The sequence below is a fragment of the Xylocopa sonorina genome, chromosome 3, assembly GCF_050948175.1.
Source record: "Xylocopa sonorina isolate GNS202 chromosome 3, iyXylSono1_principal, whole genome shotgun sequence".
NCBI classification, from domain to species: Eukaryota; Metazoa; Arthropoda; class Insecta; order Hymenoptera; family Apidae; genus Xylocopa; species Xylocopa sonorina.
Genome location: NC_135195.1, coordinates 2,844,172 through 2,907,416, shown reverse-complemented (window position 1 = coordinate 2,907,416; position 63,245 = coordinate 2,844,172). Strand labels below are relative to the sequence as shown.

General features: G+C 36.8%; 1 protein-coding gene across 4 annotated transcripts; it reads left to right on the top strand.

The window, feature by feature from the left end:
* The first annotated feature begins 19,846 nt into the window (after positions 1–19,846).
* Positions 19,847–62,758, top strand: LOC143422483 (proton-coupled amino acid transporter-like protein pathetic). 4 transcript variants are annotated; one of them, XM_076893158.1, is made up of 6 exons: positions 47,957–48,275; positions 48,320–48,475; positions 51,482–51,567; positions 59,301–59,708; positions 59,866–60,226; positions 62,165–62,758. In XM_076893158.1, exons 2-6 carry the CDS (start codon positions 48,365–48,367, stop codon positions 62,756–62,758), a joined length of 1,560 nt encoding a protein of 519 aa, XP_076749273.1. In that variant the 5' UTR covers positions 47,957–48,275; positions 48,320–48,364. The 4 variants fall into 4 exon arrangements, with proteins under 4 accessions (XP_076749275.1, XP_076749273.1, XP_076749274.1 ...); XM_076893159.1 differs by having other exon boundaries at positions 47,959–48,275; positions 48,320–48,442; XM_076893160.1 differs by lacking the exons at positions 47,957–48,275; positions 48,320–48,475 and adding an exon at positions 19,847–20,455.
* The last annotated feature ends 487 nt before the right edge of the window (positions 62,759–63,245 follow it).

The window sequence follows — 63,245 nt, the reverse complement described above, 5'->3', positions numbered from 1 at the left end:
CGTGTGTTGAGTTACATTTCTGTACATGCAATTGCAAAAAAATATGAATGAAGTCATGGAGAAGTGCTAAGAAGAATAGTAGTTTATATGCGTATGTATATGATCGTGCACAGAGATGTGTAGAATGAAATAATCAAGGCTGATATGGCGATAAAAGCAGTTCATTAAACATTGCGCACAAATTCTCAGTGATGTAATGACACCACGTGACTTTCCACGTGGATGTTCAATAAGAACATGCTTATGACATTTTACGTATGTATTTCATTTTGCTGGATACAGAATTAAACGCAAAAACATTCAATGTAACTAGAATTTTACTCGATAACTTAACTTAAGATGCCACTAAGTGTAAAGTAATGGAAAAACAATGTAAACGGAGTAGAAAAAAAAGATTGTAGAAAAATTTCATTGTGTACAGTATCAGTTTTTAATTGTTAACATATTTATTAAGTATAATAAATTAATCACTTTTAGCATATTTATGTTTATTATTAAGCTTATTATTTTATTTCTGTTATTTTTATTATTCTACGAGATATTCAAATCAAGGAAACATGCAATTGTACGGTTGTTCCATTAGTAGAAACAATTAAATATTTGCTACTATTACTGTAAGAAAGTTGTTACTTTTATGGTGGACTGTACAGTCACACCACACAGCATGCCAACTGCAATGGAAATTTCCACTGAAGCAGTCGGTTGCCACCGTCTTGTAGCTTCGTAACCGCGCCTAAAAACCAGATTGCGTCCGCCAGGAGGCTAAACTCGAAGGCCGTTCTTACCTTTTTAATCGATTAGGTTCGATTGGTTGAAGTTGCGATTTTCCGGGTCACCTAATAATTTAAGTACATACTTCCCTTTTGGGACAATATCTTTATACTTACTTTATGTAATACAAAATTAGTGTTCTGAATGATTATTAAACTCATTTATGAATTACACAGATTTTATTCAAATAATGCTTTGTATCAGTTACTTGATATAATTTATATCGTTTTTTAAAGCAGTAGTGGATAGAGAAGGATAACAGGATTATTATATTGTGTACACTGGTGATTATTAGTTGTGAAAAATATTTCATATTTACTAAGTTTGGTATATAACGCGTAATATGTACATATATAAAATAGACATTTGTCAATTAAATAAAATTGTAAGTAAAACTAATAAAAATGAACGTAGCAATAAAACGGAGTACACGTTATACATCCAATTGAGTAACATTCACTAAAATTGTTTAAATATATGATTATAGTTATATCACTCTTTCAATCAAGTTTGCACACTTAATGTACTATAAGCAAGTTTTCTTGCAGATATGATACAAGAATCCCATCATCAGTTTGCGATGTTCCTACTTAGAAAATTTTCGGCAGTAATAGTTAAATATATAAATAAAAAATAACAAATTGATTTTATTATTAGAATGAGAAGCTTATATTTTAATTAGACATAAATTCCTTTGAGAAGTATATGCAAATACTACTTTCGGCAATAAAGCTAATTAACTAAAGCTAACATGAAATATGCTATTAATAGCGTGTGCGACTTCCATGTAAAATTATTCTGTATATTAAAATGCAAGATCTCTTACACGACCAAAGTGCAAAAGGAACTGCAATACAACGAGACCGAGAAACGGCCGTGAAGTGACGTAAAAGGAAAGAACGCGCTTTCGACTTTTCTCTGATGCAGAAACGTTCATCTCGATGGAAAAACACGCTAAGAATTTTAAGCTCGCAACGTCGTCGCGACGTACCCAGAATAGAACTCTGTATCCGACCTACGTTAGAAGTGCCGCATACTTTTGTCAGGAAATGTACCCGTGGGGTCGAGGGGCCTCGCGTAGCCTGGTCCCCTCCCAAGATAAGAAGGTCTAAGGGGCCCGGTTGGACGTTTGCCATACCGTTTGCAAGACTTCCCACCGCCTTTGTATTAGAAATGTACGCCGTTCGATTGACTTCGAACACGCACTTGCATTTAATACGATTACTTTTAACCGTAGACAATCCCGGACAATCATGGAGATGAATTTGAATTTTATAAAAAACCAACTGAAAAGAATATATTATTTTTTATAAATATTGTACAGTGATTTAATATTTATATAAAATGTACAGATATTTTGAAAGATTAAACGTCTGCAGTTAAAGACTGATCTTTAACTAGATAGTTGTGTAACAAATTTTTGCAGATGATACTACACCTGAAACGCAACAAAAAAGTTTATATAAACTTAGGTCTGATTTAAAAAAATGGCAGGGAAAATGCGGATTTCTGTTTTTTTCAGGGAAACGATAGTTTCACTCATATGATTGATTGTATCTTTGACTTGATTTTCATTTAATTAAGTACATGATGACCGTATTCTCACAGAGAGCAGCAATAACATCCAAGAAGTTATTACTTTTGAGTCAAGGTTTAGGTTAGTTATTCGTTTACAACATGGATCTATTAGTCGGTCACATTTTTATTTTGTAATCTTTTGTATCACTGCTTGGTTGTTCAAATCGAGGCGTTTCTTGGAGCACTTTTATTATTCGCTACGATTAAAGTTAGGAGATGCAGAATTTCCGTGTACATCATCTAAGGATGCACTTGGTACTCGTGGATGACTGACGGTGAGGGGATCGTTAATTTTTCACTTCTTTAAAGTTTGTCACACCCAATTATTTTTTATGCCTTCTTTTATGGTCCTTTTTTGAATTTTCCAAAAACTACTTACATTTTTTACAAAATACACTCCCAGGATTGCTAAAGGATGTTCCTTTCAGTCAGTGAGGTCTGTGAAATCGCAGATAATTTTTCAACACGATGGTGCTCCTCCTCACTTTATTCGAGACGTGCGTCATCATCTAAACAACACATTCCCCACTTAAATTAGGCGAGGGGATGTTGTTCCATGTCCATTAAGATCTTCCGACTTAAACCCCAATCGATTATTTTGTTTGGGGATACATAAAGGCTGAAGTTTATCGTACTGAGGTATCCAATGAAACCGTTCTACGGGAACCGATTCTAGCTGCAGCCGAAAAGCTGAGATAAGTTTAAACTTTTATTACTCCACCTGTTTTGAAGTTTCAGGATAGAATGGGGACTATTATAATAGTAAATTTATTGCTGTTTTCAATATTCTTTGTCATTTTCTTGTAGGACAGACAGCGTTCTGGAAGATACAATCAATAATATGAGTGAAATTGCAGTTTCTTTGAAAACAAATCTCAATTTCCTCTGACATTTTTGCAAATTGGACCTATGTTTATAGGAATTTTTTTTGTTGCATTTCAGGTATAGTATTATCTGAAAAATTTTTTCATACCAGTAGTGAATCACCCTGTATAGGAGGGTTAGCCCTTTATGGTTCGATTCTTCGTATAGTTCAGGTATGCGAAAGCAGCAAGAAGATCGCAAACGCCATTAGAGCATGACAATTTTTACCCTTCTATTGAATTATTATAAGTGTCTGTATCTTAGAATCAAAGTTAAAGAATCGTATCTGTGTTATAATAAATTTGGTGAATTTTATTAGGATTACATTATTATTAGGACAATTTACTTTCTACAGGATTTAAGATTTTGTCTAAAGAAATTACTTGATAAAAATTTTCAATAAGAACTCTTCTAAACATTATATCTCAAGAATGAACAACTTCGATTCAAAGATTATAGTTCATTGTTGTACGATTTAGACTTGGCACAGCTTAAACTCGAGACAAAACTGTGAAGATACGGTTCTTTACCTTTAACTGAATGTATATGTACATATCAAATGAAACGTAATCCAAGTTTGTTCAGTGGAATGAATATATACTTTGTTTCAACGTGAGGATATATGTATGTAATTTTAAGTTTTCGTGCTATAATACCGTGCTTATTCTGCGAATATAGTAGGGTATAATTACCTATATATGTGTCTGTTAGGTATTATAAGTACGTATTTCCGCACGATTAAATAAAAGATTAATGCTCGAATTATACATATGTATGTTCGAGTGAATGTCGGCGTTTCACCAAGCGTTAAAAGGTGTGGCAAAGTAATATGAATGGTCTACAAGTGTTCATTTTTATTCGAAATAAAATTTTTCATACTTAGCAAATTGATCGGTTGATCTATGATCGATCGATATAGGATTAACGGAGTGTATAATTATGCGTACATTTCCCCAATGTTTTCCTTCAAAATTAAAATCTTGTTCTTTCTTTTAAAAAATTTTACTACCAGTTCTCTTTCTTATTGATATGATAATTATTTCGAATCGTGACTTACGGTAACTCGAGGAATTTAAAACTTTGTAAAATGTTAGAAAACATTGCAAAAAGTACGAAGAATATGTTTCCTGTTTTCCTTATATATTTATAAATTTATTAATTTATATACAAGAAAACATTAATAGTCTAATTCGCGACCCTTTAGATATTATGGAAAGAGCTAAAGATATTCCAAGAAATAAAAAGTCTATAAGGGAACAGGTAGCTCGAATATATGTAGAAATAGAGAGACGTGGAAAAAGTATACCTACTGATAGTGGAAAGTCTCGATGTACGTGTTAAAGAATGCGTCAATACCAGTTCTTGAACGATAAAATACCGGAAAGTACAAAAACTTCTCCCAAACTGCCTACGTATATATTCACTTTTTATGTAGTTTTGCCAAGTACACGCGTAAGCGGCATTTACTTCTCCAGATAATATACAGACAGCAAATATTTTGATTAAATTAGATTCTTTTACAAGAGTGTCATTATAGCGTGAAATATATTTATGCAAAAATGTATACGTACGATGAAGATTTTCATAATCTCTCGTAAAACATGTAACAAAAATTAACATAATTTAACTACTCTCTGTGAATCTACGTTAATGCAAAAAAGACATTTTTATTTTAAAATAAGGTAGTGCACTTACTTCAAACTATGTTCAAAATATTAAGATATTAAATATATGTTAAGTATTATCCATGAATTTTTTATTTTTAAAAACGAATAAAAGATAGAGTTATTCATATTTTAACGCTAGAATTCTTCTTAGTAGAATCTCTAACATGGGTAAAAATATTATGAGACAAATATTTTTTATCTTTATAGTTTAAATTTTGAAGCCAGTCTCGATACTAAAAACATTAGCTAATAAATTACATGAACCAATATTATGAATATCTCAGAAATTTTACTTGTAGTGGTTTTAAAAAAATAATTTTAAAAAAACCTCTTAGAAGTTATTCAAGTGAAATTTCAGCAATTATTATCACCTGAATGTTCTGTTACCAGAATTATCGAAACACATTAATATTCCAGAATTAATATAAGATATATGAAGAATTTGCATATATTGGAAAGATTAATGAGCGAAAAAATGATATTGGCAAGCACGTACACGTTCTGTATTGCGCGTAATGAAGAATATCGTAGACGGTGATGAAGGAAACGCCATTTGTTTCTGCCACGAGCACGTACCACAGGTATCTACAATGAGTGATTTACGTCCGAAACATAATGCGTAAAACACGTTATTTATTGTACTTACGTGAAATATGTGTAGCTCGACGATACATATATTTCAAACAACGAGTTTTATCTGCATGGAAAAATTTACAAATAAAAAATTGCCGTGGCGAGGCAGTGATTTTCTGCATAATATTGCAAAGCGTTTGGACTGCAAAATTTAACGCGTACAAGTTTTAGTAATATTTGATAATTTCCGATAGCATCGTAATAAAAAACATATTAAGGCAAGGAATTTAAATCACTTGTATATGTGGCGGCCTTCCAACACTCGCCACTAGAGGGACAGCACCGCCTACAGTTTCCTGAAAGTACTCGATGACCTATCCATTACGATATATATTAGTTCTGACGCTGTCCCAGCGTCTAAGGCACAGTCTGTTAGGTAGCCGCACTGATGAGTCCACTAGCAGGCCCAGAACGCGAAACGTTCTTCCCCTCTCTTTTCCTTCTTTCTTTCCTCTTCCATTTCTACATAGCAAACCGAGGCATCGTCGCCTCAAATATGAAACATTTTTGGTGATAAAGCATTTTATAGACTAGTACATTAACCGTCGATTAAACTTTCATAAACTCGAATAGAGTAAAGGGAACCCGATTACCAGTTAACTGCGAGAAAAATTCATGCCTGCCACTGCGTGATAAAGTGAAAGACCCACGCAAGCAGTAGAACTGAAGATCGAATTTCGTACGAATGTACCCATAGGGAGAAGTCACGTTTTGTCATTGTCATTGCATTGCAAGCACGTGCTGTGATGTTTCCGCCGGTATTTTACAAAGATAATGCCGTTAAACGACGCTAAAACAATGACTGTTATAATTACATTAATTTTGCGTTGTTCAACGACGCAACAGTGCATTCCAATGTATGTTGTTTACAACGTCTAAAGATAATGACGTATCAAAATTGAATGGAAATGTAAAGATTTATTTTGTTTAAAATTTGTTGAATTCGTTTAACAACGAATGTTTATTGAAAATTACTAATACAATATTTATTTAAAAATTCTTTCAAAAAGGGGTTAAGCTCCATCTGATAAGCGGGTTCCCTACTTATCTGCGTAGGCGTGTTTAGACTTTAAAGCAACGAATAATAATGTACTGATACTTTGTTATTTACTATTATAATACAAGTGTAGACATACATACATGTTTCAATGAATGTAGTTAATATATGTTTTATCATTTTTTAACTTTTGATCTAAAATCTAGATCGATTTTTGCAATTCATTATTTGTTTTATCTTTAGACAAAACGTTAAGAATACTAGCAATTATTTTCGTGTATTCTTATTTCCCCATTGATCGTTGAGTTTTTAATCGAATTCTTAGTTCGTATCAAACGTTAAGAAATACCAGTTTCCATAGAGATAACGTTAAGAACTTTCAATTCTGTAATTGCAAAATTGCATAACACTTTACTAATATTTTCTAACCTTATCATATCTGACCTTAATTTTTGAGTTGTCTTGTATATTTAAAGCGACATGTTGAGTACTAATTACCGGTTTTTTATACAATACCAAGAAAAACTGATTTTTCAAACGCTTACATTTTCATTAAAAAAAGGGAAGTCAAATGAGTTTTATCAGCGCGAGTAATACTTCCATGTAAAAGATTAATAAAAGTTTTGTATAAAAAGTCCTATTATAATTGAAGTAATTTATCGTTATTTAACCAAGTTAAAAGAAGGTTTATCCATTTTAAGATACAGTTATCAATCTGCTGTATCTCTCGCATGATATTAAATCGATAAATTTTCGCGCGACCGTCGATCAACCTCAATCTCTGCCACTTGTTAACAATATGCAATAAATCATGATAAAGAGATTAATCTTTCGAAAATAGTTTGCACGATAATATAATAAATCTTGTCGTGCAAAACATGTACGACGGAAATAGCGTAAACGTATTGTACGAAAATGAATTGAGAATCGAAATGAATCGAATCAGATGATGATTTCGAATACAAAATTTTATTACATCCTAAAAGCTATTAATTTAGACACTGGCCAGAATGAATTTATATCTTCGATGTAAAATATGTAATGATTTTTACTTTAAATATTTAAAAATAACATTCACAGAGAAAAATGCTAAATGAGAATCCACTTACGGTTTTTTAGACGGTGAAAATAATTTTCGCACCTCGCGAGTAAGAAATAAAACAAATATTTGAGGAGCCCAAATGCTGCACAGTGCAACAAAAAATAGTCGTACGCGTACGATTAATAGTTTTACAAATTAAGATTCATTTAGAGGGTAAACATTTTTATTAGCTTTCATTAATAGCAGATTCACAGGTATCGAGAATTTTCTACGTCGAGAAGATAGCTTTTATCACATGCATTTAAGACCACCGCAATTTGCGTAAATGTTGCGCAACACTTTCTGTCTAAATTGCATAACACATAACAACGAATAGAGGAAGATTTAAAAGGACTTAGGAAGTTCACTTCTCTTCAGACGCGAATAACAATTGTGGTTTTACTTGTTTCACTACACGATACAAACGCGTGATAACAATCGTCTAATGACAAGTGATGACATTAATTAAGTAAAGCGACTTTTAATTGGGTAGTTATGCTACGTGTTATATCAGTTGAACCAGTAGAAGCAGAATCATTACTCGTATTTGTACAAAGTGTTATATAAAGTTACTTGTCGCGGCCATGGTAGCCTGATTCTACTCAATACTATTGCACCCTTGTAGGCAGAATTCACTGTAATGGTACTAATGTAAATATGCAAACTATGTTCTTGATAATATTAAAAAATCATGAAAATTTGCATGGACAATATCTTTCTAAATAATTACCAAATTATGGAATTTTTGATATGTACTTTCAAAAAATAAGGTCATTTGCCATCGATCGTCTATTTCAGACTTTTTATCTACTCGACAAGTATAACGACAAGTATATATATTCAAAGTCAAGATTACTTCAAGAAGATTCCACTGATCGAGAGATGTTCAAATAAAAAAAATTATCACTTATAAGGTTATAATAATACAACACAAAAAATCAGCTAGTGATGTTTACAAAACTTCGATACGCGATAGTTTTGAAAAGTATATTTGGCATGTCTCTTTTTTCTCTATTAACTTCCCTCCCAATGGATGAAACATTGCCATTGAAACGGAGGATTATGAAAATAGGAGTGACGTATATTGTAACGAATTTTAGGTGAGTGTGGACGATGCATAATTCCGGTCACGAAAATATTTCAATCGATTCAGCGAAAACAGCATCCTAGACGAACGACATGATGGCACATTTAGCTCTAAGGAAAACAAAGTTCATGGCTCAAGGACTCGAGTTTGCTCGCACGGGGATGGTTTTCACCCTGGCATGGCGCGGCGATTTAACTGCACTTGGTCTGAATAGGATCGCGTCCGCGATTCAAGGGATATGCGTGGGCGAAGGACCAGTACCGACTTGATATTTTCGAGAGAACTTTTTGCATGTATTTGCGTCATCGTCGTCCATCTATCTTATTGCGACCTACATATACACGGTCCCAGTGAGCATCGATTGCGACAGTAAGGCGCCTTCGATGCTCTCTACCGACAAGCCTCAATTTCGTTCATCTCCACAATTGATACCTTTTGCGGCGGTAATTATAATATTTACAACTAAAAACGAAAAATGTACATTTGTTTTCTCTATTTAATTATTAACTTTTTTTTCGTATATCAAGTATAATTATTTAATTCTTGGAATGTATCATGAGTATAGGTTATGTTAAATTTATTCATCTTCCTACGAATTTAACAATATGGTGGCTAGCAATCCTGTTCGTCTCAGCAATATTTTCGATGTTAACCATTAGTGAATCATCTTTGAAACGATGATGGTACTTTTTACGATGTTATCGATGGGACAAAAACGATCAGAGTGAACACTATTTTCGCGATAAATAAATATTAATGGTGTTTTAATAAATTGGTCGTGTTCCAACAGAGTCGAGTGCGCTGGTTATTGGTACTATACGTGCGGTTTCATTTGTGCAAAATGCTAGGTACGCTATGGGTTGTTTATACGGAGAAATTGGCTTAACGAGAATGATTGACAGAGATACGTAATTAAAGGGTTCTTTGTATCTATTTATGCTGTATCAGTATGCTCGATCAATGTGAGAAGTAGTCTCTTTTGAGAAGTTGAATTATGTGAATATATGAAATATATGCAAAATTGTATAGATACATGATGAAGCTTTTTTATCACATGTATCATATATGTATTGTTTATAACATTTCACAATTTTTCAAGTGGGAGTTATAAAATATATAACGTTGTAAGTAAGAATGTCTGGATTTCAACATTGATTAAGAAGCATTCATAGTACTATTCTGATAAGGTAAAATGTGTAAAAAATTCCTTAATAAATCCTGTTAAAGACAACATGTTTCAGTTACCCTTAAATTCTATTAAAAGAAGTACACCCTCACTCCTCATTGTACATATACGTTTTTAAAAACATGGTATTTTACGATTAAGCAATCGGTTCTAAAATTTAAATATTATTTTATCGAAATATAGGATAGAAAATTGAAAAGCATCGCTTAAATTCATCCTAAAAAGAAGCATCCTAAAAACTGCTAGGGAACGCTTCTCTGTTTTTTGCCACGCTTCCTTGAAGTAATACTTGTTATACCAAGTTTTATAAATGAAACCTGAGACAATGGTTAATCATATTGGTAATTAGGAATCACTGCGTTTACGATTATGACGCAAATCTGGGCATTAAAGTTCGAAAAAAATATGATGCCTTCAAAGCATTTGCAAATTGTAAAAATTAAATGGAATATGGAAATTTACTCGTCACTTATGGTTGTGCACCTAAATTTTATATAACTGGGAGTTGAGTATTTCTCTCGAAATCAGTGGGTTGCATATAATGAAAACTCGAATGTTAACTTTCACCAGGAATCGATACCTTCATCGGTAGGTAAATCGTTTGACACGATTAAATTTACGAAATCTGCGCGGAGAATTAAAAACTGTTCAATCACTTTGACAATGTAAATAAAGAAAAAGAGAGGTACGATAAGCAGAAGGAAAATTATGTTGGAACGCTGGTTATTCACGTTCCTGATTATATACATTTCAATTTCCTGAGTTTCATTTATTTTGTCCTGTACTCAGCAATGCTTACACTGCGACTGTAAACGCGGTTTGGATACCATACGAGCGATGTGATTATATAGTTGATCATTCTTTTACCTTAATTTTGAAAGTCCTTTAGGAATCACCTCTTAGAGTATTTGAGATCCGGTTTGGGACAAGCAGGATACACGTGAACAGTGAAGAATATCATTTACATTTGGTCCACCTACGTTTTAGTATCTTCCAACTAAACGTGTAAATTGCTCGAGGTTCGATGACCAAGTTTCGCGAATATAGCGTACAAGTAAAGAAAAAAGAAGGATAAAACGTGAATTGGAAGAGACCAGGTTCATCCTACTGTTTGCAGGTCGTTGCAAAGGAAACCAAGCAAGCACGAGGCTACGCGGAATCCTGCCAGACGGCCACATACATAGTGGAAAGTTTTCTTCCGTATGGGCACGTTGCGAAACAGAACTAGGCGAGTTTCGTATTACCTTAGGATATCGGCAACGTGAAGTTCAAATCCTGAGCGCCATATCGTATTACTACGACGAAGCTCCGTCGCGCCACTGTTCGGTGGTCTCGTATCTGGTGGTCGACGGGATCTTTTGCGCGGTGCAGCGCGAAAATATGCGTCGTGGAAGGTCCACGTGTTCTTCAAGCACAACAACGTGTTATATCCCGGGTCGAATTCATCGCGATTGCAACGTGCTTGCTGGATATCGGAACGACGTTACTTTAACTTCGATACCGCGGGACAATGATCGCTAGGCGTCGTTCGTTGATACGATTGGAACTTGAGTCGTTGATTTTACGTAAATCGGTCTTAACAAATATCAATAAATATCTGTGACGTAAGAAGACGTCATTATTTATTGATAATGGTAAAACATTATACTATTATAACACGCAAATGTATATTTTTACGAATCTTTTATTTCGCCTCTTCAATAATTATTGATTGGATTATTACTTGAAATTATCGGGAAAATGTTAAAAGATGGTAGTGAGATTTCAACGAATGAAATTTCTGCGATGTCATTTAAAGAATGAAGTATAATTTTTATAATTAGACATCTAAATCTGTTAAAAAGTGTTTTATACTAATTGAAGAGGCAATTGTTATTAAAAAAAAAAAAAAAAAAAAAAAGTGGTAAGAAAACAGTTGTTATAAGAACGTTATAACCAAAAATCAAATACAATTCGAATGAAATTTAGCAAAAGAAAAATCGTAAATTTAACGCACAAGTACGTCGTTGATATAATTGATTTGCGCTTTTGACAGGAGAGAACGAGGCTCTACGTCAAACAGTCCGCAGATTTTGAATGCGAGGGACATCATATAGCGTGTTAATGTTTCGCAATCTCGAGGCGAAACGTCGCGCTGATACATGCATAATTTGCGCACAATTGTCACGCATAAAAGGACGGCAACGTCACGTCGACCGTTCGCAATTTTTACATATGAAGGGGCGCGACGCTTCGTAAAAGAGTCACATCTTTTTTTTAATACAATCAGTATACACAACGCGTGTCGTCTCTTCTTCTTTTTTTTACCCAAAAGATAAAGTGTCATATCCGCGCAAGATTTCATTGAACAAAAACTTTAACGTTTTACAAAAATATAGTCCACCCTTTACTTTTATGCTCTTAATATATTACTTTTAATATAGTGAAGCCAAGTATATAGGTCTGATTTAAATTTAAATTTTTGTCACAATTGTAATGCATTGAAGTCTGAAATAAAATTAAATTAGCATAATAGATTGTGGGAATTGTTGAAATTTTATGCAACGATTTATGGTTCACCCTCTGATGTTAAAATCTTTCACCGTGTTGCAGATGTCAGTTACAGCTGTTACGAGATTTCGAACCCTTCTATCTATTTTACCCTAACGCTTACCTCCATTATCTTGTGAAGGGGCTATTTTTTCCATTCCTGGAAGTGGGCTTGTCGCCCTTATCTGGTCGTTTAAGTAATCCCAAAATTCTTCGCAGAGAGTGGGTGTTTTTATTAGTAGCTTTTAGTTGAATACATTTGGTGAGTAATCGTTGAAGAATTATAACTAACTTTTAGTTGCGCTTCGTTTATCTTCTAAAGTCCCACGAGCCCTAAAACTAAGAAAAATAGAACGATACAGTGATTAGAGAAAAAGAAGAGATTATATAATATATCCATAAAGTCATTTAAGAAAGTGTTGTATAAATTGTTTTATTAGTTTTCCAAATTGTTAGATCTTTTTAAGTTGAGCAAATTTAATATTAATGTTATTTTTAAATGTGAAATTTAATTTTAGAAAGTGTAATTAAATGTAACTGAAATATAGCATTGAAAACTAAATCACTTTTAATACAAAAAGCACAAGATATAAAGCATGACGAAAGTTTACGAACAGTGTCAAAGTTATTCAATCATTTTACACACTTAACAGCGATAGCGTAATCACCGTTATTTATTATGCGTGTAAGATGTGGCCTAATTAGCTTCCGAAAGTTTTTATTCTAAAAAAAACTTAAATTAATTACGATAAATTTCATTAATAAAGTATCTCGTTCTGTAACCAGCGGATAAGGAGGAAAAGTGCTTCTTAATTTTTGAAAGAAAAAAGTAATAACATATCACGTTAGAAAACAAAGCAATGTAGTAAAATTATATAATAAACAAATACCATCTTTTTTAACTAACTGAATATGGTCCTAGTTATTGCAGCAAGAATTCATACTTATAAGTAGGTACGATATTACATACACACTTGTTTTGTGTACTATTTTCAATGCAATATGAATTTAAAAAATCACGACTTCCTTAGATTAACGTGAACACGAATCGTGCGCTATCAAAAAATGTTTTAATGGGAATTTGTATCGCGTCATTACATGACCTGACGTAAATAAATAAGGCGTAACAATTACGCATAATATTTTTCTCCTTAAACATTATAAATCTTATATTTTAGACGCGTATCAAATTTTGATACCAGGTATTAATTCGAAACGTTTGATATCAGAAACTATCTCACTTCTTGCAGTTAGTTGAAACTCGTAAAAATTGATAAGTAAGAATAAGAACAAGACAAAACGAAATTAATTAGACCGTACCATTAATTGTTGTCTGTTATCACTGTTCGAAATTCCCACTCGATAACGTTAATAGGTACGATTGGTCTGAGGCATACCGACAGCTGTTTCTGCAATTGACAGAGGTGAAAGAGATGTCTGCCGCGGCGATTCGCTCGAAACAAGGAGTTAACAATGTCATTAACCTCGATCTCAAATCGACCAAATGAATCGGTAGCGATTTGCAATAATCGAACAAATCGACAATGATGATACATATATTGTCAACGGTCCATTATTGCGTCTCTAATCGTGAACCTAACCTGTGCGTGTTATATTTTTATTATCAGATGGTAGGAGTACACAAGAGTGCGGTAAAACTACAGAGTGTTGCACACGAGATGTGACGTTCATTTATATGCAAAAATAAATCGAAAATAAATAATTACATTTCTCCGTTTGAAATCTCGTTCTAAAAAAGATCTGGTCCAACGAGACGGGAGAGTAGATCGCGAAAAGGTTCGCGTGCTCGATTGATACGGCGCGGCTATTGGCTGCCAGTAAATTGTCACTCGTCGCAAGGATTTAAAATCTACGAACCGGCTATATCCTGTCCATGTATCGATCACGTGCACTTATTTATCTCTACTCTCTCGTCTCGTTGGACAGACTATATGTATTATAGTTTTGAAATGCACGCAGCACGCGTGCGCTTGGCTGATCAAGTGTTTACTTGACGTATTCTTAAACCCGATTTTGCTGAAATCGAGGCCCAAAACGAAATAAATTTTATTCTTTATTTTCGATCTATTCTTACGTGTAGATTAACTTTCCGTACAAGAATTATACTGGACTCGGACACTCTTATACGCGAACAGAGGTCTTGTCAAACGACGCCATTCGAGCAGAGGTAATTAAGAAACGCGTCGTCCGACTGGTTCTGATCTTAATTCTCTATTTGACGAACACCACATAGACGATGCCGTTTCTCTAGGATTCCTTCGCGAGAAACACAGAAGCAGTGTAAAAGAACGGAAGCACGATCCAGGTTATTACGCAGGTGTATCCAGTATGAGTCAATTTAAATGGAGGGTCGTTGAGTTTCTTTCGCGACTCGTTATGAAGGAAAGGGTGTGCGATAAGGGAAAATTGAAAAATTGTAAATGTCTCACGATATATATTATTAGGGGGGAAAAAAATTTTAACTTCAATTTCTCTGTATACTACCGCTAAGCCTGTTAAAAAATAGTAACGATAGGAAAATTAATTTTTTATTATTAAAGTGTGTGACTGGAATAGAATACCATGTGTAAACATATTGTGATCGAAGAGTTGTTACAACTCTTATACCGTACTATATTGAAATTACTCAGTTATAAAAAGATTGAATGTAGAAACATACGCAAAACAACCACATACAACCGCGTTGTAATATTTCTAGGGGAAAGTAAATTTTTTAACAGCCTTTCATTTCTTGAAATATATTTATAACTTTGCATGAATATCCATATTATTTTTAATAATTCAAATTTATAATACTTAGTATTAGTATAGTTAATTCCACGCAAGCAATTTAAATTTTATTTAAGAAGATACAATATAAGATTCAGATATCAATTCCAATAATGGAAGTAGGATTTCCAGTAAAAATGGTGTATCGCGTACACCTACGGTTGTATATTGAAACAAGAAACTATTTTCATTCCGATTATCAACGTCTACCAGTATTTTACCACGAACAAAAAGGTATATCATCATTCGTTATAACGTGTTTACCAATATTGTTAACGAAAGCGTTAACGAAAGCGGCTTAAAACGATTACGCGTAAAACGATATAGCATGCATTCCGAGAAGCGCAGAGACGCAACAGTCGCCAGAGTAGCAAATACAATGACAGGAATCGCGATCGGAATAAAAAATGATTAGGACGCGTTACACTTTAATCTGCACATGCTTAGATGGTGAGGTGTCAACGATGTTATTAACCCTGATCCCGAGTAAAATCGAATAGGCTCGAAATAAATAACGATGAGATCATGAAATCGTCTAATCTTGACTGCTGACACGTGTATACGTTGTTATCCCTGTGATGTCAATGAAACGGGAAGCGGAAAATGTGCGAAATTAAGTGAATCACCTATCACGGTGAGAATACGTGTTCGTGAAGTGCCGCGTTGCAACCTCCGCTGAAATATAATATGTAGATTGTATGCTCGTATTGTATCCAAGAATTATTTTTCAACAATCAGTTATAAAATCGCGTTTAAATCAAATTTGTGGGTGACTTTCCTGACGAACGCGGTGATTCCCGATACGTTAAGACGTATTTCGAGAACACTTTTAGATGATGTTTCACGCATTTTGCAATTTAAACGTAGTTGAACTTTAGATATAAATAGATTTTACAGTCGGCTGATCATAAATTTGCATAAGAGACTTGGAAAGAAACAACGGTTCATGATTTGCATGGACGCTCGCGACTTGAAGTTTGTTTAGGCTTGGGGCCCACTTTGTAACGTCACCTTAAAAATCTTCGTAATTACTTGACATGATAATCGGTATTAATGAATTTTTAGTTGCATGAAATAATAAAAGTACAGATTTGAGAGGGACGTATTGGATGAATAGTAAATTCTGATTAAAAATTGGATACGTATTTTTCATACATTTTTAACATTTAATTCGTACGTTAAAATTGCGCTTAGTTTGTACGCAAATGAGTTACTTAAATACTTCGAACTCGATATTCAATCAAACGCATGCCACTCTAAAATGACGCATTGTCACGGGATAACGAGCTTGACATGACACTGCACATGTGTTGGAACATTTTTTCCTATAATACAATTAACAGAACGTTTATTTCTGATAACAGGTGTTATCAGAAATTTCTATGTATTCGCACATCAGACTAAACCACGGTTAAATATTGATCCGGAAATCTTCAAGTGTCACTTACGTCATCGGTTGCAAAATTATGATACGAATCCAACGCTTTTGCCACAGAGATATTACTTAGCTCCCTAAATATTCTATGTACATGTACACGTAATACACACATATATATAGAAGGTTGCTTGAAAGAACGAAACTATGAATGAACGCGTACATTTTGCAATGCTTGATTCAGATCACTACGTGCCAAGAAAATAGTTTTCCCCTCTCGTCGTTGCTAAAGACAGGAAAACAGAGAAATACATTAAAATACCTTACATATTTCTGAATCAATAGTCCTCGATTCTGCGCTTTTAATAGGTTTTGTACAATATCCAAGTTTTTTTTCCCACCTCGCCTCGAACGATTTGTCACGATTTTAAAGATTTCAAAACCACGATAGAATAATTATAACAACTATTGAATTGTAAATGCAACATAACATACGTAAGTCTAAAGTCAATTTCATTTATGCAGCCTTTTTCGTGATCGATGATCCATTATAAAACTGTCAAACACTTATTTCTTCGACCATAACGGTGTTCTAACACATACATACATTTTATTTGCATGTTTATAAATTAAAATTTATTTATTTTCTTATATCAAATCTGTTCCCCTGTATTTTTCTATATTGGTTTAAAAAATGTAGAAATATCGTCTAGACCAAAATCGTAAATTAAATACAAAATCTAAGTTTTTATTAGTGGAAAAACCTGAGTTTTTAAGAAAGATGGATATAATCTTTGAAACCAGATTTGCGCTATACTTCGCAGAATAATTTATTCGATGTGAAAAAGAATACTAATTACCTTATCTTGGTATTGAACTGGAAACCAATGATGGTAACAAAAAATCTGTTTAAACAAACATTTCACAATAATTCTCACAGTTAGACGATTTTCCGTGAACAAATGTGCTCACCTTTTTTCCTCGTTCTGATTTTCCCACTTTTTTTACGTCAAGGCACGTTATTTACGTCACAACACAAAATGGTACAAATCGATTGGTAAAAAGAATCCTGGAACGACCTTGAGGGAAAACATCGATAAACGTGTACTTACTTGGCAACGTTCCTTTCGAAGTATCCTATCTATGCTCCGAAACAACGTTCTCCTCTTTTGCCAAGAGGGAAAGTAAACAGATTGATTCACGTGACCGGATGTCGTTTGGTTGGACTCCAGATCCAGACGACCGGCGATTTTGTACTGCGATCGATACCTTCATTGGTCTCTCCAGTTTTCTTATGGGCAAACAACAATTCACCGCGCATGCATGCGCTTTTTGCCCTTTTTCACCATCTTTCCCTCTACGTTAGTGAGCGAGAGGCGTACTGTTCTTAAAGGCGAATTTCTACGATTCGTTTTACCTGAACGAGATGCTTGAATCAACAGAATTGAAACCAACTTGGATAGCGTAAACGAAAAAGTTTGAATGAACATTTCAAGCAAATGGTAATTTTCAGTCTTCACTTTGTTGAATATTTTGCTGATTCAGACGCAGTTTACAACGAAACGAACTGTGTATTTTAGGCTTTATTCGGTTCAATTGGATTCCACTAAATTGAATCGTGTAAATTACCGTTCAATCAAAGCGTTTAACCAAATTGTATCTTTCAATTTAACGTTAAAAGATAGTGTCAAAGTTTCAATTTTGTTCAATCTAGCACATTGTCCAGTTGAATTGAACCATGTATTTTTGTCTTGAAGCAAACAGATCCGGAGAACTATTGTTTATTGACATTGACATTTGAGGATAATAAAAGCAAAAGGAAACCACTTTATTTGAAAGCATCCTTTACGGTTACAAGCAACTCAAAGACTTTCTTTTTCGATGAATTATTGATTTTACGGTCATTTCCACGACTAAAAACCACCTATCTGATTAGTTGCAAATAATAACGGATATATTAATAATAGATATATCGTAACAATATTAACTTTCGCTTTAAAAAATGTAACTAGAAGGAAAATTTCGAAGACGCTCGTAACGCAAATACTCGTTACGAGAAAGGACATGGTAGAAAGGATACGGTATTCCGACGAATGCGAGCGGCAAGGGAAAAAATGTGGGCGCGCGTCGTGGATTCCTCCGTAAGGGAGTTTTGCGGCGCCGGATGCGCGATCCTCTTTGAGCATCGATATCGTTAACCTTGATCCTGTGGCGGCCGAGTATCAGGGCGATTGCAAGACGATTACAAAGCTTGATAGGCGGATAATGATATAGAAACGCGTTCGGACGTAAATGGATTTGGCATGTGCAATGGGAGTGGCGAACGGTTTCGCGGGCGAAAAAGGGTCCTGGGTGAAAGAAAAAAAGATAAAAACGAGCGTCACGTGCAGAAGTAGAGGGGCAAGAAAACGTAGAGAGACGAGTAGGGAGAATCGTTTGGTTATAGTAGTTTAGTATTATGTCGAGGAGGAACGAGAGAGGGAGAGAGAGAGAGAGGGAGGGAGGGAGAGAGAGAGAGAGAGAGAGAGAGAGAGAGAGAGAGGGAGAGAGAGAGAAAGAGATAGGCAGAACGATAGAGAAGTAGTAAAGAAGGAAGGGAATAACGACGACAACGGGGGCGATGGAAGTGGTAGCAACGACGCCGGCCCAGCCGATGATGGTGGTGGTGGCGGTGGTAGTGGTGGTTGATGTTATCGGTAGAGGTGGCGAACAACGTCCGAGAACCCAGTGAAGTGAACGTTGACCGTGATCAGGAGGGTGCAGTGGGGGTTCGAGGTTGTGGTGTGTAGAGTGGTGGGGGAATGAGCATAGTCGAGGAGAAGAGTTTAGCCGTTAGGTCGTTCAGTGGTTCGCAGCTCTGTATTTCTGTATATATGCGTGTATGTGCGCTTGTGTGTACACAAGAGCCTGCATACGCGTGTATCAGTGATGAGGAAAGGGACGAAGGAGGTAAGGCAGGGATGAAGAGTGGGAGAGAGAGTCGACGGAACTTCACTCTCTGCACTCTCCTACGTCTTGCGGGTCGTCATTCCTAACCGAGTCTTTTCAACGCTCGTGACGATTCTCCAGATCCAGAGACGATCCTCAGATAACGTCGTATCCATGCACTCTTGTCCCGAAACGACACGGTCCTCCACTTCGTAACCAGTGTGCCCTTGCTGGCTCCAGGTGGTGTCGATACTCAAGAAACCTAATATCGACACCGTCCAATATTCCCTACACAATATATTCCTATACACAATCCAACCCAACCCTCTCATTCTCTTTCTCTCTCTCTGTCTATCTATTTATCTCTTTCTCTTTCTTTCTCTCTGTGTCTATCTCTTGTGTCAACTTAGCCTATTCATCTCTCCCACCTCCAAAGATCCTTTTTAGTCTGGCAACATCCCCAAGAAGCTGGTCAAGGGAGGCAAGCAAAAGAGGAAAGAGCGTAGAAGAAAGTCTGTAAAGAAAGGAGGAGGATCAGTGCGAGAACGTCCATCGGCAAGGCCGGTTAGTTTGCAATTGTTCAGAGTATACAGCAGTTCGTTGATTCCCGCCAGACAAGGCTGTGTGGTACACGCGGCTCAGCTAGGATATATACATACACGTTTCGAGCGTCCACCGTTTTTGAGTGTGGGCTAGTCTGCGCGCGTGTCCGTGCATCACGACCAGGACGACGAGGAGGACGACGGTTCCGTTTGGAACCGCCAAAAGTGAATTAGACGATCCGGGGACGACTTCAACGGCTGGCCGTTTTCGATCGACCGAGAAACCGAACTCATTAGAGAGCGCGAGAATAAACACACGGTTTGCCAGAGGCTCTCTTTGATAGACGCGAGTCGATCGTGAGTTTTAACGAGGATGTCGCACAAGATGCAGAGCCAAGGAGCACCGGTTCACGGGGGCAAATTTCAGGTGAGTTTTTTTTACTCCTATCCAATTGTTTCTTCTCTATTTATTTCTATCGTTCCTTTTCGTTTCTTGCCTTCGCTACGATATCGATCACCGATCCGCGGATGATCGTTTAGTCGTGATTCCAACTAGAGAATAACGCGATCGCTATTTTCCCGGCAGTGATTGTTGCGTAACAACGTTCGAATAAAAATTCCCAATGAAATCCAATGATAAAACTGGTTTATCGGGGGATTAACGGTTATATCGTTGTTTCGAGTGTATCGTCTGATCGCGTGTGAATTAATTAAAATCACGACGGAAGTATGTTCACGATGGAGGCGCGCGTATAAATAGCTGCGAGGCACCGCGAGAGAGAAATCGAAATTAGCGTGACCGAAATGGAAGCTCCGTTTCGCGTGCTGAAATTTGCGGGCGTTACCAAATCCGATGTAATACGAAATATGTGAGATACCCAACGAAATACCTACAATACCGCGAAACGGTCATTCTGGGAATACTGCTAATTGAATATACAGTGACTAGGAAAAGTATTCGTCAGATGCTTATCGTAAATACCTTCATCTGTACATAGCTACTTCTAAATCTACGTACATTCCAAATGTAGGTATTTTGATTGGACGAAAAATTCCCACATCTATGATTCGAACAGACTTTTAATTTCATATTGCTTCAATAAAATTTTTTTAGAGCAATATGAAGTAGACTAAATTTTAGACCGTACTTTTTCCATCAGGAACAAATATATGTATGAGTGCATGTATATGTGAACAATTGAATGTGGTAGAATAGAATTTCAAAGAACATGTGGCACATCCCGATAGTTTAGTTTATTTTATTATTTAAGGTATGTTAACAATTTAACAAAGCCTTTTTCTGTATGTATATACTTAGTGCGTCGTCAGGTGCCTGGAACTTGTAATTATAGTTACAATTAGCACGCACCCAGAGTTCAGAATTTATCAAAGCTGTAATTCTTGGAGTGACTAGTCAAATAAATCCGAAAAAAATGGTACACGCAATGAACCTGTTTCGCGAGTAGTTTCATGTTTAATTAACTTGTATTGGATTTGCATACATAAATACGTGGAAATTTTCTACTGTTAGGGCAACGTAATGCCACGTGGTTTTCTCTGCTAGCCGTCGGCGATCCGCGCGAATTTTAACATCAAATGCTTCTACAACAGAACGAACATATAAAACGTTGACTCAGCAACCAGTAATTTCGACCTGAATTAAGTGTCACGTGGAATTGATAAAAGGAGGTCGGGACGCGAAAGCCGTCGTTAAAAAATACGTTTCCGACGCGCGTCCTCGACGCGTTATCTACACACGTTGTTTTGTTGATTCCGTTGCATTTTTTCCACCTCTGTTTCGTTTTCCTTTTTTCTTGTACGTGCCTCGCGGTTACTTTCCATTAGTACTTAATCGTGAAACCATTGCACGGTGCTCGTGGACGGAATTATTAGAACGCAAGTTTCTGTTTCGTGACGGAAATCGGATTCCTCCTTGTCTGATCTCGAAGACGAACAACGAAAACCGGTCGCCACGATTTTACGTGCTCCTGACCAAGTTTTGCGACCATAGTCGCGATTAAATAGATTAATTCAATAAAAATGAAGAGGAAGCGATTAAGAAAAAAAAATGGGGCAATTAGGTTCGAAATTTGGAGCAACTGAATGTGATAAGATCGTATCGTGGAATCAGCTTGTACGGTAACGGTGACCCGGAGGAATTCTCATTTGTAGTCATCGAGCGCGATAGAAACTATGTGGGAGGAATGCCAACACCAGTTTTATACCTATGTGCTTTAAATTCTTTGCTATGAAATTTCTGTATATACCTACTCTCTGCACTTCTCCCAGTTTTTGGGATTCGACTTAAATAAAATTGGAGATTTGTGAGCGTTACAAACTGTTTCGTAAGGACAGAAAAATCTATTTTAGCAGGTTTCCGCTACGGTGGGTCCGTACGGAAAGAAGGAAATATGGACGAGGAAACGAACTCGGATCGATACTATTTATATAGTAACATTCAATGTGTTATTTATCTACGACCACTTTTTATCGCGTTATCGGGTGCGTTCGTTCAATTGAGCGATAGGCGACGAGTACTCTAGGGACCCCGGACACTCAGAGGTTCGTAACGCAGAGATAGCCATTTTTTTTTCGAGATACGAACTGATCGATACGGTCGACTTCGAAGTTGAAAAATTGATTATCGTAACGGAAACATTTATAGGACCGATTGGTCAGAAAGAATACGAGCAGAAAGAAATTAATAGTAAATCAATGCTTCATTCGTTGTTTATCTATTATTTTTCGCGATCGCAAAATTTTATCTTCGATCAACACCTGGTTTAACTTATTTCCGGCGTAGTTGGAATTCTTCTTATCTTTCAATAATTTTAAAGGAACTTTAGGAGTATAGAAACGACCGATCTAAGATAATATTTAATGATGAGCAATTTTGCAAAATAGAATAGGTACGAGTAAGACGGATTAACGCAGATAAAGACACGCGAACCGTTTTTGGTACACTGTAACGCAACGCTTTATCAAGAGTCGGGCGATAAAAAACTGCAACGTATCGGAGCTGATCCCCCTGCCTGTGTTTACTTTCTAATCTCGCGAATTCAGCGTACTTCGGCTGCGGCGTTCTGCATTTTTGCCGCGTGCGAGTGTGCCTGAATTCCGTCGCAAGATTTACTGTTTATCTTGATCTCGAGGCGCCATGCTCGTAGTGCATTCGCGTGAGGTAAAAATACTTGCTCCTCGGTGGACTGCGCGAGTTTTTTTCGTTTCTCAACCGATTTAACGTTTAATAAGATTTACAATTTTCGCAACTTCTACCTGTAATATCGAACAAAATTTGTTTAATAACTTTGCGATGAACGTGGTTTCGCAGTTTTTAATTTGACTAATTTTTGTCGGATCATATGCGCAGTTACTTCTTGAATGTTTGCATAATGTTCTGATTCGCGTTTAGAACCATTAAAAGGTAGATGGCGTTAATCTAAACATATAAATCTGGTATGCTTGTACCGTTCATTATGCAAATGCAAATTCTCCATTACAAACTCGTTTCTTCTCTTCTGTTTCAAAGAAGCGATTATAATATTAAATCGATAATTAAACATTGATAAATATCGATTATGGGTTTCCCCAATCGTTGTGAAATCATGCCTTAAAAATTTCTTCTTTCGAATTTCGTACAGCGCGTTCGATTTAATCGCAAATGACATTAGATTTATAAATTTTTTCCCGTTAACAATTTCGGGGAACTTGAGTAATGTTGAACGAAATCGAGATAGCTATCCATTGCAATGCTATTTATGCACAAGTCTTTTAATATATATTTAGAACAGTAATATATTTAAAAACTTAGTTTCTCTGTTCTTTTTAAGTAAACATTGTAACTGGAAAACCAGTGGGATAGTAAATGGTTAATTATCGTTTCTATACAACTGTATGGAGAACAGATGTTCCTTCATGAAACCATTTTTATGATAGCACAATATTCTTGTTCGGTAATCGTACATTTCTAGACAGGAGATACTAAAAAGTCGTACCAGAAAAATGAAAGAACTCACACAAAGTAAGACAATGTTGTTAAACAAAATCTACTTCTTAAATTATTGAAATCTACACTCTATAAATCAGAATAGATCAATGGCATACATAGTGAATACACAACTTTTTAAAAAAAACCAATCTCATCTCTTAACAGGATTATCTTTCTCACCCCCAGTCATGTCTTTAGTTAACAAGATGAATAAATCTACAAAACCTGGCGTAATCTGAAATAACACCCCTCACAGATGGTGATCGAATCCACAACTAAACTTTTTTACCGTGTCTAATCGAGTTTTCTGCGACATTACTTATTCTCGTCCTAACAACCATTGTTCGCGTCTGAAAACCAGTTTACACGTTTCATAAATAGGAGTGGTATCAAAGGAAACTCGTTCTGATGGTACGTCGTGCACCCCGATTGACTTCATCGAGCAGAGGCGGAGAAACGGATCTCGTTTAACTTTTTTACATAGCGGACGGGTCTCTCGGAGGGTCGTTTTCGCAGGCAGAAGTCGATCCGGAGAGATATATTTCCGGCGGTCGGCCTTGTCCGACTATCGCCGCCAACACGCCAGAGATCCGTTACGGAATTCTGGCGTACTCGAATTATACGTATACGTCTGTCAAACACCAACTGACGTAGTTTTGGCTGCCGCGGTTAGGCTGACGCCGTAACGATGATACCAGTATGCCGACAATTTTTTATTCGAGGACAATTTTGCCGTTAGAGCCAGAGTTAATGCGCATATAAGCTTACAACCACGTGCATACTTACTATCGGACAAGTTATTATATATATTGCATAACAGATAGGTATTGCTTGACACAAAATGTCCATAACTGTCCGGCCAATTAACGATATTTTAACGCGAACCATTTTATATTATCAAAGGGACTGCATTAAGACATACTGCATTAAGAAAATAGAACTGTTTATAAAATATACAGAACATCGAAATCAAATTGCATATTAAAGATTTTATCAATTTCAGTTTTTTTTTCTGCAAGGTTTCACATATCAAAGGTGGAATATTTATCAACTATTTATTTCTTGTGCAATGTGTCTATACTAGGATTCGTATCAAAATGCACGAGGCATAAAACGTGTTTGCAGATAAAACTTGAACTTCTCCCTAATTGTGTCGATATCAGTTTCCTCGTCTCAAGATACAAAGTCTGATACTGGCACAAAAATTTATAAGTACACGCTGAGTTGATTACAAATAAATTACAAGCGAACAACTGGTTCATCCCTTACCAAAACCTGAAGCCGTTCTCGTTACTTGGACGATCTGACATTTATGTAGCTGGCGTTGCGGTGAAGGAGTAAGACCTCTACGGTGCCTTCGCTGACTCCTAGTTTCTACACTGACCCCAATCGATTATCGACGAACGCATAGTTTTCCATGCGACTTGGTTACCGAACGTTGACTTCTCCTGCTGACTGGTGAACCTTCTTGATCGATGAGTAGCGGTGAGCTCTGCTTTGAACTTTTCCACTGTCTGGTTTATATCACGCGCGGGAAAGGCATGATGTTTAATTCATTAGGTGACAAGTTTAAAAATAGTTTAGGTGTATGCGTGCATGTAGGTACCGTATTCCAATTAAATCGCGTGTAGAAGGAATATTGGGTAACAGGGTGCATGAGCCGTGACCGAAGAGGGCCATGTACGTACGTTTTCTAGCAGCATTGCTCCTCTCTACGGCCTTGCCTAAACATTCGGATGGGCCACGACGTTGGGGTGCCCTCGAGGCTAATACTGAACAGCCTAAGAACACAAGTCAAGATAAAGTATTCTAAACCCGCCTACATATTGCTATGCCATCAATTCTGTCTCGTTTATTTTTGCCAACTTTTTACACGTGACAATCAAACAGAATAGTAGAACAGCTAATTTTCTCTAAAGGCATACGACTTACACATCTGAACGCTATTGTCGAGCAGCCCGCCATCTACATATGTGGGGGGCATTTCTGTGAAATTTTTAATAAATTAATTTTACATTGTTTTTCGTATTGAAACGACGATGCTTCGTCGTTTACTATGTAGAAATGGAAGAGGAAAGAAGGAAGGAAAAGAGAGGGGGAAAACGTTTCGTCCTGGGCCTGTTAGTGGACTCGTCCGGTAAGGCTACCTAGCAGGCCCTGCCTTAGAGGCTGGGATATTAGCAACAGGTCAGAACTTCTATATATTGGAATGGATAGGTCATCGGGTACTTTCAGGAAACTGTAGACGGTGCTGTCCCTCTAGTGGCAAGTGTCGGAAAGTCGCCACAATATGAAAGCTCTAATGTTTTGTTCGGTTTGCGGTTTTAAACTCGTATGGCTTTCCGTTCGAAACTCGGTGGCAATTGTTGATTCGGTGTATAGTTGGTTGCCTATCGACAGGCGTTCGATTTAAGCTCGGTCATTAAATAATAGGTTTTCGACTGGAGTTTAGATTAAGATCGACTAAACAATAGAAACAGAATGTACTTCGATTAGGAGTACAATATTGTAATAGTGATTCCAACAGTCATTGGCTCTCAATGAAGTTATATTTGTAAATAGATTTATTTACCTCAAGATATGAGCTTTCTACCTGACAGGAATTTTAAGATATCTTTTCTTCTGTTTACTTTCGACAATCTAATAAAAAGGTTAAGAAATCAAGCCTGATTTTATCCACCTTATCAACGATTATAACACTTGTTCAGATCTAAGTTCAAGGAATTTCAAGGAATGTATCAGAATTGTTTTGTAAACCGCACTCAAGTGTAACGGGCGCGTGGTCTTTTCTTATAGATATTGTCACTTGTAACATTTTTACGCAATGGAAATTTTTAAAAGTATTTATTCTCTTACCTTGCTGTCCGAGAAAAGATACTCGTAGTTTTTTTAACCAATGGAGTGGTAGCAGATAATGCTGATAAGGATTATTTATATAATAATGAAGCTCTAAGCAACTTGGTTATCGCACGAATATCAATGATTGTGCAACGATGCGCTAAGATATCTTTTATAAGGAAAGATTTGATTTTATTATCCCTCCTAACTATTGTGTAAAATATCCAATTGTCGTAATGATTTAAAAAAAATTTTTTTGTACCGCGACGTTTTCAAATTGCTAGCCGTCAATTTCAAATTAGAAAGTAACCGCTAACGAATAGCATATTAAACGTCCTTGCGTTGAGCTGACACATTTTTGGCAAATAGAAAGTTACACGAATGGAAATCTTGCAAAAAGTTTCATCTTTTAATAGAGATAAAACCTTAATATGCAATATTATAAATCACAATTTTCGTTAACATTAATTAAACCATTTTTATTTTCTATTTGACTGTCTCTAAAGCCATAGAAAAATTAACGCAAATGAAGTGAAATAATTTTGAATGGTCAAGACACCTGTTCGTACACATGTGTATGTATATTCGACTTGGGTGAATCATCCTAAAGTGGACAACCTTATTTAGCGAAAGTAAAAAGCTCTGTCGATTTCTTTCGCTGTTCGGTTCAATTGAACGACAACCTGTATCGTTCATTTTGCTCTGAATTTTGTTGACTCAGCGACACTGTCAACCCAAACTGCGAAACCTCATAAATCACCTTTCAGCTGCCAGTGTGCCATGCGTAAAAGGAATTTCGCCGGTTACATTTCCTATGTACACGTGCGCATAACAGCAACTCGTCGAGTTCGAGGACGGAACAAAGGGGCTGGAGCGGGAAGAAAGATTTCTCCAACGGGCAACAGGATTTCGGAGAAACCGGCGCTCCTGCGAAACAGCCTTTCAGCGTGCCCTCACCACGGCGGTACTGTTCACCCAGGTTTCCTCGTTATTCACGCGGACCCACCTCGCGGTCCCTTTCTCTTCTTCTCGTTCAGTCGTTCTATCTCGACGGGAACTCGACAGAAAAAAATCCCGCCAGGAGCCGGCTGGGAGGGGGGATTTTATGAACGGTGGCTGTCGTTGGGCCTTCGACCCTTTTGTTTCGTAATCGAAACTAGTTTGCCTGAACGGCGGAACACGTTGAAACTGAAGTTTCGGTCAAATGACCGGCAATGACGCGTGGTTGGAAGTCATGGCGAACTGGCGAGCCGACAGACTGCGAGCTGCGCGCATGCTACGTCATGGAAATTTCCTCGTCGAACACCTTTTCTCTCCCTCCACGCTCGCTTTCGCGTTCTTTCTTGCCTTTTTCCTCTCTATCCCCCCCACCTCCTTCCTTCCTTCCTTCCCTACCCAAGTTGGTTCCCACCCTATTCTTCCCCCTCTATCCCTCTCTCCTCATTGCTATTCCATCATCCTAACGTCTACTCACTCGCGTCCTCCGCCTAACCCCTCTGTTCCGTTGCTGATCTTTTCGTCTTGGTTCTATAACCGCTCGATAGCTTTTCAACGCGTTTCGTTGCGGTAATGGGTCGACGATTGCCTGTTCCCCGTTTCTGCCTTCCGTAAGCTTTTAATTACGACGTTGCGATGTACGCGTGTACGTCGTTTTTTGTCTGCTCGCAGTGCCAAGCGGCTTCGAGCGGAACGTCCTTGTCTTGTAGCAGACCTTCCCGCTCGCGGAATTCGACCGCAATCGACCTGCTCGCGCGTGTGTCGCCGCGGAAAGATTTATTTGCGGAATAATCCTGTGCAAATGATTAATAATCATGCCTCTCTTGCAATTTATGATAGAGGCTATTTTCTTTCACCTTCCATATTGGATTACCTTGTCCATTACGGTGAAAATGCAAGTTGTTGCCTGATTATTTATGAAAAACTTGTCGCCGTTAGGAAACAATTTTGTTATAAAATCTAAAGTATTATTTATTTCATGTAAAAGTTGGAAATTTGTAGGATTAGCAAGCTTTTGATAGAGTACATAGTTCGTTACGATTAAACGTGGTTCTCCAATTCTTTTTTCGTTAGGGTAATTGATTTCACACCGTTTAGATGTTAGTAAAACTTTTTTTCTGACAAGCAAAATTGATAAAGCTCTTTTACTTCGATCGAAACTTGCGAAAGAAACTTAAAACGATGTTTTAAGTGAAAGAACTGGCAGATCTACATTGGTAAAGTGGTTTCAAGTTGCTTAAACTCAAATAATTTGACTAATCTGAGCAAGGCTCGACTCTTTTCTCTTTTATTGGTATGGTCGCGTGTATGGTTGAAAACAAATTAGGTTAAGTTAGATCCTTTTGTATGACCATCCTCGGGAGTAAATTGGTCACTCGGGCTGGTTATGCAATAAATTGCGAATTGTACAAGTATTTTCGAATCGGGACGATAGAATAAACATAGATCAGTATTGCAGAATCTTTAAAAATCGAATTTAAAAATTTTAAAACGTATTTTTAAAATATCTTGGTTATACATTTTATTATTATATTTATACTTCATTGAAGAAACTACAAAATAAATAATTATTGTACACATTATGAGATTTTACTATCAAAGGACCCTATTCAAAAACCATATGTTTTCGCCCCCAATCGATTTTGTTTAAACTTTGCATATTTGTAGATCTATATGTGTCTCATCAATTGCCAGAGTCTCTATCTGTCGGGCCTTTTAATAAGGGAGGGGGAGGGGGTCAAAGTACGCATTTGGCGAAAGCTTTCGGAGGCTATAACTTTTGATTAAAAAAAGATATCGACTTGAGTTTGGCGTCAAAAAATCACAAAAAAATTAAGCTTTCGAATGCTATATAATTTTTTCTTTTTTCGGAATTTTTAAGTCACATTTTATGCTTTTTTCTAGTTTTCGGGTTAGTGAAAAATTGCGAAAAATTGCTATTCCCAAAATAGGTATCCCTAGATTTTAACAAAAAACTCAGTATAGGAAGCTCATTTTATGCTCTTTAAGTGGTATAAATCTTACCCTGGGGAAACTTTTTGTTTAAAAGTTATAACATAATATTCGTGTCGATGCGCAAGCTGTGGACGCGAAATTCGAGCAAAACAAATGCTTTTCTTAACATATTGTGACTTATTATTAAAATTATTATCATCGGAGATTGAGATTATTATTGTACTAGGAAGAATTCGTTTTTAAAAATACTTTTTAATTTAATGTTACTTACATTATTCCTCTTTTTCTAGATGTCCTTTTTCTTTTGTATGTTATTCATCTTCATCTTCTGTATCTTCCGATGTTGGTCTTATATGAAGAAAATGTATGTTTAAAAAATTAGCTGGTGCTGATAGATCACTGTATCGTCCAAATCCCAGGTACCATATTATTGCTAACACATGAGCACAGCAACCAACAGTCCTCGCTCCGTTTCTACACTGGCAGTAATAACTTCTGACAGACGTAATTGTGGGCTGTGCGATATCAATTAAAGTGAATATCGAATAAAGCTTCTGATCACAGTGTCGTGATTGCAATTTAGCTTTTATGAACAATGGTGTCTGAATATCCAATCCATATTTGCTGAAGTCTGGAAGATAGCTTACCTTGCTGATAAAAAATTGGTACTTTCCAGAAAGCAAGTGATCCGCTATATACGACTTTGCAAGTGATAATTGATATGATTCCGTGAACGATTTTAAGCACTTTAATGTCCAGGCTGGGAAGTTTTCATAATGTTCTAATGTCATGTTTTCAAAGTTTTTTATTTTTTTTACAAGACCTTCGCATTCTACAATTTGCTGCATTATATTTGGTTTGTTTAGGTCTTTTAATAAAGTTGAAGCCACTTCTGGATCATCATTATCACTATATATTCGTTTAAAGTATGCGTTGTGAAGAGCACTTGCAATTTTAAAATCTTCAAACAATTTTGGGACACATTCTGAAGCTATAGCTGTTTTGAAATATTTAAATCTTTTAAGTGAGCTATTTACACTTTCTACTACCCATCTTTGTTTGGTGCATACTCGAGTTTCGTTTGCTTCAGAGGTTGATAGTTGTTTAACTCCTTTTTTTAGCAGGGCAGGAATGACGACTTTGTAATTATTTTGTAGTATTTCATTTTTTACGTAGGAAAAGCCTCTGTCAAGAATGAAGATATCACCAGGTTTGAAAAAGTTCTTAAACCAATCGGTATTCATAATAAATCTAAAGATATCTGCATCAGATATTGTTGCTGCCCACAATTTATTTGGACCAAAAACATCCAATATATAACCATTCGTAGTTACTGCCAGCATCGGTTTTAAAAAGTTCTTTTTTTTTTACCACTATACGTCACTCTTTGGAAGCGATAATTCGTACTTTTATGCAAATAAACATAAGTACCATCCCATATGGTGATTATTGCATCATCATCTTCATTAATATTATTTATGCGACGAGAAATTGCCGAAGTTTGTCTTTTAATTTTGTCCCGTGTAATATTATTTAAAAAATGTAAGTAACATTAAATTAAAAAGTATTTTTAAAAACGAATTCTTTCTAGTACAATAATAATCTCAATCTCCGATGATAATAATTTTAATAATAAGTCACAATATGTTAAGAAAAGCATTTGTTTTGCTCGAATTTCGCGTCCACAGCTTGCGCATCGACACGAATATTATGTTATAACTTTTAAACAAAAAGTTTCCCCAGGGTAAGATTTATACCACTTAAAGAGCATAAAATGAGCTTCCTATACTGAGTTTTTTGTTAAAATCTAGGGATACCTATTTTGGGAATAGCAATTTTTCGCAATTTTTCACTAACCCGAAAACTAGAAAAAAGCATAAAATGTGACTTAAAAATTCCGAAAAAAGAAAAAATTATATAGCATTCGAAAGCTTAATTTTTTTGTGATTTTTTGACGCCAAACTCAAGTCGATATCTTTTTTTAATCAAAAGTTATAGCCTCCGAAAGCTTTCGCCAAATGCGTACTTTGACCCCCTCCCCCTCCCTTATTAAAAGGCCCGACAGATAGAGACTCTGGCAATTGATGAGACACATATAGATCTACAAATATGCAAAGTTTAAACAAAATCGATTGGGGGCGAAAACATATGGTTTTTGAATAGGGTCCTTTAATTTGTAGGAAATAATAATTCTGCCCCGGATTCAAGAAAGGGGTTCGTATTCAATATTATTCTGGATACCCATTCTCTAAGAGTCCCATTGTTTCAATCATAAAACCGAAACCTGTTTTTGAAAAGGAATTTAAGCCCACTCGACACCCAGAGTTCTAAAAAGCACGTGCGATATTAATTGTTTTATTTTCCCTTTTGTCGATCCTAAACGAGTGGTTCACGTTTGTTCTTCACAATGCCTCGCGGATTTGATGCGTTAGTGGTTTGAGGATCGCGAATGTGGTCGACGAACATTAAGTCGCGGAGTTGAATTCTTTTTACTTTTGAAAGTCGGTCAAGTACACATGCACTTAGTTTACTTGAAGTATCTGGTTCAATACTTGTTTACCGTGTCCATGACTTCGATTGAATTTTTGCAAAAGCAATTCGAAATTTTTCTTTTCTTCAGCTTTCAATTAAACGTCGATTAACATTATAGTATCGTACAGGGATATTCTAGAAATCGTAGAACGATCGCAAAGCTTACGAATAAAGTTATTGGTGCAGATAAGTTCAAAATTGTTTATGAAGTGAAGAAAAAACAGAAAGGAAGAAAGATTTAAATTACTTATATAACTACTTGTAAAAGCTCATTGTATGAAAAAATGTTATGTTAAATAGTTTACAATTTCGATTTATTTTTAGCGCACACGTTAAAAGGAACAAAGAGCGTTAATTACATTTGAAAAAATCTAATTCGCTAATAACGGTTCCTTTAAGAAAAGGCGGTACAAGTCGGATGTTTCCGCGACGTTTATCGTTTCCTGTTCGTAACGATAATAAGCCTAAGTAGTTATTTGCGCGCTGTAGAGCTCGCCTGTTTCTTAACAATTCGAACAATGGAACGAACATCTGCCATTCGTGAGTCTGTTTTTTTTTTTACTGCGCTATTCAGGAATTTTCATCCAGGGTCGTTTTAAGAATTTTACAAATTGGCTTTTGTCCTTAAAGATGCTTACACAGAGCAGTTCCCAGAAACTCGAATGGTTCTTTTTTGTTTCGCATAGTTCTTTCGAACACCTGTTTTTCTCTCAAACGTGATTACTACGACGAGAAAACTGCCACTAGCAATCTTTAAAAACAAACCTGCCAATGGATTGCATTTTAATAACTGATTAAATCTTTGTTTTCTCTTGTCCCGCGTTAACATAAGGCGGAAGATGCAGGTTCGTTAAAAAGAAAGTTCGCCTTCCGTCTGTACATCCATGAGTCATCGTAGCGTTTCACTTTAACATACCGAAAAAAATATACTCATTTATTAGAAGAGACGTAGTCATTAAAATGAATTCCCATGGAAACATTTCACTCGTTTGTCTTAAGTTGTAAACAATTGAAGACTTTGTCAAGAGTGCGCACTTCCGGTACACTTTATAATAGGATCGCGATCCATTTAATTCGAGATACTTACCATTTTAACATTTCAATTGCTTAATAAAAGCAATTTAAAGAAACATTGAATTTTTTTGCTCTGTTCAATAATAAAGAAAAGTAATGTTGGACTTTGAGAAAGGTCGGGGCCTAACTTAATCTCAGTCGAGACGTTCGTTTGCTTCGAAAATTTACAAAGAATGCTCAACGTTGTGTCCTTGTAGTCGCAAAACAGTCGAACCCACCGCATCCAGAACGCAGTACCGGGAAGGGTCTACATAATTTATGACACCCCCTGTTGTTCGTAGTTTTCCCTCGTCACAACAACGAAAGCCTGACGACGGTCATCTTGAACGCTTGAAAAGTTTCACCTTTTCTTACAATAACTAAATTGATATTTATCGTCGCGTTAGTTGGAAAACATTCGAGATGAATGTTCAGAAAAACCTGTTCGGAGAGTCCATGGGTTTCCTGTGACACATGCGCATGATATAGGAGGCAGACATTGGTGTATGTGCGTGCTAAAGTTAGATAATAGCTGCGCCTATATAAATCTTCCACGGCGCTAGATGATTCATCCAGTTATGTGCGTGTCTAGCGGACATTTTGTAATTGCATTAAAATACGAGGAAATCAGTGGACGTCTAAGTGTACGTTTCGTTATTCAACGGAGGATTTCGTTTCTTCTTTAGGCGAACAGCAATTATGGAAATTACTGTTGATACATTCTTCGAAATGTTAATATCGAAACGATTTGTCGAAACGATTTGTCGAAGCGACTAAGTTACGAGACATTGTTACGTTAGATACATCGAGTGGGATTAATGTATCATTAAATATGTACACGTACCCACCGTGTTCATTAAATTACTAGTTCCTGTTTTATTTAAACTATTATATTTGGATTACGAAATTATATTTTTTACCACATTCAGGGACAGTAAAAATTTCAGTTAGCTTCTTAAATGTACAAGCGATTTTGGCCATTACATTAAAATGTATACTAATTAAATTGCATTGAAATTCGAATGCTGTAGCATTCGTGCCATTCGGCATCACAATGAAAATAAATGCTACAGCATTCACTTCCACGAACGTGTTAATAGTTAATCGATTGAAGGAAATGGGGTACAAATTGTACTTTGTGCGAGTTCTTTTGTTACGTCCACGATAAAATAGCTCGATAGCTGTGAAATCGTAATATGATATAATTTAGGAAGATGAATGACAATTAAGAAACAAGAAAACATTTACGTAAGAAATGGTTTCCAGATTTACATCAGACACATGCAGTAAATATGTAATCAAAAATTATACAAAGGGTTATCTGAGGAATGGACTAAATACCAAATGAATTAATACTATGACATTTACAATCCTTTGCAAAGCGCGTTAACGTGATTGAGTGTTGGGAACGTCACATGCCGGAAGTAAACCAGTTCATATGCAAATACTAACAGGATTGGTCCATCAATCAAAGCATGTCGCCCTTGACTATTGTGAATACAGACACATTAAAACGTTGCTCCATCCGACTAAAATGATACAACTGTTAGGTACATCTGTGGTAAATACGTTAAATCAGTTTCCCTATTTAACTTGTCTGTTGGTGTCAAACTTTTGTAACTGTACTTATTAGGTTCAAGTTTGTACTTTTTTTTGTATTCTGTTCATATAATGGATCTTAACCCTGACTGTTAATTCAATAATTGTTATCATTTAATCATCATTTTTGCATTTTTGAATAATCAAGTAAGGGAATTAAAGATAAGATATAATGCGTCATTAAATAAGCTTGGTATCTTAAATATTATACAATAGCAAATTAGCAATTGCGTGCAAATTGACGTTGCAAATTTAGATATCCTTAAATTTTACTTATACGTCATCTTGCTTTATGCGCAAACAATGCTGTTCAATGTCAATCGAAAATGACAATACACAATATAAAATCACTTTGAATCCTAAATTAGGAAAAAAAATAATTAATATAATTTAAGTAAATTAAAACTTTAAAAATTATGGCTAGTTTCTTAATTCATTGCCTCTTCTATCCATTCATTAATATATTTCTCGTTATTTTCATACATCAATATTCCACTCATATCATTTAAGTAAATTTCTTTTTAAACAATCATTTTAAACATCTTTTTAAATAATTTAGAAACCATCAAAATTGACTTATAACCCACGCCCTATCTCTCTATTTTTACAACACCATCTCAGATATTAAGCGCAAAAACAAGCAACCCTTTCCCAACGGTAAACGCTTGGGGTTGTTTGATCCTGAGTAAAAAGTTCGGCGACACTGGTCGATACGATTGCACCCCACTGGTTCCGTCCAGCACAGAGGTGTATTAGCATAACAACGAAGGTACACCCACGCTTGGTGACGTCCACGAGGGGTGGAATACCGTCGCGACGGCACCAAAACGGAGGGAGAGACGCGTTCGATCGTCGACTGGGGCGGGTTCACCGGTCTCGAAGTAGCAAAAGTCACGCGAGCGTTACACGTCTGGAGTTCGAAGACTCCCGTGGCAAGGCGTACATATGCAGAACACGCGTCACGGTACAATCGCACGGTGAATATATCTAGTGGAACGAACGGCTTTAACACTCCGTAGACCTCGTGGATGGAATAGAGTATTTCAGTAGACTAGAAATCGCTATCAATCGGCTAAAAAGACGTACAGCGGCTACAAAATGCATTCATTTGACACTAGGACTGCAGACGGCTGCAGCATACTAATTTGTTCCGGAGAAAATAGAATGATAGGTTTTCAAAGAAATGCTACAGTTACGAGGCAAGCATTCCTCGTAGGCGCCGTTTAGGAAAATCTATGGGAAATTGCCAAAAACGAATGCCGGTTGTTTTATGGAATCTTCATAGAAAGTTATCAACCCCTTATGATGTGACATATTTAAGAAATAATTAAAATTTTGAAATTTAAAATTGTATCTACTGATTCTTTGCGTGCCAGTGGTTCCATCAAATTTCTTATTGTTTACTTATAAATTTGATTGATTGTGGTAATAAAATAGCAAATCTCACAAAAAATTCTGAGTATTTGCCAATAGCTGCTGCAGCCAGTAAAAATGATTAATTTTGGGTATTCTTTGAATTTCTTATGTCTTTAGACCAGTGTTTGTTATATGATTCAATAGAAAGATACGAAGAGCTTTTATATAAGCAAAGATTTTTTGCCATTTACTTGCCATCATCGAAAAACGCGATTAACGATGGCACTAACGTCCTGCATCATATTCAGTTACAAATTTACTCTTGATAATATTTTTCTTTTACATGTAAAGCTACCTTTTCTTAATTGTCTACGAATGGTAGAAAAGAATGATTAAGTAGCCGAATTAAAAAGCATAGCCTCCAATTGTAAGAAATGAAACGGTTCCATTATGAAATAATTGTGGACATCTGTAGCGCGCACGAGAAAGGACAGAAGAAGTCTGCAGTGGGTGTTCAATCCGCTGTGAATCATTCGCGACCACTGGTTTCACTCTTGCGTTGAGGCTATAGCTTTTAATTCATTGAAGAAAAAGTGAAACGTTTGCTGTGGGTGTCGGTGACGCCCACGCGACAAGGAACGAAGAGGCAACCGTAGGTGGTCGTTAGTTTCACGCGATACGTAATATAAACTTCATAGTGGACCATTGATGAACTCCGTGGTACGTAATTCACTATGAGTCATCGATGACACACGCAGTTTATAATTTGAAAAATTATTAGAACATTGCCGAGTTATCTGTTATTACTTAATCATTTTTTCTCGATTTGTAAATAATCCTATCGTTCAAGTTCTAGGTCTTTTATATAATTCCATGAATATCCTTATAGGTCATCGATAATTGTATTGTTGAAAAGTTAAATTAATCAACTCCACATAAAATCAATCGTTTAATTTCTATCATATGCTTTGGTATTAAATCTCAGAAATGTCTAACGAACAGAATCGATTATTCCTACTTCTAAATAATTTAAACAAATTATATAATTTATTTTTGTTGCAATGTTAAAAATGTATGTAAATAAAAAGTAATTACGTTCAATTCAAGGATACTGAGCTGAGCTCACTGGTAATAATAAATACTGACCATTTATATTTAGATACTGAATACTAAGATACAAGCCTTTTAAAAATAATTAGCGTCTGTCAGATTGATCTGGCGTGGCAATCAAATGAAAAAATTCAATGCCAAGAGTAGTTAGTGAACGGTTTTAACGTTCACGGTACACGTGGTTCAATGGTGAACGTTCAGGCAGCAATAGCTTCAACAATGAGTCGTTCGCATGCGAAAGGGTCGCGACCACGTGTGAATGTTGGAAAGATAGAACGTTCGCCGGGTTCACTGGTCGCTTCAAGTCTAGAAGCAGAAGTCACGCGACGTTGCCTCGAAATCGTTCATATGATATCAGCGTAACTGACAATTTCTGTCATTTTCAAAATAAACATTTCATACGAATTAGCTATATTTTATTATTTTCATTCGGAATGTAATAAAGAATTTTTAAATTAACGGTATTACCATTGATTTTGAAATTTGACTCTTTCGCATTGATTTCTCGTCAAAGATAAAGAATATCTTAAACAAAAAATTGTATTTGACTAAAGATAAAAAATGAGAAAATTGATTAAAATAGATTTCTATCAGTCAAGAGTAAAAACCTCACAGAATATAATCAACGCGCTGGAATTTTACCTCCTCGACTAATTACACGAATAAGCACTGGCCTGAACGGAATATCTCACGTATTGTTGATCGTCGCGCAAAAATAAAGGGGTACATACGTTATATTCAACTGATATCGTGCTTTGATATTATTCATCGTTTGTTCTGTGCATTTTTTCGTAGCGATAAAAGTAGCAAAATCATCGTATCAAGTATCGTTTACGATTACGCCGTTTTAAGCAACATTGATCGGCACATTTACGAAGGCACACGTACGCGATGGAAACTCATATAGACATACCGTTATCTGATAAACTCGGCGCATTTTATGTAGATAAGCACGACAATATGTACAGACTCTTAACAAGGTGTGTATCATGCCTTACTCTGAATGAACGAGGATATATCAACGAAAGAGTGCGTTGCACAAAAAATTGTGTAATGCTTACGATGGTTTCGCAATTATTAAGTCCTGCTTTAATGCCTCTGATATTGAAATTTGCTTTTCTGCTTTTTTTTCGGGTTCTCCACCGTATCGTATAGATGACATTAATGTTTCCGCCACTAAATTTAACTTGTTTGGCAATGACTACGTATTTTGCAATAACTGTTTGAATATTCGCTAGGTATATTTGAAAAGTTAAGAGTTAAAACAAGATCTGTTTAGTATTCAAAATAATATTGATTTTGAATACTTTGCAAATGAAATAACAGTTTTGAAACAACCTTGAAACTCTCCTTGCATTTCCAGTGACATTGAAGTCTATTCTTAGATTCTTAAGATTTTACTCATTCCATGACGTGCATAATTGCACAACGTGCAAGTCGAACAAGAATAAGAATGCATCGCGATGTTGTTAAAACGGTAAAAAATTGTATAGGTTACCAGGAAGAGTAACAGTTCTTGGTACCATTTTACTGAAAATTGTTGGATATCCGTTAGTAGAAAGGTTCTCGCGGTTCTGATTAAATTTATATGGAAGTTACGGAAGATTTATGGAAATATGCTTTGGGATGGTTTACTTGAGATTAGATAAGCATATACTACGAAAGATAAAAACGAATGTCATCATACGTACATTTACTTAAATACTGTGTGGTAACGATATTCTAGTCATGTGTCCTGTTTAATAAATCGGTCGTAATATTGTGAAACTTCTATACAGTCATAGAATTTCTGCGAATTAAAGTTAATTTTAAAAGAGAAAAAAAACTCGATGTATATTAATATTAGCAATTTGTTAATCTTCTAAGAGTATGAAAGGAAGATCAAATTTATAAATTTTCTTAATGACAATCCTATATACGTTAATAACGTAATCACTACAATTGATCTAAATTAAAATGTTACCCATCATGAGGTTGTAGTCAACCCATTTATTAATATGATCATTAACTTTTTATGTTCAATTTAACCTGTTAAACTAAGGCCGAAATAATGGGTGAAATAATAATAAAAAATTCAATCCTTTTAATCGATTACGAATATATATGTTTCAAATTATTTTTCTCTATATTTAATCTTATCTACATTTAATCTCTTCGAATCTTAAAAAGGTGCTCAATTGTCATCGTTATATGCAATTCTCGTTTTAATTGAAACTTTTGTAACTTATTAAAACCCACATATAAGAAAGAAACACAAGGACAACCTCAATTTCTGCCTTATTATCGAGCTGCGCAATAATCTATCCAACCAATCAAACCAATCAAAAAATTATCATATTACACATGGATTGCATATGTGCATACTATCGATTACTTGCAACATTTTGCAAACATTCGTGACTAGCTACATTTACACGATTAATCGCGAAGCAGAATTTCTATACACGGTACGTCACTTGAATCGAAATTGCGCAAAGTGTAATCACTGATTAAATATCGTCACCAGCGAAATATCAATTTGCTGATTAACGTTTGTAATTACTAAATTATCCAGTAGAATTTAGGTCATGAAATTCGATTCGTTGCCAATTTCTTTATCGTCTCGATGGAGCAGATTTCACTGAAATTTCCCAAAATCGTTGCACACCTCGGGATACGTGTTAATATAAAAAATGGTGTGCGTTCCATCAGCAACGTTGAACGCGTCGAATGATTATACAACACCGGGACGTGTGAATTCATCGTAAGGGCGCAATCAACACGCCCTCGTGTCTGGTCGAAAGCACGCGACCAAATCAGGAAGGTCAATGCTGTTACGGGGCAGAAGCAACAGCAACGGCAGCGATTCGTCGCGTACCCGCGTAATCTAACCGGTAATTCAGGGACAGAAGGAGCAAGAACGTGGACCAACCGTCCCACGCATAACCCGCGAGCGAGCGCCGGTCCCCAGATGAGGATGTGACGTTGCCGCTCTCAGATTTGTTAATTTGTTATTACGTTGACCGCGGTTGATTCTGCGGCCGTTGAAAGGGCCGCGGTCGCGCGTGCACGAACCCCGACAGCTCGAAATTGTGCCGAGGCAATCCGCGGCCATTGGAACCACGACGAAAGGGGTGGCAAATTCATTTAAATAGAACGGATACAAACACGGTTGAAGGCTCAACTTCGATCGCTCGTGGTTCTCTGCTGCGCACTTGGGAAGTTCGAGTCGCTCGTTGACATCTGATCTCATTGCCAATCTTCGTTCCTCGATGAAGATTCGCGTTAATCGACGACAAAAGTGGGCCGCCAGTTTTTTTTCTATACAGCGGCCGCTTTAATTGCAAGCGAAGACTCGATTGCTCGGCTAATAGTAATTTCTTGTTGATCTTCCTTTTCTCAATAACAGATGGTTTATGCTAGAGCATTATATGTTTTTAGCGCAAGAGTAACAGATTTTAATAATTAGTATTATGTATGCATTTTTGTTTTGCGTATTATATTTTATGCATTGATTCTGGTCTCTCCTCGTATAGTTCCTTTTTTTTTATTTCCTTCTACTGTATTAATTACGAGAATGAAAGTTCATAATGCACTATTTCTCTTGCTGAAAGAGTATAGTGGGTTAATATGTCTGTCGAGGAAAATTAAATGTGCTGGTATTCATAAGAGACGATGAAATCTGCTTTTTTCGCATCATAAATTGAAATATGTTGTTATTCGCAAAACGAGTGAAACGTGCTACTTTTCTTCGCATTCATTCAAGATTCTAGTCTAATCGTACACCTATATATTTTTTCTTTAGTGAAAGTTTAGCAATCAGATCGTAATTCCCGTACGAATCTTAACTGCTTCATAATCAATTCTTGCATCTAATGTTTTTTTTAACTCTAAAAAGTAACACAAGTCTACATTAATTTTTACTGCAAGAAGTCTTCACCTTGAAGAACATGTTACCAAAGTGCTAATAAGTAACATTAAGAAGTACATTCGAAACCCTATATTTACTCCAATTAAAGCCAGCCCACGTTCCACGCCGCCATTTCATACGTTATACAAAATTGTATTACGTGCAGCGAAAGTAAATGGAAAATTTCTACGACAAATCGCCCCCGGATGTTCAACGACACACGTATCGCGGCCTAATTAGTGTGGCAGAGAAAGATCGAACGCTCGAACGCAGGAAGAAATCGGAACAGTGCTCGATTACACCGGAAGGTGTAAACCGTTTCATTGTTTCCCGGCTGTTCGATACCAACCGCGATGTCCGTAACCGCGAACCGGTTCCGTGGTCGACGAAAGTCGCGCAGCAACCAACGCGGAAGTCTCTAATCGTTTGCTATCCCGCGTGCGGCGCTAATTCGTACAATTGCACAATAGCAAATACGCACTTGACGCGATGAGCGTTCGAGCGTCTGCGAGATCATCTTAATTTCTCTGGACGTGTTTCTTCGTGCATATTCTAACGTTAACGATGGAACGACCGTGGCTGATTAGCTGACAAGGCCTTGGCCGGGCCCTCCTCCCGGCTTTATACATCGTTCGCCTGCCCGATCGTCCCATTCCGCCCCTTTGTTAACTCCGCTCCGCTCTGTTGGACATCGAGCCACAAACACCCCGCTGGATCAACATTTAGGTGCTTCCCGTTGATGCCCGATTTGCTCGAGCGATCCCGCGCTTCCTGCGCGCTCAACGATGCAGCTTGCGTCTTTCTGGGGGTCATTAAAATGCATTATCTTAATCCGTCGACTGTGCTTCCGTCAACTAGGTGAACGAAACGGGGATTTAATGGCCGCTCTAATTACACTGTGATTGAATTATGCTGGCAGATACCAGGGAAGAGCGTGCACCTCTTCTCGGTGCTGAAAATATATTTCAGGCTTGTTTGACAAGTAGATCGGTGTAATGGACGAGCGTGGCGATGTTTAAACGTTGACGGTATCGCGTTCGCAGATATAATCGATGGAGAATACGTTCAGGATTTCGAAGGACAGTTATGAATATCATTTTTAAACTTATGGAGGACGAAAGAGATAGCCTCGTGTTACGAGAAATAGTGACTAAATAAATAGTAGAAATCTGTTCTGCAATTCTATGTAGAAAATGGTAGAAATATTTCAATCTGTAAAAATTGTGTAGGGTCCAAGGAACGATGGAATGAGTTTTTGAATTGAATGCGTGTGTGCGTGTATATGAGTGTCTGGAGAAAGAAGAGAATGCATGGAAATCTGGATAAAAGAGTCGAAAATGTTCGATGAATGAATGCACAGTAGGATGTGTACGCAGCGTGCTTAGTTTAGTTTAAAAAGGGCAACTGAAAGTGTACTATCTTCAATCATAAATAAAAATAAATTAACTTTTCAATTTTCACAATTGTGACGGAAATAAAATTAATTAAGCACTTTTAAAACTGGGAGGAATCTTTCGAAAGTCATTTGCAATTATATATAATTATCATAGATTAGTAGAGAATAATAGTGGTCGTAAAACGAAAAGTTTTGAATTCGGAGTAGTGTAGTACCATTAAAGTGATAAACGTTTGCGTGGTCGCGTGGCTTTCGTTGTGGCGCCATGATGAAAATAAACCGTGCAGTGCGTGCCAACGTTTCACAAGGCTGCACGATGTAATCCAACCCAGGAAGGTGTGATACCCGCAACTGATTTTCACGCTGCCATTAAATATTTGCATCCTGCAGACTAATAGTACACGAGTTTGGAAGATAATTTGTTGTTCGAGCTTTTTGACGCCATTAGCGGCGTTTAAAAGTAGACGAAATAACGAGTTATTATTGGTACGTTAATCCATTGAACAATTATACTGATACTATTTTCGAAGTACGACGAGTGTAATTGAGAGGTTGTCTTCTTGAGTGATTTAACAATATCACGGAAAAGTACAGAAATCTACCTACGTAATTTTCGACAATATTGTAATTTCACTAATATATCATAACGATGTGAATCGCTCTAGTAATATACTATTTCCCATGATTCTTGTGATAGCTGATATTTAGACGAGATAGATATGTTTTTACTAGCAAACTATTGTAGCTAACAGCCATTATTTTCCTCCAAAGTTCATAAACGTTTAACTGCAATAACTAACATCAATGTTCATTGAAAACATTTGAGTACGCTTATTTATACGTACGTATCCTGTTCGTGATGTCTTCTCTAATGCGTTCGCATTAGACTATATTATTACAATATTAACGTAGTTGTATCGAAATAATCAAAAAACGTTGAAAAATTGCTTGCAGATTTCGTTTATTAAAAATTTGGAAAAGTATAATATAAAAAGTAACAAAAATTGCTAAAAAAAAAAAGAGAAATCAGTGCGATTAAGAACTCTGACGTCCATTTCCATAAGTGCTATTCCTTGGAACAATGCATGACGTATAATGTTATCAGCTAGCGTAATAAGGAAAAGTGATGTTAGTGGAATTTAAATAAAAACTGGTAATTAAGTAACCGGAATGTAAATAATTTAAACAACGTAAAACATTACATTAGAATAATACATAATGCAAAAATGTTGTCAATAAATAATACAAGGAAAGACGTCAGCGGTATAATAATGAATAACTTAAACAATATAATTCTTTTAAAATGCATAAAACATGCTTTTTTAAATTATGTATCAAGTTTTGATAATCGTTAATGGCGCCACTAGTAAACCGTTGCACCTACTATACATATTTACCATCTATACAATTGAAATCGTTATGCTGTCGTTCGTTACCGAATTCGTAATCAAAATTAACTACTGAAAATCAATAAACTTTTTCTTTTTTTCATTCCAAGTCCTTAAAGTTTCGATTAGTTAAAAAAGTGTACGTACAATCTGATTTCATCGAAGATTTATTATGCTGATATAACGTACCAAGTGAGTTTTGAAGCGAATAGATTTTGCTACGGATTCAGTGGGAAACGGAGAATGTCTTTCACGCACAGCAATATGTCGCCGAGACTGAAATGAACCAAGAACAAGTAACGTACAACACAAGCGGCGCAGGATGTAACCGCAATGAAAATTCTATTTTTGGAGCATCTCTCTACAAGCTCCTCGGAATATCTTGAAACCGTAGCGTTCCCGACCCTCGGTCAAAATAATTTCATTCCAGATCCAGAAAACGGACGCGCTTTCCACAGAGCGAAACAAAATGGCGTCCACTCGTGACTGCTCTCAACTGATTTAATCGAAAATAAATTTACATCCAAATATCTTTCATTTTCCATTGTCCTCCAATCCGGTTTTACAGTTCTAGTTGAACATTTTTTAGTTCCTCAGATTAACCGAGAGATTGTATTCATTCAATTTATTCAATTGATTATTCCCTAGAAGAATAATAACACCGAAAAGCAGCTTCGAAGCAAATTTTTAAATTATAAAAAAATTAATTGCAATCAATTAATAAATAATAGGAGTCGTAATTAGCTTCATGCGAAATTTTGTAACGCGAATTATCTGAATTGTCAAATCGAAATATTTTTAAAGAATAAATTCCAAATTTCGAACACAAATTTTCCATACGAATCTGAAATCGACATAAAGTTTGACGTTTCGCCTTTCTAAGAAATTATCTCCCGTTAACTCTTTTTTATGATCTTTGTCTTTAATTTTATGTCGAAAGAGCAGCCATTAAAAAGCTGTATTCTATTTATCGACACGCTCAAACATTTAAACACGTTTTAGGTACACTAAATCGAATAAACGAAACATCTTCTGTGTGCTTTTATCAAGAAAAACTTTACTTCATTTTAATTTCAATGGAATTTTATAAATACAAACAAACTCGATTACTTTTAACGAGCTGAAATAAGTTGCTGCGTGTATACGTATAATATAAAAAGTGAAAGGATTAAATATGCGGATCGAGGCACGGGTAAAGAAAGTTGATGCGATTTCATTATTGGCGATCATAGAAAAATTGGCGCTACTTATATAGCTAAATGAATAAAACGACGGATCCTGTGGAGAGGAGAACTACTCTCACACAATCAGTCATGGATAACATTGAGACCATTTGCAGAGTGCTATTTGCAATTGTTCCATTTGCAGCGGCAGGATGATTGGTACCATTCACAGTTAAACGATCTAAGTGGAGGAGTGTTCGTACAAAGGGTGATATTTGCTACCGTCCTAGAAGGAAATTAACATGACTGCGATATTAAGTAATACTTTCAGTGTTCCTCCCGCGTTGTATTCCGATCAAAAGTCGCTTAAGATTGTAATTCGTTTAAAGTATAAAAAATAGTTTACGCGTACGTTACCACTGAAATGGTTCGTATCGTAAAATGTCAAGGTAACGAATTTATTTAAAAACTAACATAAGTAACTAACATGAGATAGATATTATTTTCGCGTGCAACGTGTATATTGCGATACTATTTCAGTCTATGCATTGTGCACCGTCTGTAATATTATATATCCACTCTTCGACTGATTTATTGTACTCGTGTACGACGAGCGTTTCTAACATTAAACAAAGTTTGGATGAGCTTATTAACATGTCGCTTGCCAAATAACTTTCGTCCGTCTTCGGCATTGTTACACAATTCCTCGCTATCTCTACAAGGGGCATAATGTATTTTGTCCATTTCGTGTCAGCCGATCGGAATTCGAACAAGCGTTTGTACACAGAACACGCTCGGTTATCGAGGCAAAGGATTTCGAAGCACGCTTCGTTGATTACGTTATTTTTCAGACGCGCTATATCATTCTGTCCCGTCGAAAATAGAAACAAATTAGCTAGAATACGATACGGAATGAATTGTTGACACCTGAACGCATCAACGAATCGAGACGAATCGAGACGAGTACGCGTTAATTAAATTTCATTCAAAATGGCGTATCCCACCATTCCGTTCGTTGACTGCGATTGACGCAAGTTTTTTTAATTAATAATAATTTATTGGTATGTTATGTATCTTTAGAAGGAAACTCTGTCACATTTATGCCGAATACAAAAATATCTTTTCTGATTATTTTTAGAGCTACTAAAAATACGCAAAATAACGCAACCTTCATATTTCTATGAATATTTCATACACTAAATGTAACGCACATGGTTTGTTGCTATATTTGGAACGATTAAGCCAATTCGCGAACAATTCTCCAAGTTGAGGATAAAAGTAAAAATGTTTGTTCGACCTGCTACATTCCACTTATTGTTCGATTTTGTATTTCTCAGAAGTGATACATATTATTATAAATTTAAATTTAACGTTGCATTTTTTATAGCTTTGATTGTTACCATTTGTGGAGAACCACCTAATATTAATAAAATGAAACTAACTATACCAAAAAGCCATTGTTCCTTTTTCTGTTGATACACAGTGGCATACTCTAATTATACTTGGCAGCAATTAGTAAATAGTGTGCTAACGACGTTTCTGTTTGTATCGCGGAAATATATACTGAAAGCGTTAAAAGACTTCACGACGCTACTATTTGGATCTCGATGTTTACAAACATTTCTATTTTAAGTATAAAATCACCCCTCACGATTTGTTTCCACCAATATTTTAATCTTTGCAAGTACTCGCATCAGGAATAACTGTTTTCAACGCTCAATATTATAAATTCAACCCTTACATGCATACAGAAATTGTAGATAGTTGTCCAATCAATTTAAATATCTAGTTTCATCTAACAGATGGCACTTCTATTCGCGGTAGTCAAGATATTCAATTAAGATACAACAATACAAACTATTCTTTCAATTATAATCATTGTAGAACACAGCAGTAAAAAGAAGCGTGCCCCTCCCCCGACATATTCTTTAGAATGCAACAAAAGATCTGTCCTAAAAGAAACGCTAAGAACAAATCACAATTGGAGGACAATTGATAAACGATCGCGCGTACGAGAACTCTAATTCCACCTGAAACGAAGCTCTGTCCAATTAGAGTGCTCTTCAATACCACTCGATTCAACGAGTGGACGCAGGTGACACGTCCACGTCCGCGTCCACCTGTCGCATAGTTCAAACAAAACTTGTATTAGCGATCGTAGCTGGTTAGCGATCGGAGAGAGTCGAACGTAAGGCGAGAGAAGAGGACAGGCTGCTCACGTGAAACGTCCACGTCTATTTGCTCTTCCTATTTTCGTAGCCGTTCGGTATATAAAGAGCCCGTCCTCGGGACATTGCCGAAAGATTTGGCAGCGATCCGCGGTTTTCTGCGCCGTGGCGCTCGTCGGTGCCGTAGATAGAGCCGCCAGTGAAGAGAAGCACGAGCATAGTTTACCCGGGGGAATCGTGTCGGAGGTGTTGTACGACGGTGAACCGTTTCGCGGTGCTCCGACTCTCCCTTCGTATCCGTACCCTCTGCATTCTTACACCTACCCCAAATTGTGGGACGATGTCAATCATCATTTTCAACTTTTTCAACCATTTCGAACCATCTTTTACGATTATCTGTTCTCATTCACGGTAAAAAAAAACCAAAAGTCATTTCTCGATGGCCTTGCTTCGTAATGTTTCCAGAGTTCGAGGAGAGTAACGAGGCGGATGGACAGATCAGTTTGATCGTCGTATCGCGGAAAAGTGACATGATTCGGTGCGTCGGTGGTACTACTTGGTGATATTTCGCGTGGACTCGTTCAGAGGTTTCGGTCCACGTGTTCGGAGGTGCGCGGTTTGTCGCAAGTGGTTCCACGTCGTGGTCTTATTCGAGCGAATAACTAGGCGGTTGCCAGGCGAACTGGGACAAATCGGTTCGTGTGGAGACTGGCGCCCTGGCGCGAATACCGGCCGTGGTTGGCACCGATGGATGATAAATAAAGCACGTGGCGCGCGAGGGACAACCGTGCACGGGGTGGAAGGATCGTTTTCGGGTGCCGGAAGAAATACGTGGGGAGAAGCAGAGGAGCTGGAACAGTTGTTCCGAGTGGAATGTTAACGCGTTGATTGAAAACAGAGAAGAATGGGGAACACGGACAGCGTGCACGACGTGGAGATGAGCTCCTTGTCGGCGATACGGAACGACCGACCTCACATCAGGGTGAATACGAATGATCGACTTAATTCGAACGTGGTTTGTTGTTATTGTATTGTATTATATCTACTATTGGGCATTGGGGTGGGTACATGGACGGTTGACTGGATTTAAATTTGATGTATTATGTGTAAACATCGAGGTAGTCAATAGGAAATTCCAATAAAACACTTTTTATAGGAATAATTTCATTCTTGGTAGTAACTTTTTGCGAGAAATTTCAGTGTTATCGAAACGGAAAATTTTAGACAACATAATTTCAATATTAGTTGTAATTAGTACTATCGTACCATTGGCTTGCGATACCGCATCTGGTTCGATCGGTCAGTTACTTTACTCTTCGTAACCAGTCGCTATTTCGAAATTTTTAAATCCAGTTCAACTCGAATTTGTATCGAGCAATTAGTTTGAAATGTTTCGAATTTCTGGTATCGAGAATACAAATCTACGGTACGTTCATTAAACGATAGGCGTGACAAGTTGGCCGATACAAATTGAATGGCAGAAGCCTCGTCCACCTCGCAAGGCTATTACGAAACGGCGCCATTGATAGGCTGAACAGGTTGCATAGCCAGGCCACAAAGTGCAGATGTCTAGATGCGCATAGGCGCCAATAAAGCGTGCATGCATATGCACGTTTGCAAATGATTGTTGATACGTAAGACGACAGGATATTGTACCGTAACGTAAAACAGAAACTATCTGAGAAATTCAGCGAATCCACCAACGGCTACTGGTACTATTAGTTAGCTACTTGTACGCATACATTTACAAATAATTGACGGGTAGCTCTACGTGAAAAGATGAACGGAATGATATAGGTATGTGTGTAATATATGAGTACGTAGACGATACATCTGCTATACGGTAATTTCCAGTAGTTATACAATATATATATGCATTTAATGGACTCCAGTGACAATTTGAACTCGCCAGGAATTAAATTATCCTTCTTTTAAACAAATTTTTGTTTCTTCGACAGCTATACGTGTAATTGTACCGTTCAACTTGTTTGTTTAAAAATTGAAAAAAAATTATTTTTTGCCTCGCGAAAGATTGAACTAGCAAATATCATTCTTCGATCGAAAAAACGAAATTTTCTATTTGGTAGATGGATTCGTGCGATAGGGAATATTAAACAATAAGCATTCCCAGTATTATTCGTACACGCGTGTTCGATCGTAGAATAGAATAGTACTTATTATAGCATTTCTCTGTTAATTTTAGTTTTTAATGCATTATTTACTTGATACTATATCTTTATAATTTCCGTTAGAATCATTGCAGCAAGATTACAAGCAAATTCCATTTGAACATTAGGTTAAAAAATATATTCATCTAAAAATGGACAAATTTACATCGAATAATATCGTAGGCTACCCTTGACACGCGCGTACTGCTTGACATTGAAGAAAAAACACAAAACCTAACGTAAAACTGTAATAATCATAGGATATTCGAGTTAACCACGTAAAACACATACATACTTAACCACCAGACGAAGTATGCGATTTCCAACTAGATTTCCACTACGCAACGATGGGCCGTGCAATGCAATCAAGAGCGTTATATTCTAAATACTCGGACGTAATAAGTTATTAACATTATTTCATCAAAATATTTTTAATGTACATTGTAATGTTCAATTGCAATAAAGTCCTCAACTTTTTGGTATTATCCAGTCGCGTGATTCTGAAAGACCTGTTTTGGTTATGGACCATTGATTGTTCGCCTTTCTACAAATTCTCGGTGAACGTTATTCGATAAATTTACGGATTACATAAACTTATTTCTGGTCGTTTTAATTTCCCGCCAGTTATATGCCGGTGGAATCCTGAGGATTCGACAAACTTACGGATTACATAAACTCATTAGTGGCCGTTTGAATTTCCCGCCAATTATATGCCGGTGGAATCCTGAGGATTCGATAAAATTATTTGTTTTACGAGGTAATCAGTTTGGAAGGGTATTAATAAATATTAACATTAATATAGTATTTTTGCAACGGTTTCTTAATTGAAAATAATTAATAAAGCTTGTAATATTATATAAGCACTTTAGAGAATGATCTGAACGATAGTGAATTGTTTTAAATATTTTCACAAGTATTCTTGGCATTTGCAGTGGAATAGGGTAAGTTGAATTATTTCGATTTATTTTTAAATGTACACGTGGGACACGTTTATACCGAAGAAACGATCCAGTGTCCATAATACTGAAATACTAAAATAGAAGCTCGAAGTCCTCTTCTAAGACAGAGGAAGAGAAACGATTATATGCATAGTACAAGCGGTTATTATTTATGACGAATAATAATTATCTCGATATCCGTAGCAGAATATGACGACACATTCGAAAATTTTCTCTCGCAATCGAAAGCAATTACTCGGAAAGTAATTTTTCTCGTTCGCGACATTTGATTGACAACGAATTGCTGTTGATTAATATCAGTCTAAAATAAGCTGGAACATCTACGATCTACGTACACGCGACAGAAATGTAATGAAAACAAGATAGCTTTTCATTTCGTCCATATGGTAATTAGTGTCTAATCGCGATTCCATTGTTGGCGGACTGAGGACGTAAGTGAATAATTTTCCGGTTATATAAAAGTGGGGACAATATTCATTATTCTGTACTTCTGCTCCGGCAAGTGCAGTGCACCTTCCAGTCTTGTATTTCCTTCAACCTATCGACGAACGCGAACGTCCGTTTCCCGTCGAGCTCGTACAATCTCGTCGGCACATCAATTAACCCCATAAAACGTGGGGAACCGAGTAAAAAGAATTGTTCGTTCCGTTATTGTCTTCCGGTTTGTTTTTTCCTCGAATTTTCGTTGATTTGTGAGTGTACAAGGATTTCTAACGTGGCCCGTCCTCTCTGTGATCAGTCGAGAAACATTAATTAGTTATGATTGGCACGTGCATGAAATATGTTGCCAAAAAAGTATATAATATTTTACTCGATATTTATGTACACGTACGAACAGATGGTATTTAACGATTCTTTTTCGTTAACGTAGTCGCCCGTTCTCTTCTGTTACAGAGAACACCAATGCGCCCAATGATAGCGGAATACGACCCAAAGAAGCAAGGTGTGAAAACAGAACTGTCAGACATGGTTCTTGTCAAGTAAGTGCGAAAACTTGGTTTACGAAACCGACGCGAACGAACGGTTCAACGATAGTCGAGCAATTCACTATCTGCTACCACGACCAATCATCACCATTGCTTTCTTGCCAAACTCAAATGCTCCGTGCTCAAGCAAACGTGAGTGACAACCCGAGGATCATATATTGTGCATTATATCGTATATATGTGTATTCTCTCATTCTCTGTGCTCTGTTACTATTTATTTTATACACACACAATGCATATATATACATATTTTTTTGTATTTATCTATTTAATATTATATACTTTATAATACGAACAATTTCACGACTAATTCATGCATACCGCCTGTGATCGCTGACGTAGAATTCGTAGCGTAGCTGGCACCAGGGATGCTTGACGATTGGCCGCTGAATCGTGATGATTCTTTTATCGCTGGTTTGTGCAGAAACGCGCTTCCCTTTTATTTCATGTAACTGCCGTGCGCTCGCTCGTACGTTTGACGTTTTATTTGTTTACATTCTCCCTTCCTCTCGCTTCACTCTCGTAACCCATTTACATCCACGAAATCAAGCATTCCGTAAATTTTTGCAAATATTACAATGCCTTTTCATTTTTCTTTTTCTTTTACGTGGGAGGATCATGCCGAACGAAAAGTTGGTTTTACGTTCAAATATTGTAGGTTTGTATCGAGACATCGTTTCTTTAAATATTTCGCTCTTCATTTTGAAGATTTATTCGCGTATTTTAAAAAACATTCTATAGCTTTCCGGTAATCATTATATTTTTGGAATATCGGTTATTTTATTCGAGAGATGAAAAACGTTAAAGATAATGTTATCCATTTAACGTAATTATTTCGCTTGAAAGCAAATTTATGGAAACATAAATATGAAAATAGAAAGCAGTAGAGATTACTTAAATAATTTATGAAAGTGAAGAATGGCGAAACTAATATACATAAAATATTCAACTTAACCAAATGCTTGTCTAACGCGTTTCAAGTCCTTGTATAATCTTGTGAAATCGTATCAGAGGGAGAGAGAAAATAGTTTTAAAGAATCGGTTGAAAGAAAGGAAATAATTACAATTGCAATTACAGAAAAAAAACAGAAAATTGGCGTTAATCACTGAATAATAATTAAGTTTTAATAGATGTATCATTAGATAATTCGGAAGTTCGGAAGGAAACAAGAGGTTGAGTAAGCAATATTCAGTGCGCGATACTTTTTAGATATTATGACAGGATATTAATTAATTATGTATTCGAAATGGTACTATTTAGTAATTAGTTCGTTATATAACAAGAAAAAGATGTCAACTATGTTCGGATTGACAATTTACACCGAGATACAAGATGTTAGTTATTTAAAAAGAAAAAATAAGATTCGGTAAAAATGGTAACATGCATGTTTGAACTGTTTTATCATGGAATTTCAAGTATACCAATTATTAGTTTAAACAGTATGCAAAAGCGTGCAAACACCTTGAGTGCTTGAAACTGAACCAACTTAGTTTTTTCAGCTTTTAAATTTAAATTGTTATCTATGTAATAAAAACACTATTCAGAACTAATCTATGAACGTAACAACTTGTGCGTTTCCATTATTAAGACAAACTCAACGTGCAAACGAAGTACGCTAAATATTCTAATTACAGTCCAAATCAACATTTTGCAATTCGAATAAACGGGACTGCATTGTTCTCATTCGATGTACTTATATCATATAGTCGGTAATGAAATCATTTCTATTCGAGTGAATGTCACCAAAAAATGGTTGGCGTGACACTCGAAATGTTAAAAATAGAAAAGACGAATCTTAACATTAGCCATCGCGAGTACAGTTTACTCGACCTCTGTAGCATTCGCAACGATCGTGATTCTCGTCTCTGCATCATCGAGCGTTAATAATTTTCCAAAAATTTCTCTTAAAGCCATGGAAAATCGAGTCGAGGAAATAAAAATGAGAGGATACAATATACATATAAATCATGCACGAAAGCGTCGGTTTTTCGGCACAAACGAGCGATCGTCGTCGATCCGGCGGCGAGTCGACGAAATCTTTGGACCCTTTGCGCGCAAGATGGAATTTCTCCTTGCTGCACCTTCCGGTTCTACTTGTCGTCGCGTTCGTCGTCGTTTTCATTTCAATAACTTACACGTGTCGTTTCTCCGTTGCTTCTTCCTTTTTTCCACCACGTTTCATCGCACAAATTTTATCTTCGATTTTTACTTATTCATGAATAGCAACCGATCGATATCGCAACCGTAACGATCGGATGTTGTGTAACGCTTGAAAAGAAAAAATCGATAGATAGCGCTCCTCGAATTAATTATGTTTATTTGCACCTGCTTTTGGTCGTAACATACGCAGTTAGACGTACCATATATTTGTCAGGTAACTAGAAACGCAATCGCTATAAATCTTCCTGTTGAGCGTCGTTTCCCGGTGAAGCACCTGCTGCATAACGCGCGTAACTGTCCGATAAGTTCGTGCTGGAAACAATTAACTGGCAAGGTCGGTTGTTCGTGTTAGATTAAACCGTATCGTGGAAAAGTTACGAGTTCTGCTCTGCATTTTTCTTGATTTTATATTAAGTTTGATCACCTCCCTGAATATTTCACGCGTTACCTACCGTATAAATCAGTAGTGCCGTGAGCGACGTACCAGCGGAAGCGCACATCTGTTGCATATCGAATAAAGGAAATATATCTAAAAATACAATCGCAAGTTCCGATTCAACGTTCCAATGTAGTTCCTTTCATTCGCGGTTAAAATTCTATCGAAGCTTTAGATTTTCTTCTTTACGGAATTTAGATGATCAAACTATAAGTATTTCATTATTTTTTCCTTTTGCTACAATTTAAAGAACAGTAAAGCAGAGATAAAGCAGAGATAAAGCAGAGATAAAGAAAGATAAACTAGATAGAGTCGAGGAAGGGCAAGGTGCAGAAAGGAGACAATCCTCGCGGCGGTTTCTTCGTCATTGGCTGAGGATGCTTCGTAATTGAGGCCATGCGGTGTGCAAGCAAATTATGTTCTTCTAAAGGATTATAATAAAGATGAAAACTGTCTTTACTATATAATATGTGCATTTATATGATTCCAGACTTGCGTATAAACTGCGGGCATAGATTCGGGCTCTATGAAAGTGCTCTGCGAATAATGTGAAAGTGATGAAAATATAAAAAAAAAACAAACGTAAAAAGATATAAAATTAAATTTAAAAAGAAAACAAAAACAAAACAAAAGAAAATTATATACACGGTACCGTTTAAGAAAAAAAAACGGCACGGTCTCTCTGATGGACGATCGCGTGTTCAGGACGGTTTATTGGAACGGTTTTGTTACGATCGACGCGTACTGACGCCGCTATATTAACAGACAGCGACGGGACAAAGTTTTGCCAAACGAAAACAAAAAAAAATAAAATTCTAGATATCGCAAAAAAATAAAATAAAATTAGACAAAACGTGAACGAAATTCCGCGATGAACGACCGGACGCAAACTCGCCGCAAACAACCGACGGACGTTCTTAAAAAATCACAAGAATCTATCAAAAGTAAAAAAAGAGTCGAAAGAAAAAGAGCCAGAAAGAAAGCAACTCTTTTTGGACGCCGTGTGACCTTGTTGTCCGCGCACGCGCGATTATTAAAACGGTACCAAATCAAAAACGAAAAACGAGAAATACAAAACAGCAAAGTAAAATAGCGACGATAATTGGCATTGAAAATAAAAAAAATGACCGTTTGACGCGCGTAAAACTGAACGGAACAAAGTTAAAGTACCGAGAACTAATAATGACATTAATTAAAAGAAAGTGCGTCGGAAAGCAAAGAAGGCTTGTTAGTCGTCGTACTGCGTCGTGGCGCTGGGCGTCGCGGTGTTGCAGTGCGGTGGTTGCAGCTGCCTCTAAGCCTGATCGCGGCGCGTGAACTATTGTCACGTGTAACGTGACACACACAGACCTACTACTACTACTACTACTACTCTACTACTACTACTACTACTATTCTATTTCGGAGCTTTCTCGACTAAGAAAGCTTCGCACGACTAAGGAGAGAAACTACCGCACCTCAATGGGTACCTATATACCTACACACCTACCTTTTTGTGATTTTTTAATCAAATTTACACTCTTGTCGTGTCACGTCGTTACACACGCGCACACTCACGCACACACACACACACACACGCGCGCGCGCGCAAACACAATCGAGTAACGGCTACGTTGAAACTGGTCGGGAAACGTTGAAACGTCGACACGTTAAAAATGATAACGCTCGAACGACCGATTGTCCATCTGGTTTAATGCTTTTTTACTCGTTCTTTACCGTGGTAATTGTAATCGACATTGCGTACTCGTATTTTCGATATCGTTCATGATTGAAGCTCTATTGGTGTTATGGTATACATTTCGATGGGTCGGGAAAAGTGCATCGGTAAGAACCCGGGGGAATTTTTTTTAAATTGTTGGAGAACATGGCGCGATTGTATTTCGCAAGATGGCGGTGTTTGAAACGTTCTTTAGATTGTTACTCCTTTTTCTTTTTTAACGTGAAGCTTCTCTTGTAAAATTATCTATTATATATAAGTGACGATTGAAATAATCTTACGGTTACAGATATAAATGGATTATTTTCTAAAAAATGCCTTGTACGCGTAATAAATTATTTATAAGAGAAACTAATGAACAAATATGCATTTGTAATGAAAAAAATGTTATTGCATCATGATAATTTCAAATTGCACCATGTCAATGTTCAGTCGAGCGTAAATGCATAGTTCTTCCATAGATGCGTTGATAAAATTCTAAAAGGTGGATTAGTGTTGTTAAATATTTATAAACTAAAAGCTTGATACGGAAAATGTTCCACATTTTTAAATATAAAGAAATATTATAACATTATATATATTTAATACAAGAAATATTATGTCATTAACAGTCGCGCGAGCGTAAGTAAGAAATGAATGGACAAATCTCACCGCATGATACCATTATCTTACGGATGATAATAAAAATATCAAAACTTGACATTTAAATAGAAAATTAGTAACGATCTAAATAACTTTCCTTGGCATGAATATGCAAACGTTTCTTGAAATTCGAAATATTCAAATTTCGCGAATGCCACGTGTACCATTCTTCTACCACTATAAAGTGTATTAATAAACACAGGAAGAAAAATAAAAATAAATATAAAAACACATTCAATGTTCTTTCAATTACATATTATCTTGCTAAACACTTTTCAATGTTATCATAGTTTAATAACAATAAAATCGATAATTTCACCACATTTCTATGATGTGCAAGAAATATTTTCGTATCCGTTAAAGCTGCAACATTGTCAATTGAATATCTTCCCAACGAAACAAAAAGAAACCGATCGATTTACCACCTTACAGAAAAATCGAAACGATTCTTTCTACAGCCATTGAAATGAAACAACCATCGTGGATATGTCAATCATACGATGAGTACAACATTCTAATCAATGTTAATCGTGTTTCGTGTAAAATCCGTAAAGATTTTTGCTAATTATTATTGCTACCTGAAATTCTAATTCTGCCGAACGTAAAATTACCTTAGCCAAATGTCTAGCGAAACAGGTTGCGCCATGCACTTTTCCCTCGGCCTGAGTCTAATAAAGAATAAGTCGACGAATCAGACGCACGTAATGACACGAAGTGAAACGAGAAACCGTCGCGTTATCTCTGTGATCGTCGTATCAGAGGCAACGATTGAAAGAGAGAGAAAGTTAGTTGAGTTTGTCGAATTAGAAGTATTCGAAAGATCGATTTCCTCGATGTTCCCTCGGCACGTGCGTATGGGCGGAAAGTTGGGCGACAGGGAGGAAATCGAAGGAATAGTTAACCCGTAAAAGTACGCGCAAAAATTAATCGAGTCCAAATGGTCCTCCGGTGACGAAGCATTTCATTGAGCAATGGAAATGTTTCATTCACTTGTAACGCTTAATTGACTCGACGGACATTCCGTGGAATCTGCTCGAATATGTCTGTAATAATCGAAGGGGCCAGAGAGTAATGTCGTTTGTAATTTGCCGATATTTAAATTGCCATTTGGCTTTAATGCCATTTTAAATGATAATTAATCCCAGTTTAAGGGCAAACATTAGTGTTAATTACCATTCGAAACTATTTTAAAATCTGTCTACATTTGAATGCTTAAACAATTAATTCCTTTTTTAAGTTCTAATAAGATAAAACTAGATTTATTAATTTGAAAATGAAAGGAATAAGCGGAGATTTTATTTGCATTTGTACGAGTGTGAAAACGAAACGAAATACATAAGGGAATTATTGTTTTCGACATTATTCGCTGGCGCCTTTTAAAACTGAATGCAACAGCATCACGCTTGCAGTCGCATTTAAAATGCACAGCGCGAACGAGAATCAATTAATCGATACTACTCGAGACCGTAACAGCGGAAAACCATTTTCAGCCGTGAGATCTCGCATTTAGAGTCGAGTGTTATCGAGCAGTTCGCTCGCTGTTAACTCCATTTCCTTTACTCTAGAATTAATGCCTGTTGCGAGTGTCCAGCTTTTGCCTGATTAAAACGCGCAGATCTCGCCCACGAAATCACATCTTTATCGTGTTATCATCAAGCTCGTCCAACGTAATTTTTAATTTATATTATAAGCACCAGTTGAATGGCATAGTCAGACTTTCGATCTGTTTAACTGTTATCCATCTGTTTCGTTTCTTCCAATCTTTCAATCATAATCGTGATTGAAATCCTTTCATTAAAAATTTTAATGCATAGTAATAAATATAGATATAATAATTTTGTCGAGAGATTCAGTTCTTTTGACACCTGCTGTGAAGCAAGTAAGAAACGTGACCGTTTGTATTTTGCAAATATTCTTTGGCTTTCAGTGCGAGCGAATTTTGGTTTGTAACCAGTTACTCAATCTTTGCGTGGGCGTTACCGAGTTCGTTATGAAATTTCAACAGGTTAGAATATGAATTCATCGACTACCGTACAGCTTGTGTGTATTTAGAATGTCAAAAGGCTTTGAATAACGGTTAGTGTCAAACATTACGATGCTCTACGTCTATTCTGCAAAATTACATGGATTTTCCAAGATTTCGGTCTTTTCAACGAATATACGTTTCAATATTTTATTTCAATAAAATGAATTGCCAATAGAAACGATAAACATTTTATATAATCTCACTAAAAATACATTCGTTACGTAATTATTCTCCAATTCTAATTCGAAACAGAAATATCTCGTCGCAAATAAGAACAATTGGACAACAAATCCAGCGTCTGACTAACGCCATTCAGCAAAAGCTTTGTCGACTCCAGCCGCTCTACGGACCGATTCCAGTACCGATTTACGAGCACTTCGATCCTCTCTGTTCCCCACTGATCCGTGATCCTTGTGCGTGGCGTGCATGCGTTGCGCGTGTACAGAAAGTCTCACTCACATACGTCACTCTCTACTCTTCCCTCATGAACGTATTTGTAATTGTTTTTTTCTTTCGTTTGCCGTTGTCGATACAAAAAAGAAAGAAGAAAAATTCTCACATAATCGATGCATCGAGAGAGAGAAAAAAAAAAAAATCAAAAAGAACACGGTCGTGCCGTACGTAGTCAAAAGTTCTCCACTGCCAGAACACTTCTACTCGCGCTTTCAGAACTATGACATTCAATATCCCTTCTATAACGGAAGCTTGTTAATGATACCGTATACTAACGACGTCGGTTTTGCAGATACAAGTGCGAGAAAAATGATGTACCGATTACCGTCACGAACGGCTCAACGTTGCCGCTCGTGGAACGACCGAACGACGAGGAGGCGGCCCTTTACAATCCGTTCGAGCACAGGAAGCTGGCCCATCCGACGTCGGACCTGGACACCCTGATACACTTGCTGAAAGGCAGTTTGGGCACCGGAATTTTGGCAATGCCAATGGCCTTCCGTAATGCTGGCCTCTTGTTTGGATTGTTCGCCACTTTCTTCATAGGAGCCGTTTGCACCTACTGCGTGCACATTTTAGTGAAGTGCGCCCATAATCTATGTAGGCGGACTCAAACACCGAGTCTGGGGTTCGCGGACGTCGCTGAAGCTGCGTTTATGGTCGGTCCTGAACCTGTACAGAAGTACGCTCGTTTAGCAAAGTAAGTGTTTCAATCTTTTGAAATTTAGCCATAAATTGTTAATAGAATATCATGGTGGAGATTATTGAACATTACTCGGGCATTTAACTCTTACATGCTTGTCTAAGAATTATTTACTGTTCATTAACGTGAGGCAATCATTTCTTGAATTTTCCAGAGCTACAATAAACTCGTTCCTAGTGATCGACCTGATAGGTTGTTGCTGCGTGTACATCGTTTTCATCTCGACCAACATAAAGGGGGTGGTCGATTATTATACGGAAAGCGACCGGGATGTCCGGTATTTTATGGCGGCGATGTTGCCACTCTTGATTTTACTCTGTCTGGTCAGAAACCTGAAATACTTGGCGCCGTTTTCGATGCTTGCGAATGTCTTGATCGCCACTGGAATGGGGATCACGTTCTATTACATTTTCAGCGATCTACCCAGTATCAGCAACGTGCCGAACTTCTCGAGCTGGTCTCAGTTACCCCTGTTCTTCGGCACTGCAATCTTCGCTCTTGAAGGCATCGGTGTGGTAAGTACAATTCCTTAAAATATCCTTATCTGAACCACTCTGGCAAAGTTGCGACATTTTTTAAATGATGCATATGTTTATTCTTTTTATAAATTAAGTGTTCAGAAATAAAGGAAACAAGGGAAAACCAATGCTGGTAGGGTTAAACAGATGTTGAATTGCAGATTCTATAGTTTTTACACGTTAAATAAAAAACGTTTCTTCGGTATTATTAAAGAATGAAATTTTAACTGATTTGCCATTTCGTCAGAGAAGGCAGCATAGATCTAATTAGAACGAAATTACAAATAAGAGTGTAGTTTCAATTTTGTGAAGCAATTATGTGAAATATTTGGATATTAGGGTGTTTGTAGAAAAATATTCAAAAATTTGGTCAAAATTTCAAATTATGGTTTACAAGTCTTTCTTACTAACTAACAATTTCCTCTTCTGAAGATAATATGTTTGATCTATCCACTACCATCACCATTATTATCACGCTTAATTGATATCGAGGACTGTCTGTAAAAACCTGATATACACAATAGTAACGTAATTGACAATTAGCAAAGTAACTTTAAATTAAGATAATGTACCATTGTCTTGTAACCTTTCGTCCGACTTACACTGTTTCAAATATTTTCTGCTACACAGTACTATGTGTTCCTGTCTTCCAACCATACGGTTTGTTCATCCGTTTTATAGAAGTCGAGCGTGTATCGTTAATATTCCGTTCGATGCACGATCGGTCGCGTACATAGCGGTCGAATCGTGTTTAGTATTTCGATCATGCGATAAGCGGTTACGAGAGATTGCCGGTTAGATGTCGGATCGAAAATTCCGATGTACGTCTGCGATGAAATTCCCTCCTCCATATTGCGAGCCACTTTTTAAAAGGCCTTGGAATTTTGCAATTTCTTTTCTCTTCAAAACTGGTAAACTCTTTGCATTCTATGCGGATGGAATGTTGATCGCGTTTTTTCTTTGGCTACGTGATATTGAATATCGTTCGCAGTACAGAGTGCAGTAAGCGATAAAAACATGCAACAAATGTATTCTATTTCTAGCAGAATTATTAACGTTACTTCCAAAGTATGTGTGATGTTTTTAAATACATACTTTTTGTTAAATAAACTGAATAAAGTATTCTATTCATTTAGTAATATAACAGAACATTGTAAAATATTTTTTAAATTGTGAAATCTAACCGAAGAATTAAAAACATTGAACCAAACTTATAGCAAGCATTAAATGCCACTTATGGCCTTAATATCATAACTGTATATAAAAACTAAATATAATAGACGTACCATGTTATATAAACGAGCGTAATAAGAACTGTGAACCGTTTTCTTAGTTTTATCGTCACGCGTAATACGATTATCGCTACATATAACAGTCGGAAAGAATTATAAATTTAATTCTATTGTTGCATAGATACGTTCCTTTGAAATTGCGCCACTTAATAGATTCAATTTAACAACAGAATGTACAAATAAAACCACTATTGTCGTGTTCATAAAATTCCATTAGATTACGTGATAAATTTCTGTTTCACGTTATACAATGCATTCTATTTAGAAATGTACTTAAACTTTGCTATTTAAAAATTTTCTAACATATTGAAGGTTTAGACACAATTTTAAAAATTCTAAAATTAGTTAAGAATCTCTGGTTAGCCAAGTTCTACGCATGCAAGGAATGATGAATTCACAAGGTTTGGCTTAAATACGAAGAAGTTTTACCGACTTTTTATAATTTTTATAATACCTATAACAAATAATCGTAGTTTTGTTGGTCTATAATGATTTTCGCAAGTATTTATTTTAAACTGCACAAGAAAATGCAAATCCAATGCATTTAGGACTCCTAACTTTTAAAAAATGTAGCAAAGCCTGAAGATCTGAAAGTTCCATATTCCAGTGATAGGTAAATAATTTGGAAACCTCTTTGCTACAGGTGATGCCTCTCGAGAACAATATGAAGACCCCCACCCACTTCATCGGTTGTCCAGGCGTGTTGAACACCGGCATGTTCTTCGTGGTTCTATTGTACAGCACAGTTGGTTTCTTCGGCTACTGGCGTTATGGTGAGAATACGAAAGCCTCCATCACGTTGAACCCAGAACAAAGCGAGGTTCTCGCCCAGTCGGCCAAGGTGATGATTGCGATCGCGATCTTCCTTACGTACGGTCTCCAGTTTTACGTGCCAATGGAAATCATCTGGAAGAACTTGAAACAGTATTTTGGCTCGAAGAAATTGCTCGGGGAATACGCGATCCGCATCAGCATGGTGATCTTCACCGTGTGCGTGGCGATTGCCATCCCAAACCTGGGCCCGTTTATCTCCCTGGTAGGCGCTGTGTGCCTGTCCACGTTAGGGTTGATGTTCCCATCTGTGATCGAGTTGGTAACCGTCTGGGAACAGGAGGACGGTTTGGGTGCGTGTTACTGGAGGCTCTGGAAGAACCTGGCCATAATCGCGTTCGGTATACTGGGCTTCTTGACTGGTACCTACGTGAGCATCCAGGAGATCCTCGAGGAGCACAAATGAAGCGCCGGGTTCATAGGAGCTACGGTGCGACGGAATAATCGCTCAGCGCGTACCATAGATGCCGGCGTGTCGTTGGACACCTTCTGCGCTCGTGTTGAGCGGACTCGTCAGGCCAGAGGGACGACGATGACGACGGCCACCAGGAGGGTGACGCCGCCAGACGCTGGCACCGTACAGCGTCGTGGTCACGCGGCCACACGAGCTACGAACTTCTAGCTTCGCGTCTCGCCCCTTCTCCGTATCTCTGTAGATATCGATAGCGCGACGACCGTAACGACCACGAAGACACATTCGCGCGTGAACGGGGTCCACGATCGACCCTGATAATTCCTAATTGTTATATTTTATTCGTGTTTCTCCTCTCTGTTATTTTGTAGACGGTGTCGCTGTGTTCAGGTAACCGAAAGGAGTTTGTGTATTTATTCTATATCCGAGGAACGATCATTCGGTACTATTTTTTTTACGGTTTTTAACCTTCCAAGTGTTG

Coding starts and splice junctions, on each gene's coding strand:
- LOC143422483 (XM_076893158.1), top strand. CDS start 48,365: ATGGGGAACACGGACAGCGTGCACGACGTGGAGATGAGCTCCTTGTCG. Junction 48,476..51,481: donor ATCGACTTAATTCGAACGTG/GTTTGTTGTTAT, acceptor CTTCTGTTACAG/AGAACACCAATGCGCCCAAT. Junction 59,709..59,865: donor AAGTACGCTCGTTTAGCAAA/GTAAGTGTTTCA, acceptor TGAATTTTCCAG/AGCTACAATAAACTCGTTCC.